The sequence below is a fragment of the Thamnophis elegans genome, chromosome 1 (assembly GCF_009769535.1).
Source record: "Thamnophis elegans isolate rThaEle1 chromosome 1, rThaEle1.pri, whole genome shotgun sequence".
Classification (NCBI taxonomy): Eukaryota; Metazoa; Chordata; class Lepidosauria; order Squamata; family Colubridae; genus Thamnophis; species Thamnophis elegans.
In genome coordinates this window covers 87,202,171-87,274,259 of record NC_045541.1, presented here as the reverse complement: position 1 = coordinate 87,274,259, position 72,089 = coordinate 87,202,171, and the positions used below count along the sequence as shown (strand labels likewise).

The 72,089-nt window shown below is 37.6% G+C and overlaps 2 protein-coding genes and 1 non-coding gene across 3 annotated transcripts; 2 read left to right on the top strand and 1 right to left on the bottom strand.

Annotated features, from left to right (window-relative positions):
- Window positions 1-14,710: 14,710 nt before the first annotated feature.
- Window positions 14,711-31,920, top strand: EIF4G2 (eukaryotic translation initiation factor 4 gamma 2). Its single transcript, XM_032223358.1, is given in 24 exon segments — window positions 14,711-14,948; window positions 16,370-16,454; window positions 16,457-16,475; window positions 16,926-16,991; window positions 19,068-19,150; window positions 19,153-19,192; window positions 21,306-21,408; window positions 22,123-22,254; window positions 22,346-22,412; window positions 22,503-22,654; window positions 23,242-23,352; window positions 23,558-23,641; window positions 23,717-23,815; window positions 23,925-24,066; window positions 24,182-24,342; window positions 27,269-27,379; window positions 27,854-27,979; window positions 28,529-28,633; window positions 28,723-28,938; window positions 29,040-29,298; window positions 29,482-29,686; window positions 29,877-30,088; window positions 30,351-30,472; window positions 30,740-31,920. Coding segments are annotated over 24 exon segments (2,949 nt in total). The 5' UTR covers window positions 14,711-14,765; the 3' UTR covers window positions 30,806-31,920.
- On the top strand, window positions 27,418-27,636 carry LOC116523744. Its single transcript, XR_004257114.1, has one exon. It is a non-coding gene; the product is annotated as a small nucleolar RNA SNORD97 (small nucleolar RNA).
- A 9,928-nt stretch (window positions 31,921-41,848) lies between the features above and the next one.
- CTR9 (CTR9 homolog, Paf1/RNA polymerase II complex component) lies at window positions 41,849-71,411 on the bottom strand. The gene is made up of 25 exons (XM_032223321.1): window positions 71,217-71,411; window positions 69,647-69,745; window positions 68,686-68,925; window positions 67,074-67,191; window positions 66,280-66,369; window positions 64,880-65,028; window positions 61,487-61,594; window positions 60,568-60,675; window positions 60,227-60,463; window positions 59,746-59,835; window positions 59,530-59,658; window positions 59,188-59,371; window positions 57,859-57,947; window positions 57,283-57,468; window positions 56,264-56,351; window positions 56,024-56,172; window positions 55,183-55,299; window positions 54,399-54,544; window positions 52,426-52,497; window positions 51,505-51,640; window positions 50,922-51,068; window positions 47,597-47,751; window positions 46,924-47,020; window positions 45,489-45,601; window positions 41,849-42,982 (listed from the first exon to the last, which is right to left on the bottom strand). Exons 1-25 carry the CDS (start codon window positions 71,259-71,261, stop codon window positions 42,574-42,576), a joined length of 3,501 nt encoding a protein of 1,166 aa, XP_032079212.1. The 5' UTR covers window positions 71,262-71,411; the 3' UTR covers window positions 41,849-42,573.
- Window positions 71,412-72,089: the final 678 nt, after the last annotated feature.

Below are 72,089 nucleotides of genomic sequence, written 5' to 3'. Positions count from 1 at the left end.
TTATAGTTTGTTCCATAGTACCATAGTAGCATTGCAGACTCTCAGCCACTCCCCACTTAAAGAGCTTTGCCTTAATTCTGGCACAGCTTGCCTGATTCTATTCAGATGGTTCTAACAGAATAGGGTCATACCATTCTCACAAATTTTATAAAAATGTGATTAGGACAAATATTTAAAAGTGTTATGTCTCCAGCAGCAGTCTGAATGAGGCTTTTATAGAAGTATTCATCTTCCCTAAGGAGTTTAATAGAGTTCAATTTTAAACAAGTAAGAAAATTTTTTCAGTCAGAAACTCAATAAGAAGATTCAAATTATCAGGGAAAATCCACTCTTGTTATGAACAAAATCACTTGCTTTTGTTCCTCCAGCTGATTTCTTTCAGAAATATTTAATTTCCAGTGCATATTTTAACTCTCAATTGCTGCTAATAGAGAGAGATGTGGAAGTGGAAAGATACAAGAAGCCAGTCTGGGAGTTGATAAGCCTGCAAAAAGAAACTGCAGGGAATTAATTAATGCTTGTAAAGTAAAGCTCAAAGTATGTACAAACAGCCTTGTTAAACCTGTTATTTCAAAGTGAACAGACAGTGGGAAGTAGTAAGACAAGCAAGCTAAATTTTTGAGGAGAAAAGATCACAGTAACTTGCAGGGTAGTTTCAAACATGTCAAAAATGGAATTATATTCAGTCTGGGAAGCCACTGCTACTAAGAAATAAAAATATAATTTTTTGCTTAGAAAATTGGTTGTTTTGTGTAGGATTTAAGCACAGTTCGTCAAAAGAATAATCACTGAATTGTTTAGTTTTCATTTTGTATCTTCTTTGATTTTGGCCCTACTTTTATTGTCATATTGGGAATAGAAATAATCAAAGTCTAGTCCTCAAACCATAATATATATGTATTTTGTATCAAGTAACCATTCAGATCTGCTGTATAGTCTCTACAATGCCATAGTATGTTGATTATTTATAGAGTTATCTTTTTAACTAGCATTCAGTTTAAATATATACATGTAAATGTTTCTGTTTCTCTAACACATACATTTGAATATTTGTCTATGTTATGTAAGATCCAGATTAGTACCAGATCACACCCAGAAAACATACGTTTATATTTTTCCATTTGTGCAGTACTAATAGTGGTTCACATAAAATGAAAGTATAGGTTATCTAGGTAATACATTTTGTGTGAGATGCCTATGATATTCAAAAAATATAGTTTAAACCATCCTAGATTAGGACTGTATCAGAATGTAGCATATATATATATATATATATATATATATATATATATATATATATATATATATATATATATATATATATATATATATCACTGTGTGAATTCAAAGCATTAATTGAACAAATTTTTAAGCCTTTTGATGACTTTGAAATTGTAACTTTTGAAATTGTAAACTTGTGACTAACAGTTACGATTTCTCCAGATTCTGACCTATCCATACAGTGGTGCATATATAGTTTATATTATATTTTATAATACATAGTTTATATATTATAGTTTATATAGTTTTGGGTTTTCCTGCCATTTCAGTTTTAGAACATCTATTGTTGATGGTGACAGTACTAGCCATCAAGTTTTATTTCCATTTCCTATTACTACATCTTCCTTTTGGTATTGTATTCATTCTCAACAATCCACAAACCCAAATAATATTAGTTGCAATGAGACAAGCCTATTGTCACATTGCAGAGATTATATGGCTATGTTAAGAAAAGCAAACAAATCAATATTTATTGCCTTCCCTCTGTCTGTGTGAAAGTTTTACAAAACTTATCACTAATATTTTTAAATGACATATGGTAATTATAAATAATATTCACATTTTTTTCTAATGACAGTAAAGTTTTCCTGCTTTTTCAATGTGGAGTCCATGATCTTCTCTGAGCTTAAGTTGTTTGCTTGCAGACATTTCATTACCCAACTAGGTAACATGTTCAGTACTTAGAAGGGAGCGAGTTTGCTTTCTATTTTATATTATAATAGCTTATTCTGTCAATGTTGGTAGAGTGTTATTTCCTCTTTGGTAATTCCTTGATTAGGCTACTGCTTGACTGTTTGTCTAATACAATAATTCTTCAATTAGACTGCTGTCTATTGTTTAATTGTTTGTCGGTGTTAATCCTGGTGTTAATCCCTGTTTATTTGCGTCTTGATTGCTGACAAGAAGATATTTGCTCTTTTTTATTTCCTTTGTAGCTTTTTTATTGCTCTTTTGAATGATGTAGTAATGTTGTTATTATTATGTCTCTGTTGGTGGCTGATTTGTCCGAGTGTCAAGCTTCAGGATTCTCACGTGATTTAGCTTGGACTAGGTTGCTCAATTTCTAAGTTAAGCCTGTCCATGTATTGTGAAACTAAGGAGTTTTCATTGTATATTCTGACTGCTAGTCGATGTTTCATGTAGGCACTCTTCCCATCTATTCCAAATAATGGCTGTAGTTGAATCCTTTTTTTATCCTTGGGCCACTGGGTCTTTGTTTTCCTTAAGATATTATGAAGGACTTTAATTGGTTATCCTATGATGATGCTGTGTGGTTGTAATAGTCTGCTGGTTGTTTCTGAAATATTTATAATGTATGGCAGTGTTATTTTTTGCATACTTTGTCTTGGTTCTGCTGTTCAATATCCTAGTGTTCTAGCTTGTACAGAGGATTGAGTGGTCAGCACTTTTTGATACATTTGTGTGAGTATCCAATTTGTTGGAAGGTGTTGTATAAGCTGTCTATTTCCATTTTTTTATCTTTTGGGTTGCTTCAGTGTGTTTGGCTAACCTGAAAACATTCTTACACAGTTCCTCTTGTATGAAATGGATGTTAATTTTTACTTTTGGTTAATGTGATGCTTTTTTGATAGACTAATTTGCTGCCACTTCCTCTGCTGATTATGACATCCAGGAAGAGCAGTGTATTGTTGTTTTCTTCCTCCCTTGTGAATTTTATTCCCTTGAAGATTTTGTTCATTGTTTCATGTGTCTTTTCTAGTTGACCTTTTTTATTATGACAAAATGTCATCTACATACATGATCTATACTTTTAATTGTATGCACGGGAATGCATTGGTTTCTAGATTCTGCATTACAATCTCTGCTATACGTCTTAGATATAATGATCCCATGGCTATTCTCTGATTTGTTGGTATACATGTCAATGAAATATGCACCTTCAGACATATATCTTCAAATATACATCGTCAAATATACCTCTTTAATGTCAGGCTCCAAACCAAGAAGACATGCAGTGATTTTCCAAGATGAGTTCCTTCCTTTTTTCATACTTATAGACAAATCTTGCAAGATTGAGCATTCTACTATCGGCATCTATATACACTCTATGAACTATTATGGAGGGGTTATTTTCACTCCCCTTCTCACACAGTTAATATCTGGGCTAAGTATCTGGAATTCACCTCTTTACTACATTCCATCACATCCAATATACCTTCAATTCAATTCAAATATCTTCAATGTACATCATCAAATATGCATAAGATATACATAATCAATTGTACATTTTCATGTCCATCAAATAGACATTCGGGGTGTCAGACATTCAACAGTGAAAATTAAAGAGGAAAGAGAATTATGGATTCTTTTTCACCTTAAGTGTTTCCTTATAAAACACCCAAATATTCCACAACCTCTATATGTGCATATATATCCTCACAAGATTCTATATTCATGTTTTAACAGTATTAAAACTATCTCTACAAGTATAACAGCAAAAATAAAGACAATAACACACATAACATAGGATAAACTGTTAACCTGGCATAATGGCTTAATAAAATTTCTAAAAGAAGTGGCATAAAATATATTACTTTCAGTACTTCCTCCAGAAGTCTTTCTACTACTACAGACTCTGTTCCATCTGCGTTCTTACACTGCAATCTGTGTTTAACAGCTGAACCAATTCATGTTTAACAGCAGAACCAACAAATATCTTTTAATTTGTCACATTAAGGCTTTGTAACTTTTGTGGGTGGGTGAGCTTTTCCACTGGCAGGAACTATGTCTCCCACCATCACCACCACCATCATAGGCTTCGGTTAATATAGCATTTTACTATACTTGTCCTATCCCGGGACAATCACACACAAACACATGAAGAGTATTTTGCTCTCTATTAAATGAAGCTTGCAAACACATAAACACTTGTAACCTAGAGAGAGGTTTTCCACAAAGTTCAGCAAGTTTGGTTTCAAGAGTGCCAAATCAAAGAAGCATGAAGCATGAAGCAGAGTAGTCAAGTCGAGTCTGAGGGTCAGAACTTATAGCAGATTTGTTAGCTAGTTCAGGTTCAAAGTCAGGTTACTACTGCATTTTAATAGAAGGCAACCTGTTGTAGCTCATTTACTGAAATGGGACTCCTTCCATGCAAGCAGTTTCGCAGAGCTCCTTTGCTATACTCTGTTTGCAGTGTACTGAGCTCTTCCATTGGACGAGGCAGTAATTCCACACCCTCATCTTCAGAGAGCAATTGTAGCTGTGCCTGTTGGTTGCTGCTTTGCCCCACTTCCTCTGCCAGTCAGATGACAGTTTGTCTAGTAGTATTGGATCTGGCTGCTCATCATCTGTCAGTCCTTCTGGACTGCCTCTGGAACTGGCTGGAACTGGCTGGAACTGACTGCCTCTGGTCAGTCCCCCCTCTGACTTCAAATCTTAGCCTACAATGACAGTAATTATAAATATTTAAAGAGTCCTTTGAAGGTTTCAGAGATTCACTTCAAAACATCACAAGGGAAGGGGGGATTTTGGTTTTTCAGCTGACAAAAAAATAAAAAGTTTGAATGGATGAAGTGCTCAGAAAACATTGTAATATTTAATTTTTAACATTAAGTCTTTGAAATTAATTTGAAAGAATAAATGTATTTTCATATGAAAGAAAAACTGTTTTTGACAGGGAAACACAATAAGGGAAGCAACTGGTAACGGCATTCAAAGACATTTGGGGGAAATTTCTTTGAAATTTTGAATGAATAAGGTCATTCTTCTTGAGAACAATCTGTTCCCAGAGGACACTACAGAAAAAGATACAGAACAAAATTTGAGTACATCATCAACAAGAATTTGAAAAATTTGTTGTTGGACATTTAAAGAATGTAAATGGATGATACTTTTAAAAATTAAGAAGGAAATTTAAAAAGTAATTGCTAAAGTCATAAAAAGGATGCTTAAAGTTTTGAACAAATTCAAAACAAGGATCAATAATTATTGAATGGATTAAAAAGCCAGATTGTTTACATAGAAGAAATCCAAAGTTGGTTTATTGGATCAGTGTAAAATGGGATGTTGTTATTTTGGGTAGAAATTGTTGGTATTTTGGGTTTGCTGATATCTAGACTTGAAAAATGTTGTGTATTGGATTTGCTTACAAATAATGTAAGCCTTTTTCTAACAGTAACTTTATGTATTCTAATCTGACACCATTTGAAATTGCCTCATATATTAAAGGACATTTAAATTGTCCTTTTACTTAAAGAACGTTTGTGAACTGTTTTTAATGGAGAAATTATCCCTCTTTGTCATTTAAAATGTCAGACTTTTGTACATACTATGATACTGGGATTACTTGATGCCTTCAAAATGTAGCTTTGCTTAGAGCTAAGAGTTGTGATATAGAGTGGTTATTTGAATGGGACATATTGTTATTTGGGATGATTTGCTTTGAACTTGTTGATATCTGGAATGGAAAAATGTTGAATAAAATCTGTTTATTTTTAACATGTGTTTAATCCCTCTCCTTTATAGGTTTTTTAATACACTGGTACTATATCTGATAGTATTAAATTGATTTTGTATCTGATTGTCTTTTCATTTGAAGTAAAGCTTACTTGGGAGCTTCTCTTTAAAGGATAAACTGTTTCTATCATTAAATTTTAGTCTTTTGATTACAATAAGATACATGGACTACTTCATGCCTTCTAAATGTGGATTTGCTTACAGCTAAGAGTTGACATGTGGAATGTTGAATTTTATATTGTTAATTGATTATTATTTTAGGGCTCCTTGGACTTTTTGCTGATAGCTGGATTGGAGAAGGCATTACTCATTGGATTTGCTTATAATTAAGAAAAGAGTTATGTGATGAAGAGTTTTATATTTATTAACTAAGAGGAGGTGAAAACTATTTATACTTGCATTGAGGGTAGAAAGTTTTAAGGGTTCTTTTCTTTCTTTTTCCTCTTTTTTGGCATCTTTTTCTTTTCTTTTTTTAGTTTGCATTATCTTACTATTTAATTAAACCATTTAATAAATTATTTTAAAAGAAAAGATTCACTGATATGAGTTGCTGTGGTGACACTGGATATTATCAAATATTTATCAATATTATTTATATATATATATATATACCCAGCAACTGTGACTACAAATAAAAACCAAGCACAATTAAACAATGCAATAATAAAAACCAGAAACAAAAGATGACAAAAATTAGGCAACAACAAGAAGGAAATCCACACTACTTAGAAGACTTTTAAACATGCTCACCAAAGGCCTGGGTGAAGAACCTGATCTCTAAGGCCTTCTGAAACATCAGAGGATGCGACTTACCTTGATCTCAGAAGGGTCTTATAGGAACCTCATTGCAGAGGGCAACAGGATCCCAATAGATGCTGTTTAATAGAAAGAATGCATACTTTGCCAGCCCAGACCAATTCAATTGGTTGGACAGAAAAATGGAAGAAAATAGTAAAATAGAAATATATATTGTCCCATAATTCTTTAATTCAGTGTCTGAATCACTGGGATGTGCTATATGATAAAACATAATGAAGAGGGTTAAACTTGGTTATCAAGATATTATAATTGCTCTCTGTGTTGATGATGCATTAGTTTATGAAACAATCATAATGATTTCTATATTCTTACACTGAACAGACAAGTTTGGAAAGAGTTAAAAAAATTAAAGGAAACCTATAGCTTTGCTTCTGGGACAATACATTCAGTGCCTTGGGATTGGCTATTTAAATGTAAATGATTTACTCTAGCTTTTAAATTTTTGGAAATGGCAGTTTTTAAAAGGTCATTTAGTAGAGTTAATTTAAACCACAAAAGTGTAGCAGAGAGCACAACAGAAGATTAAGGCAAGTGGCAATAGTATTCCAAAGAAAGTTTTGACTGTTAAGAGCAAAAAGAAATGATTAACACTGCAAATGCCAACCTCTCCAAAGTTATTCTTGCATCTGTCACCATTACAAGATAGGAAGAAATTTAGCAGGAAAATGTCTTTTTGACATACAAATAATGATTATAATATAGCCTTTATTGTCATTGTACAAAATGAATACAACGAAATTGGTTGTTTATTAATTAACTGTAACATAATCTGCTGGATTGCTGGTTGCTACATATACCATAGTTTAGGGGAGGGGGAGCATGGATCCTTCCATGACATCTATAAATCATACTTCTGGCTTAGTTGGAAAGGTAGCTCCAGAAATTTATCCAGATTTGGAGGGGGGGTATAATGATGTTAGATTATTTTGCATAGCATGCACGTGCTACTATAATATAATTGTTCATTCTTTGTGCATTTTGTTTCATTGCTTACTGTCATGTTCCATTTCAGAAACAGTGAAATAATTTGGCTTCATCACAATAACCTTTTCATTACATTGTCAACTGCATGTGATTGATGGGGCAAGGGAGAAAATGATCTATGATCCTGAATGAGAACATAAGAAGCTGTATAAGTAGTTTTACTTATTGTCCATGTCATTCAGAATAGCCTACAGTGATCTTATTCTTACAACGCACTTAGCTATAAAGCAGATTACTACATTTTAACCTTTGATTTTGTTTTTGGTTGTTTTTTTTTTGCTTGAATCAAACCAGTGTAACTGGTTCAGAGTTCACTGAATTGCCAAAACTGTATAAATTTATTAAACTATGATCAGTTGACTATGGATTAATATCTTGATAACTGTCAGTCACTACCAGAACTGCAGATAGAAGGTTTTTCATCCCTTCCTGAGAATCCAAGAGAATCATTGGTATGCACCATGTAGAGAATAGCAGTGTATCTGAAGATTGAAAATACAAGAGGTCCAAAAGTCCAAAAGATTGGATAGGGCTGTGTTTTTAATTTTTAATTTAATTTCCAAGGATCACAGGAGGCATGCTGCTTACTTGTCATGTGTATTTTTATAATAATGTCAGTAATAACAAAGAAAATGGAACATCATTTTTCATTGTTTGAAAAGGGACTGGGAATCACAGATGGCCAGAATAAATTCCACTCAATGTACTCAGTTTTACCTATCTTCCATTACATTTCTCTAAAGATAGGAAAACCACTGGATTTCTTTGCAGGGTTTCTATAAATCATTTTAGTTTCTTTCTCCTTTCCCCTCCCCAACAAAATTTGCATAACAACACTACTGTAGATTACTTTGTGAGAGTTTTCATAAGAGTTTCATAATGAAAACACTATCTGCATGCTTTGAATAGATAGATTTTTAGATATTATATATGTGTGTGGTGTGTGTGTGTGTGTGTGTGGTGTGTATGTATGTGTGTGTGTGTGGTGTGTATATATATATAAAAACCAGACCTAATTTATAGGAGGGGAAATGAAAAAAAGGATTATCTTACTGGTAAATATGTTAATTCTCCCTCTAAGTATTTAATCACTGGCTAAAAATCCTGAAAAGCAGGAATAGGTCTTTTTTAAAATGAACATACAGAATCTTGACTTCTCTTTTGTCTCCTATATAGGTTTCTAGAAAGCCAAGGTAATTTCTGTTTAATAAATAAAAACAACTAAGTGCAATCTGGGAATATGTCAGCTTTGTGAGGTTGTCCTGTCAAGAAGAATACTCAGGAGCACTAGATTTATAAGGTTATACAGGTGGTCCTTGACTTATGACCACAATTGAACCCAATATTTCTATTGTTAAGTGAGACATTTGTTGTGTGAATTTTACCCCACTTTATGATCTTTCTTGCCACTGTTGTTAAGTGAATCACTGCAGTTGTTAAGTGAATCTGACTTCCCCATTGACTTTGTTTGTCAGAAATCACAAAAGTGAATAATGTGACCTTGGGACAAAGCAATGGTGATAAATATGAACCAGTTTCCAAGCATCTGAATTTTGATCATGTGACCAGGGAGATGCTGGAAAAGTAACTCTGAAAAATGATCATAAGTCACATTTTTCAGTTCCATTATAACTTTGAGCAGTCACTAAATGAACTGTTGTAAGTCAAGAATTACCTGTATTAGCAGACTCTTGCAAGTCTGAAAGTAAGTTTCTCCAGTGTCACCTTTACAGTCAAAAAATTAGGAAGGGTCACTTCTGACATATTTGCCATGTCCCCATTCCTTCTGCAGGCTCAGCTACCTCTTATCTGACTGCTGCTCTTCCTTCTGTTTCCCAAGGTCATTCCCACATACCATTATATAACATAGGTTTTCCTCTCGCTAGACCTCTTTGCTTAGCTTTCTTAATTGTCCGGGGGGGAGGAGGTTACAGAAGAGTAGTAATAAATTCTATTAAGATAAGAGGTATTGGTCTGCTTCTAGAATCTTTAAAAAGTGTGTAAACAGTACATTTACAAAGACAAATATATGAATGGTTTTATATAACCTGCTGAGTCATTCCATTAGATTAATGAAGTATTTGGGCCTGACGTGTTGGATCTTGCACATACATTATTACTCATGTTGCTTTCTGTCTTGTATGTAAAATAGATAAAGGTTACACTGGCACTGTCTCGATAGGTATTTCCCATTCTTTCAAGTGGTTTGTTCTTCAGCATACTTGGGCTAAAGTCCAAGCAAACTGGTTACTTTTGCAAATTGATCAATAATATACTAATTAGATTGTAAAAGTGTAGCTTTTAACTAAAGTTTGTTTTTATGAATATATTTGTTTGTTATATTTCCTGTTTCTAAACCATCCAACCAGTGGTGGGTTGCAAATATTTTTATCACCAGTTCGGGCATGCTCTCCGTCTGGACTAAGGGCACTGCAAGACCTCTTTTTTCTTGCCCTCCCACCATGCAGGTAAGATGAACCTCACTGACTGGCTCCTGTCTGGAGCAGTCTAGCAGTGCCTGTCCTTTCAATTTAGGGATCGTACTTCCAACCCCACACCCCACCCCAGCCCACAAACACACACACACACACACACACACACACACACACACACACACACTAATCCCAGTGCCTTACTTTTGCTTTCCCAGATTTGCACAGATGTATCTCTTCACCCCATCCCTTCCCACATTACTTCCTTCAATACCTCTGCAGTTGGATTATATTTCTCCTTATATTCAGCACTGAGGAGCAGAACTGTTCCTTTGTTTTTATTTTGCTCTATTGAACCAGGGAAACTTTGTAACAAAGATAAACTGATCATTTAGCTTCATAGAAACAAAGTTGCAATGTTTCTACTTCCCAATTTAATGAAATAAAGGGAGGGAAACTGAAGTACCATGGGGAAGAGATAGGGGGAAAAACTTGCTCAGTCCAACTGTACATTGGGAGATGTGAGAGTTAAATGAAGCATGAACATCTACATTGAAGATGATTTGTTGACTTAATGGGCCATCATGGAACCACTGCAAGGCTGCCTTTAAAAATCCAGCAATTGCCAACCAGCAGAGAACGTGACATATTCACCTAACAGGCCAGGACTATGTTGCTATCCAGAGCAGCAATTAGCTGCTGGAAAGGAGGGAGCATGCCAGGCACTGCGGTCAATTGGAGCTGAGACTGCTACTGAAATGGAAGATAAGCTGTGGAGAACTTCAATTCTGAAGGGCATATGATGGATTGAATGCGAAAATAGCAATTTTGGGTCAAGGCTGGTGAGCATGAGCGTGCATCATGGGGTGAATCAGAAGTGGCATAGGAGTGGGAGGACAGTGCAATTTAATCCTATAGTCAGGAAGTAATGAGAAGACCTTACTGGCAATGGACAAAGCAGAAAGTGTGGATCTGTCTTTAATGCGAGAGGGAGCAAGGAGAAAGAGGAGGGAGGGAGATCACCTTATTTACTTCGGCTTTCCTTTGCTTTACAAACCTGCTGACATCATAAATGCAAGGATAGTTTACTAAGTTACTCTTTCATCACTGTCATAACTGTGAATAGTCACTAAATGAGGACTACCTTTACCTAATCTTTTGAAGCCAATTTCGCAGTTATTCATAAAATAATATATAGCTGTAGGCCTGCCAAAAACACCATGTTACAGGTCTGCTTCCGTGCTGTGATCCTTTTATTCAGAGTTCCATTAGCAAACTCTTAGCAATACAGCCATAATATTACGGCTGCCACACCAAAAAAAAAACCTCCTTTCTGCTGTATATTGCTTGTGCTGCTGTTTTCTCTCAGCTCATCTTTACCTAATATAGCTATTTCTAGTTCAAAGATCAATAGTGGTTGGTTTATAGGACAGATGAATAGATTTGGCTCATGAGGTTTTATCTTGCATAGTACCATTGAACACTATCATTTTCATAAATAGGTTTTTAAAATCATATCTTTATTATCTTACCCCCATATGTAGTGCTCAGTGAAAGCCTGAGCTTATTATTTATTAAATAAGAAGCCCCCCTGAGTGCAATGGTACCTACTCCCAAATAAGTATGTGGGATTATAGCATTACTTGTACTATGAAGTCATGTTGGGTTTTTATGTGTTTCAAAGATGAGTTCCATACAAAACCATTTGTCCCCTGATATTGATACTGTTTACTAACTGAGGATATGCCAGCCCTATCGTACTTCTGTTCCTTTTCTCTTTTTTTTTTATAATGTTTGGAATATTTTTAATGTCTCACAGAACTATTGTATATTTAGGTTTTGTAACAATTACAGTGAAATTTTACATTTGTATATAGTGTATGCAATGATAAACCATTATTGTTTGCTGTTTTGGAGCTGTAATGTTCTTTCTATAACATGATGACCACCATTAGGAATTTTAAAATGTGTCCCTTAGTTTTTAGAGTTAAAATTATACAGAATTAGTTTCAAGATAATACTTACGTAAAATAACATGGAACTTGTCCTTGAAAATGTAGATTTGCAAATATGTTGAAGCGAACACACATTTTTTTTTGACAAAGATTATGTAAAACAAATAATGCTAGACCTTTTATGTCATTACCTGAACCACCATTTCATTTAAAGATACTATTTTAAACTTGCCTTCTTGTTTTTACTGAATAGGGAAGAGGAACTGTTCCCTTTGATAACAGAGAAGTGAAAAGCAGTTCCCTCAGTGTCTCATAAACAACTTAGTCCAGGTAGCAGCATTTTGGCAAGTATGCCATAATAAACTTATTTTACATTTCATACTGGAAGGCCAGTCAAATACATACAATAGAAAAGGGGGTCCCCAAACTCTTCACCTTGTTCAATCTCTCTTGGAAGTTTAGATTGTCCATTGATTCCCAAATTTATTATATGAAAATAATTTAATAAATTTTACTTTAACAAATAGTACTATGAATAGTATAACAACAACACTGACCTTTTGGATAGTTCCTTTGATCTTTGGGAGTCAGTATTGTCCACTCTGTAGAATCCTGCTAATGAACATTGACAGTTCTGATTGTCTCGTATAGCTTTATCAATCTACTCAGAGCCAGCACTTCAGATCCTCCATTTTTTTTATTAAGCCATAGAATCAGGCCACAAGTCAGTATTTGTGTCAGCCTTGTCTGGAATCAAAATGATGTGGCTAGGTCCTAGTTTTTAATGATTTTAAGATAAGTATTTCACATGCATAGTTTTTAATGTACTGTATATTATATGAATTGAGGTTGAATATGGTAAAGCAAGCAAATAAAGTTAGATTGATAAAAGAAAATGTGTGGGTGTTCACTCACCAGTGCTGAGTCATATGTAAAACTATTTCTAGTGATCCAGGAATTTAACAAAATGGTATCTCGATTTAGTAGGTACCCTGAAATTCAAATAAATAATTAGAGGATGGTTCAGATCATGACATGATAAACTGTACCCTCTCTATATGTGTGTACAGTATCATCTTTAAAAAAATTGGAGGGAGGGAGGTCTTTTCTCTAAAGAAATATGAAGTAGTTAGATAAGAGAATTTAAAATATTGTATTTCAGTATGTCCATTCCGCAAGTGACAGGTGACATTTTAGATGTAGCCTATATTTTATTGTAAGAAAATAGAATTGGAAGGCCATGATAGTTTGTGCAGTATCAACTGAGTGCAGGGAAATAGGGAAATATCCAATGGAGGAGGATTAGATTCTCTAGAAGCAAACTACCAATATGTGTAATGAGAGGCCTTCCATGTTTTTATTGCTAGCTAACTGCAGTCTTTCCAGTTGTATCTCCTTGCTAGTTTCCTTTTTCTTCTTCAGATCCTACACAGTAGATATGATTATTAGCCAAGAGGCACTAACCATGAAAGGTTACATATCTTGCCTGGTCATAAGTAATACAATGTAACAATACATTGTTTTGTTTTTCAAAATTTATATCAGATTGTGACAAGCACATGTTTCATAAGATTTATGTGTTAAATGTCTTCTGGAGTCATGTGAGGGTGGGAAGTCATTAAACTATTGCCCACAAGTTATGCTTTGGATGAATGGTTGTGAAATTGCTGTTAGTGGTAGGAGCTGGATACCATCATTCTTGGAAGTTAAAAAGAATTGTTTAGTAAAATGATTTTTTTTTCAATCAGGAATCAGAGTATTTATATTTGATACAGAAACCAGATACTTTGGTTTAAGCATTCAAAATGTGTTCAAAACCTCAGTGTGAGATGTGTTTTTGGAGCAAATGGTTACATCATGTAAAAGATGGATATGTAGCAAGCAACATTATGCCCTGTAGGATTGTCAGCACTTTGATTGTGAGCCAGATAGATGTGCTGAGTCTTGCTGAAATTATTCTAAAAGATCATGCATTATTCAGTTCACTTGCGGTCAGAGCCAAGAGGTAAAAACCCTTGAGCCGTTTTTCTAGACATTGTTCTTCAGCCTGATAAAAATGGATTTGGAGCAGACGAGGAACAGAGGGGAGGAGAGGAACGTGTTTCAGTAACCGTTTTCATATCGAACGGTTTCATCACGGCACGTCCTTAACAATGCCCAGCCCTGTTCATCCTTCTTGGAATCGGCGTCCTGATTTTTCGGGTACCTCTTCTAAACTAGAGCTTCGTCCTACATGCAAACTGCTACTTCTAACCATATATCATTTTTATCAAGACAAAGCCACCAAATGGTTTCGTCGCCGGGAACTGGGGGGGTGGGGCGGCATCTGTATGCCATTGCAAAAGGGGCCCGCTATTGAAACCGACCCAACGAACAGCCGCATCTGAAATTCAATGAGAGCTTCCTTCCCAGCTTTCTGTCACTGGAGCGATACGGGGGGCGCTGGGGGGGGGGGGGGGGGGGGGGGGGGGGTTGGGGGGGGTGGGGGGGGAAGCGGCGTAAGCCTGTCCCATGTAACCCGGTACGCCATTTGCGCAATCTGCTCCTCGAGTTGGTTTGTACGCAGAAGAAAGAGATGCTAGTCTTTGTGAATCCGATGCTGCACTGCGGCGCTGCTTCCCGGCAACCAACCTCTCTTCCTCCCCCTCCTTTGCCCTGGACCCACCTCCTTTATTCGTTGTGATTGGCTACCCCGACAAAGTCTCAGCCGGCGATTGGAAGCCGGCTTGTTGAGGAGGGTTTTTAGCTGCACGCTGTGTAATAAAGTTAGTGGGCTGTCTCAGTAGCATTAGAAGCGGCGGAGAGTTGTGTGATCTCTATGGAGGTGACGGAAAGAAGTGCTTGGTACTGCTGTGGGATCAGAGATCCGTCCTGCCGTTCGTTCTCTCCCCTTCCCTCTCCCAGCCCCGATCCCCCGGCTCCCCTCTCCCCTCCCTTCTCTCGCCCTCTTCCCAGCCCTCGCCCCGCCGGTCCTGGGGACGCTGACGATGCTGTAGGGAAGGTGAGGGAAATGACTGTCGTTGGCAAAGATGATGATCGGGGTGGGAAATCGACGGGGCTGGTACTGCTTGGACTTGGGAGTATTTGAGGCTGGGGGCGAGCGAAGGCGGCTAGGAAGAATCGGCTGCTGGTATGCAAAATGGCGGCTACCTAAAACCGACGCCATCTTGTTCGTTGCAATCTCGGTCTTGCACGTTTTCCGATAACAAAATGGCGGCCGGCACCGGTCTTCACTTAGCCGTTGTCTGAGGGGAGAAGAGGCGGCTGACTTGAGTGAAGGTCGTGACTGGGCACAATCAAGGTCCAGTGTCGCGATACTCGGCTGGCCTTTTAGCTCTCTACGCGAATAGAGCATATGCTATTTTTCGCCCGTGGTTCCTATATTCCATAGGAAAGATAGAAAGAACAGTGTTTAGTCTCTCAGTGGAATAGTTCAATCAATTTCGGTCCCCTCGCTCCGGAAACTATGCCCCATCTCCGTGCTGGGGCTGAATAGCCGGCAACTGCGGATGGGGACTGTGAACCGAGAACAAAGGCCGGGCCTATTGCCGGGTTGCGCCCTGAGCCTGGAGTCGGGCGGTGCCCAGCGCCGGCTAGGGAGGGATCGAGGACAGGATGCTTGAACCTGGACAGGAGCTTGAAGCTGGCTACGGCTTGTTCCGAGATCGGCGAGATTAAACGGAGGGGTGTTTCTAGGTCTTTAGTTGGGCTTCGCCAAACCAGTTCTCTCCCGCCTTGCAGGCGTATTTTTAAGGCTAGGTCTGTGGCGGGAATAATAACCGTGGAGGTTACAGATCAGGCGGCCCTCGGTGGATTGGACGCCTTTGTGTTTTGGTTTACTTCGAAGTCTAATTAAAGTAAAAAAGGCCAGCAATTTAAGTTGGGACACAAATAGGGGATCTTCCTGGGAAAATGGTTTGTGTGTTGCTTCTGCTTTCTTCTTCGATGTCAGGAATCCTGAAATATAGATACATACAAAGATATAGATATACATTAGGGTATTGAAAGTTACCTGTATTGGGTTGGAATTTGTCAATTATATTGTGTATCAGGTTTTATAAGACATGTCATGTTGGGTAGTAAACAGATTATGTGGTGGGTGTTGTTAAGACTGCTTAGATTTTGCTTATACACCTCGTTGTGACAATATTTAAAATTATATAATAGTTTAAGACTTTCATGGATATATATGTATGAGGAATCAGCAGGAGAAAAGGTTGACTTGAGATGAGGGAAAAACTTGGGCTCTGATGCCAAGTAAAATTCTCAGAAATTCCTGACTGGCAACTATAAGATGCTAGGAAATGATATTATTTAGACTGAATACCAACATCTTTGGGAAACTATTTTTGTTTCAATCTAGGGGGAGTGCTATTATTGAAACTTAATCAAAAACTTACATTGGTAACTCTTGCCTTCTAGGTTTTGTTTTTCCCTATCCTGTCAATTTATTATTCTTTGGAGATTCTTCATTGCCAAGCCGCCAAAGTGGAGAGTGCGATTGCAGAAGGGGTGCTTCTCGTTTCAGGTAAGTAAAGCTTTATGACAATGAAACAGATGGGAACACACAGCATTTTTGTCTGAAGAAACATTTCTTAGCCTTTTAAGGTTTCTTAGTCACAACTAATGAAATTAAAATGCATGAGTTACCAACTATATTCCACTAACACGGTTTCTAAGTTTTGCAGACCATATATTAAAAGGCAACAATAAGTATCTTCTGTGTATTTGTTGGTTTTATAGAGACTTTAAGAATAGGATAATACTTCATCTGATTTTAGCTTCATATAAAAGATATTAGTTGATTCAGATCAGGTCACCAGCAAAATACTATCTGTGCAGAAGGAAAAAAAGTAATTATCCAAGGAAGTTTGTGTTCACAAATCAAGTTATTTATAAAATTGTTCTGGTTAAACTTCAAAATTTTGGTTTCCTGCACGCAAAACAAAAATTCTTTAGCAATTATTCTTATTCATAGTGCTTCTTCAGGCGGAGGAGGAGGTAGGGGTGCGCTTCAGCACTATCCCAAGACTGCCGGCAACAGGTAAATTGCATACTAACTGCAATGCTATATTGGCTATTATATGGATTTGTGATGCATTGTTTAATTTGCAAAGTTAAATTCATTGTAAGTAAATGTAAATTGAAAGTCTGTATGAAACCCATCAGTGTTTTGTTCTGTTAACTACTTCCATGTCTTAATACTTTTAATGTTTTGTCTGGTACCTTCTTTACCTCTAATGGGGGGATAGCATGAAATCCAAAGCATTTTGAATATTCACAATAAGGGAACATTTGGAATTCAAAACAGTTTCCTTATTTCTGTTTTAGGACTGCAAGCCTAAATGGCTAATAATCCATTCTGAATCCTATTTACCATCTTAAACTCCAAGAATGCAGCAGTCATTGTCTAATGTAATTTCTGATGCAGACATACATAGTCTGAGAATCAGAGCATCCTCTCCAGCCAATCAGATAACACTGAATGTTGGGACAACTGCTGGTTGACAATAGAGTTAGGAAAGAATTTAGGCAGATCAAAAAAAATTAAGGAAGATTCCTTGAGGAAGATCAGTTGTTCTAGCAAATCAACATTTGACATAGATTATAGGATGTTACCTATGCTAAAGAGCTTCACATGAAATTTTGACTGGAGGACATATGACATGTTGTCTAGTCCTGCACTCTGGTCATCCAAACATCTGCCACTAAAGCAGTATTGACTGTTGCATTTTGTACTTGAAGTAAGTCAGCAAGTGTCTTCCTTATGCTTTACAGGCCTGTAATTTCCTCTCCCCCTCACAGTGTGCCAAGAAAAACCTAGTGCTAGAATTAAGCTCTTAGCTGGTACTGCTAGAAATATGTGCATGCTAAATATTCCAGTACGCTACTTGACTGTGCCTAGAGCAGTGTTGGTTAACCTTTTCGGCACCAAGTGATAAAACAGGAGCACACGCTCAGGGGAGCACCAGAAACCAAAAGAGCAGCTCCCTGGTGCGCATGCATGCGCCGGGAAGCTGAGCTTCCAGTTTCCAAGATGCATGCTCGTCTTCTGGTTTCTAGTGCTTGTGCGCGCTCAAAGACCAGCATGCGTGCTGGAAACTGGAACCTCAGCTTCCCGGCATGCATATGCACGCTGTGGAGCTGCTCTTCCCATGGTCCCATGCGCACCAACACCAACTGGTGTACCTGGAGAGATGGCTCTGCATGCCACTTCCAGCACATGTGCCATAGGTTCACCATCATGGGCCTAGAGTCTTCCTTCTGAGCCCCCACAATAATGAGAAAATATCTTTACCTTTGGAGGACTGACAGTTACCCTCCTTGTCTAGCATATATCAATAGCATTAGTAGAATGACTGCAGATAGAGATGATGCCTGCTTTCAGTTTGCTCTGCCTTCTTTTGAGTCAAATTTATCCTGGCATTTATCTTTAGGCATAAGAAAGCAAATGGAACACTGCTTAGTGAAAGAGGTGGAATATTGCTTATACAGGCAAGAGTATCTGAAATTCAGTTCTTAATGTAGATTAATCAATTCTGAAGTCTACCTCTGTTTTCTACAAAGTAGAAATCCACAGATCTTTGAACACGTAATTAACTATCATCCCCAGCCTGTTTGACTTGATCCAACCAATGAAAGCAGAAATGGAATCACTAGACCCAAATTCCTCATAATTTGGAGGATTAGAAATGCAAATTGTGGAATATTTGAATACTTAAGGACAATTTTAACTATTCCATTTTGTTTCAAATTAGAACAAAATGGCAGAACACCATAACACATGAAGTGGTCATTCCATAAATGGAATGCTCCAAGTTTCAATGTTTTAGTTGCTTTAATTCCTTCTTAATTATTTTTGATTTCATTACGCTTGACATGGTATGGCTCTTTTACATCTGTTGAGAATTTTTAGCTATAACTGCTCCTGTAAGAAATTCTTCAAATGAGTTCAAAGCTCCAAAATGAGTTCAAAATAGTATTAAAAATTCAGGTTATAGTGCTAAAATTTCAGGCTTTCTTAAGTGTCCCGAAAACAAATTTAAAATTGAGCCTATTGTTTCCAGATTATATGGGAATATACTGTAGGTTTTAATGACTTAATATTCTATTTCTAAAGCGAGTTCCTGGGGAAAACCCCAGGGCAAAACGCTCAGAAATGGATTCCTTCACGAAGCACTAGACGAGATGACGACTCCGCAAATGACAAGAACGACATGATGCAATCTTCAGGAAAGTAAGAGGGTAAGTTTTGAGGTAACAATTTAATTGTCAGTTGAATTTTATAATCCAGCATGTGATTCACATCTAAGACACAGAATGCATACTTGTTTTCCCAGCCATTTATTTCCAATTGAGATTTTCCTACTTGCAAAGCCATAGTTTTCTAAAGGTGTTCTTGAATTCTCTTTGACCATAGAATCTAAGGAGCCCACATGGTATAGAGACAAGGTGGGTTGGATATGGAGGACACATTTTCAAATCATCTCTTAGCCATGGAAACATAGTGGCGACTTTGGGCAAATCGCCCTATCTATCTAAAAACATGGAGATTAAAATGAAAAGATTAATAAATATTTGAAGGGGGTATCCGTAGATCCAGTCCATTAGACTATAACTAGTTCAGCCCATATTGAGTTGCTTATTTGGTCTTAAGAGTGCTTGATGGCAGTTCTTTAACTGATGATTCCAGGCAGAAGCAAAAAAAACAAACCCAAATTAAGCTTCTGCTGTGTTCTATTCATTTGGTATATTGTTTTTATGTTGAGTTAACACAGTCTAGGGCAGGAGGAACAATTTACTGCAGTGGTGGGTTATATGACCAGTACAGGCGTACCTGTGCTTGCCGGGAGCACTAGGTACCATTCTAGTACGGTGCTCTGGAGGGCCCGCTGGCCTGCGCTCCTTATCAGTATTTGAAGTTTTCGGGGCTTACTTGCACAGAGTCGGCGCAATGCTTTGCTGAGCAGCTGGAGCATTAGTGGGGTGTTGCGGGCAGTAATTACGCATGTGCGTGCACGTTGCGCGCGTTCATGTGGTGGACGGCCGGCTCTGTTGCGCCATACCGGTTGCAACGGGATCCGGAACCCACCACTGATTTACTGCTTCACTAATCCACAATATTTTTATCCAAAATGCCTTAACCTTTTAACAGGTCCACCATATATGAAAATATGTAGCATCGAGAGAACCACACCTCCAACATGCTTATATAATTTCCTGTTGAGGTTAAAATATTAACCCCAAGATATTTAACTTTTTGACTACCTCACATCCTAGTTCTTCCTTTTGTTTAGTATTCATATTTATAGCTAATATTTTTGTTTTTCCTAAATTTATTTTAAAACCAGACACTTGACCATATTGATTAATCGTATTCATTAAAACCATACTGGATTCCTGCGGTTGTTCCAATATTATGACCAAATCATCCACAAAAGCGCGGACTCTGTATTCCTGCTGCCTAATCTTGATCCCTTTTAGACAATCCAAGCCCCGTATTTTATTCAACAATACTTCCAAAGTTATAATAAACAATAGTGGGGACAAAGGACAGCCCTGTCTTGTACCTTTTCCAATTTGAAAAGGGTCTGTCAAGCTGATTTACTGCTTCACTAAATGTTGAATTATAGTTCTCAGAATTCATTACTGTTCTGATAGATCCATTGGACTCTTGACACCAATGCCCATATTTAATAACATTTCCTTGTATGTTTCCTGAGTGCTTGAATCTAGGGTCAAAGCTTTGCATTTTTACTCTGTTCTTCATTCTCTTGCTTTTCACTTTGTATTTCACACCCATTGTTTATTCAGAGTCCTGATTTTTATTTTTATCTCACATTGTTTAGTCACCCTATTTCTATTATTCTCCACCCATTTTTCCCATTTTTGTAGTATCTGTAATTCAGCTTTTAATGTCTTGGTTTTATTAGAAGGCTGCTCATACTAAGCATTTCCTATCTTAATATCTTGCTTTATTTATTTATTGTCTCCTTCCGCCATGAGTTCTCCATTTCTCATCTCAGCATCTTTTTTTTTCTTTAGTTTAAGATTTTTATTTCAGTATCCTTGTTTCTTAGCTTTTCTGGTTTTGGGGGACTCAAATAAGCCTGTACCTATTGTGTTGCTTGCTTTATTGCCAAACCAGCACTTACAATCTGGGCTTTCAAAGCATCTGGAGATTTTGAGTAACCAGTTTCACAATTACCCATTTAGTATAACACTTAATTTTAACAGATTACAATTGAAAACTGCTTGCAGTTTGTTTAATTCTAGCAAAAAGGTTTTATAAATTAAACTGCAGTAAACAAGTCACATCTTGACTAAGAAAAGCCTTGATTTGTTTTCTTTCCTTTAGCATACTAAATAAGCTTACTCCTGAAAAGTTTGACAAGCTATGCCTTGAGCTCCTCAATGTGGGTGTAGAGTCTAAACTCATCCTAAAGGGGATCATACTGCTGGTAAGATAACATAAATTTATTAGAAAAATACTGTTTAATAAAATTTATATTATGTACAGCAGGTATAATTTTTCAAGATTCTCAAAATGTACAGCTTGCAGGTTGTTCAGTGTACTGTGAACATGGATATTATAGAAGTTACGTTATAAAACAGCAACTTAGAGAATGAATTATTCTCAAATGATCACTATGTAGTGGTACTGTTTCCTATATATGCTTATAAGATTACATACATCAGTTGAGCTTTTTCCTATCTTAGTAGTAAAGGTAGAAATTTCTAAGTGCAAGGGAATACTGACTCAGCAAATAATATGGCTCTAATGTAGCCTGTGGGAAAACACTGAGCTGGTGTGTTTCAGTGTCATGATTGTCCAAATAACCATACACCAGGTTCCAAGAGTAGAAATCAAGCATGGAAATGCAGCTTACCTTACACTATTGTCTCTGTTAAAATACATTAGATTTTGTTTATTGGACATTGATACCTGGTAGATTAATGAATTATTGAATACTAATTGTCCCATTACTTAATTGTTTAGAGGAAGAGCAAGGTAGGGAATGTTAATTACACTATAGTTTTTTGTACTGCATAATTGTCATTGTGAATTTCTGAAACATCAATAAAACTGGATAGGATTAGCTAGGGTCATTTTAAAATGCAGGTTTTAAATAATAAACAAAGTTCCATATAATTTATGAAGTCTCTGCTCTCAGATCGTAGACAAAGCCCTTGAAGAGCCAAAGTATAGCTCGCTATATGCTCAACTATGTCTGCGACTGGCAGAAGATGCACCCAACTTTGATGGCCCATCCACAGAGAGTCATTCAGGACAGAAGCAAAGCACAGTGAGTATAATTCTCTTTTGGACTAAAGCTATTATGAGAATTGGTATTTTAAGAAGACAAGACATTAAAATGTTTGCATTCTAAATCCTAGACATTCAGACGCCTCTTAATTTCTAAACTTCAAGATGAATTTGAAAACCGAACCAGAAATGTTGATAGTAAGTTTTCAGAATACTGTATTTCTTGATTTGCTTGGTTTTTTTTGTCATAAAAATAGAACAATGTCTAAAACCTATCTCTATTTTTAGTCTATGATAAGCAAGATGGCCCCCTCCTCCCAGAGGAGGAGGAACAAAGAGCTATTGCTAAGATCAAGATGCTGGGAAACATCAAATTCATTGGAGAACTTGGCAAGCTTGATCTTATTCATGAATCTATCCTTCATAAGTGCATCAAAACAGTAAGTTTTTTTTTAATTTTTAGTATGTAAACCTCATTGGTGAGATAGCTAGTAATGTACTTAAAGATTAAATGGTATCCGCTAATGACTACATGATGGGCAAACACTCCTAGCAATAAATTTACTAAAATAAAAATTGTTCTTCCTTTTTTACTCCTTAAGGATAACCTGTTAGATCTGCTTGAGTAATCTGGATAAGTTATAGAAAATTCTAGGTCATGTTATCACGAATGTAAAGCACTAACCAGAACTAACGGTCGTTTTACCTTATTTGTATTTTCAGGTGGTTAGATTTCTTGTGAAAATGTTGATAATCAAAAGTACCAATTGTGTTGATGTTCTTTTTGAGGAATCCTTAACAATTTCCAGTAGTTTATAGATGGAATCAAATGTTGAATTTGCATAAAACACTAGGCTGAAAAGGAATTGTGTAGCTTGTTTGGACATAGCATCTTAAGTGAAAACAGCATTTGTTTTGTTACTTGGATGTATGGCTTAATGTTATTGAATACCGATTTTATTGATAAACAGCTTGTAAAAATAAGTTGTAAAATGATAGTAAAAATTTTTTTATTCAAATTACCCAGCTTTTGGAAAAGAAGAAGAGAGTCCAACTCAAGGATATGGGGGAGGATTTGGAGTGCCTCTGTCAGATAATGAGGACAGTAGGACCTAGACTAGACCATGCAAAAGCCAAGGTAAGCATTAGTAGAATTGCATACATATATACATTTCTGCATTTATGCTATTAGTATTCATCTTCCTGGGATAGGCTGTTGTAGATTAAAATATTGTAGTTAACATGTTTAATTAGCAAATAAAAATAACTTGTACATATTAATAAGTTTGTTCTGTTTGATAACTTGTCAACTTGCCAAATGTAATGAATTTCTTTCTCAACAGTCCTTAATGGATCAGTACTTTGCCCGTATGCGCTCCTTGATGATGTGTAAGGAATTGCCGGCAAGGATTCGTTTCCTGCTGCAGGTAAGAGTATAAAATTGCTTACTGTGACAAATCTAGCATATGCCTTGAAGCTAACATTCTGTTAAATCCTTGAAGGATACTGTGGAGTTGAGAGAACACAATTGGATTCCTCGCAAAGCTTTTCTTGACAATGGACCAAAGACTATCAATCAAATCCGTCAAGATGCTGTGAAAGTAAGTATTTCACAAGATACGGATTAAGCTGTGCAGCTCATTAATAGGCATTAAGGTGTATTAAGAAATACTGCTTTTAATTTGATTTCCAACTGACTTTCTTTTTAAGGATCTGGGAGTTTTTATTCCTCCTCCTTTGTCTCAAGGAATGAGAAGTGACTTCTTTCTGGAGGGAGCGTTTATGCCACCCAGGATGAAACTTGACAGGGATCCACTTGGAGGGCTTGCTGATATGTTTGGACAAATGCCTGGTAATTACTATTACTTCAGTGAAGAAATGATATGTGTGTTTTTTATTTTAATTACTTTGACAATAAAATATCCTGAGTTATAATCCTCTTGTTTTTGTGTGTTTTATGAATTCAGGTAGTGGAATTGGTACTGGTCCGGGAGTTATTCAAGACAGATTTTCACCTACCATGGGGCGACACCGGTCAAATCAACTTTTCAATGGCCATGGGGGACACCTCATGGCTCCTGTTCAATCCCACTTTGGAGAGCTAGGCAAATCCTTCTTGAAAAATCCAGTAAGTGACATATAGAAAGAAGAAAAATGCTGTTTTCTAAATGTAGGAAATGTGCATGGCCTCCCATCATACATTGCATAATTCTGAATGGCTTGTATCAACAACAATATCAGTTTAAAACCACTGTTCCTTGTCCTGTGTTTTGGAACACCACTAAAAAGGTCTCTTGTATTCTATTCACATAGACCAGCTTTCAAAAACCTGAAGACATGTCTCTTCATAATCTTTTCCAGGTTAAAAGTACTTAGCACGACAACTATTCCAAATAAGCCTTTTCTTCCAGCTCTTACATCTCTCAGTTGTTCCTGTTTTGTTTTATTCAAGTTTGTATTTTTGGAAGGGTATTGACAGTGTCAAAAAAGATGCTGGAATTTAGTTGTGATCTAATTAATATTGAATAGATCTTTAAACTGTACTATCATTAATGCAAATAAAAAAATTGTTTTTCTTGGAGCTGCATTATGCTCTTAGCTCAATCTTTTTGCAATTCACCAGATAATTCACATATATGATGCAGACACAGCTCATTCTTCTTAAAATTCTTCTTGTCAGTTTCTGTCCATTGTTCTAGCTTGTCATGTCCTCTTGAATCCTGATATTGTCCCCGTTATTAGCCAAAAACTTAATCTTTCGTTGTTTTTAACCCATTTTATAAGTCAGTGTTGAACAACACACAGCCTTATGTTCTTGTATTTGTTCAATTAATCTTATGTCCTTATAACAGTAATGCAAACAGCTTACATTTTGTCATCTTTTTTACAAGGATATTATAAAAAACTTGATTAATTGGGAATTGAGTTTATCTCTGTAGTCAAGCAAACAATAGAGAAGATCCAATTGCTTCGCCATGCTTTGTTCTTTCATAAAGACATGCTATTCCTGCCAAGCAATATATTTTTTTCTTAATGATTAACACTAATTTCTGTTCTGGAGTTTGCCCAATATCAGCAACAAGCTTATAGGTCTGTAGTCACCTGGATCATCTTCACACTTGCCTTACTACTCATTTGGCACTACAACCATTCTTGATAGCCATGCTCTTTTAAGGTTCTTGGATATAATTAGTCTGTTCCCGGACACTCTAGTTGTCCATTATGGCTTTCTTGCTCTGACAAAACTGGGAAAAAAACCCAAACTTTTATGTTACTTTTAGCTTCCCTTGTGAACTTAAGTTTATTTTGCTTCAGGATTCACAGCCTTCAACAGAGAAGAGGGGTTTTTTTTGTTTTTAAACTTACCAACAGCCCAGCGCTTTATAGTCTTGCAATGCTTTCAACACTGTCTGCTATTTATTCCCATCAGAATCACTAAAAAAGACTTCAGTGAGGTTTTCTAATACATCCCAAATGTGAGCCTGTGAAAGGCAGCACCTTTCTCTTGATAAGACTGCTAGCTCATTGCTGATTGATGTTTTGGTCCCTCAGTAGGAAGTCTCAAATAAGCATCTCCTTTTGCTGTTGCCTCAAGGCACAGACTGGAATTGTCCTCTTTGCAGAACTTGCATAGCCATCTTTGCCCCCTGTGGCAGCTGCAGTTCATCCAGAAGTCTAGAAACAACATCAGCAGGGAATCTATTCCAAAGCTCCAAGGAAACAAAGCTCATTTTTACAAGTTTGGTTCTTTCGTGTCATTCTGTCATCTCTCCAGTCTCCTGCCTGGCTTGCTTTTTTCTTCTTGGAGCTTACCACTATTGTTCTTTCTCAAGCATTTTCTGTTGTCCAATACATTTTTCACAACAGCTGATGGATGAACTAGTTTATTTCTAGTACCCCTAGCTCCTTCTCCAAAAAGGCATGTCTGCATCTGCTGCTTATATAATACTTGCCATCTTCTGGAAGTTCAATAGAAAACATGAAGCTCCCCTTGTAAGTAACAAAAGTACTTCTCTTTCTCTCCATATTCTTCTGGTGTGTTTTTTAAATGTCCCCCCAGCGTCAGGAGCACCCAGGAATAAAAGAGTGGAATTGATCGGGGTCTTTTTCTGCCTCTTTCCTCAGGCAACTTCACTTGCTGCAGTTCTGTTTAGCATATTTTCTCCAGTTTCTAAAATTTAGAATAAAGAGAATATATTTTTCCATTATTTATGTGAAATCCAAAGCGTAATTAATAGCTCCCAGATATTATACTTGATGTATCTCCTTTATGAACCCTTCCTTCATATAATTTATTGGTTCCCAAACTTTCCTTCATGACCTAAAAATCACTTATCAGAAAGTCTTAATCTAACTTAAGCTCCTAAATCCCTTCCTTCAGTACTGTCATAACAGTAAGAATAAAAGTCATAACTTAAGGATTACCTGTATTACAAAAGCAATATTAAATTATCTTTGTCATTTCAACAAATTACTATTGGTGATTTCATCATTTTTTTTGTCTTAATAGGATAAATTGGGAGAATTTTAAATACATTCTAGTACATGTGGCAATCTCTAAGTCAATTTAAATGTCCCTGTTATGATGGATAATGGGTTCATGAGAAAAGAAAAATCATTTTTACCCAATTTGGAATAATTGATTCGAGTTTGGGTAGCACTAATGTAATTGTTGAGATTGAGTCATAGACTGAGAATTAATACTTTGCCTTTTGATTAGATCAACCCGAACAGCTTGCTTATCTGTAACAGTTGAGATGTTTAAAATGCTAGCTTACAATTAGCAAGACCTAGGTTCACTCTTTGCCAAGAAAGATCAGGGAAAACTTGGGGGCAGGTTTTTGAAATCCAACCTACCTCACAGGATTGTTGTAAGGAAAAATTGGAAATTAGAACTGATGGAAAAGTAAGATAGTAATATTTTCACCATGGTAGAGGAAATTCTAACAAGATGTAAAATGCAATACACATAGAATATATGAAAATATTTTTATGATAAGGAAAAGTTTACACTGTTACAGTCTTTATTTTTCTTTTCATTGTCTTGAAAACAGGGGCAAAGCCAACTATACCATAATCAAAATCAGGGACTTCTGTCTCAACAAGGACAGTCTAAGGATATGCCTCCACGGTTTTCTAAGAAGGGACAGCTTAATGCAGATGAGGTATGCCCTTGAAAAAGAATAGGCACAGTCTTTAAAAGATGCCCAATGATTATAACAAGACGCGTTATTACGAGGATCAAAACTGGAACTCCCCTTCTACATTCCTGCTATTCACTTCCCCCCTCCAAGTTATCTATCTTTTTACCTCTTGCTTCCCCCTCTCCCCCTTTTCTTGGAGTTTCATTCCTCTACCTCTCTTTCCTTCCTCCTTGGAGTTTCCAGTGTCCTATGAGCAAGATTATGAGATATGAGGGCAATATCTTAATCATAAACAAGAGCTGTTGAAGTAACTACAGTTGCTGGACAGAGATATAAAAAGCCATTATAAACTTGTAACGAATTGTTTTCTCAAAAATATTGTTGCTATAACTTAGCAGTGCTTCTAAATAACATGCAACTCTGCTGTGGGTAGTTTTCACTGCTACCATAATAGAACCATACTCCAGATTTCTAATATCCAGCTTCTTTTCACAGATTAGTCTGAGACCTGCTCAGTGTTTTGTAGTAAACAAAAACCAAGTGCCAAAGCTTCAGCCCCAGATAACTATGATTCCTCCCAGTGCACAGCCACAACGTACTCAGACACCACCTCTGGGACAGGTAAATGTTTCTGTAATGTTTTAATCAAAGATTTATTAATTATATCCATTGTAAAGGTTGCTTTCTAGAAAGCATATGCATTTTAAGGTATTAAAATAATGGGGAGGGAACAATTAAGACTGTAGCCTAATTTCTATTGTGATTGCATTTGATTGGAATATTGTGTCCTATAGAGGCACTTTGGAGCATTGCAGCACATGTCTCCAGTAAGTCATTTTCTATTTAAGAGTTCAGAAGAACAAATGCTTAGCAATATCCTGGAATTCCACAATATTTGCTTGTTTGGGAGTAAATCCAGGTAAACAGTAAGATTTGGTTGGGACAACTAAGTAATAGCATCTTAGAATATATATGCTTACAGGTGATCATGAAAGTGAAAGCCTTTGCAGGGCTATTCCAGGATACGGTTATTGTGAATTTGCCACAGTGCCATGGATAAGGCTTGGTTAAAAGATTCTTAAAATTGCAGTTTGAAACTAGCAAATATTTAAGATTTATGCATTACTGTTAATAAATACACCATTAAACTTCTGGTGTTTTGTTTTTAAGCCACCTCAACTTGGTCTCAAAACAAATCCGCCACTTATTCAGGAGAAGCCTGCAAAGACAACTAAAAAGCCACCACCTTCTAAGGAAGAGCTACTCAAGTTAACAGTAAGTTCATTTAGTCTGCCCTCAAACTACAGTATGTGATAACTAAAGAATTAAAGAAAACCCAAAAAAACCTTTTCCTCCTTTTTTAGGAAACTGTTGTGACTGAATATTTGAACAATGGAAACGCCAATGATGCTGTTAACAGTGTGAGAGAAATGAGGGCACCAAAACATTTTATTTCTGAGATGCTGAGCAAAATAATACTTCAGTCACTAGATCGATCAGATGAAGATAAAGAAAAAGCAAGTGCATTAATCAGTTTACTTAAACAGGAAGGGATAGCTACTAGTGACAACTTCATGCAGGTAATACATATATTCATAAGTACACTTTGATGTCTTTGCATTGTTTGTTGTCAGAACCAGACATGAGAGAATGTAATTAATGCTAGTAAACTTTTTTTCAGGCATTCCTAAATGTATTGGACCAGTGCCCTAAACTAGAGGTGGACATCCCTCTGGTAAAATCCTATCTAGCACAGTTTGCAGCTCGTGCCATAATTTCAGAACTCGTGAGCATCTCTGAACTAGCACAACCATTGGAAAGTGGCACCCATTTTCCCCTCTTCCTACTTTGCCTTCAGCAGATAGCCAAGCTGCAGGATCGAGAATGGCTAACTGATCTTTTCCAACAGAGCAAAGTGAACATGCAAAAGATGCTGCCAGGTAAGGAATGAATACACTGGTACAGAGGGAATTAGGAAGTAGATGGGTAACTATATAATAAACATCTAGTTAGAAAATATGACTAAATGTTACGGAGTTTTAAAAATGTGAGCTCAATATGTAGCATATTAAGTTGACATGCTCAAAGAATATTTGGGACAGTTTTGTATCTATATATTACAGAGATTGACCAGAATAAGGATCGTATGCTGGAGATATTGGAAGGGAAAGGACTTAGCTTCTTGTTTCCACTTCTGAAACTGGAAAAGGAGCTACTGAAGCAAATTAAGTTGGACCCATCCCCTCAAGTAATCTATAAATGGATTAAAGACAACATTTCACCAAAACTACATGTAGATAAGGGATTTGTTAATATTTTGATGACCAGGTGAGAAATGCAACTGAAACCAGTTTGTTGTATGTCATGCATGAGCTAAAATACTATGTTTATATAGCAATGGTGGGGTTATTTCCTTATTCTATTATCTATTTATATATGCGTAGCAAAGAAAAAACTTTGCTTTTCTGTTGCTTTACATGGATGAGTATGTTAAACAATTTCCTTCCAATTCTTTTAGTTTCTTGCAGTATATTTCTAGTGAAGTAAATCCACCTAATGATGAACCAGATTCTTCATCTGCTCCTTCTAAAGAACAGTTGGAGCAAGAAAAACAGCTGCTTCTTTCCTTTAAGCCAGTTATGCAGAAATTCCTTCATGACCATGTTGATCTACAAGTGAGTGCCCTGTATGCACTCCAAGTGCACTGCTACAACAACAATTTTCCAAAAGGTAAGAATAAAACCTTTTGCCTCTCCCTATTTCATGTGCATTTGATATGACATCAGGATAAGAGGAATTTCAAGCAGATGTTCCTATATTCATATAGTTAGGTGTTTGTATAAGTTAGTGTCAGGTTTGCTTAACCATTTTTTATGGAACTAAGCGAAATGACTGAAGAGTAAATTTTAGTGCCAGTGATGCTAAAGACATGGCTACCTTAAAATTGTGGTTTAAAAGATCTGAATAAAAAAAAGGAAAATCTTTCTTACAGGCATGTTGCTGCGCTTCTTTGTGCATTTCTATGATATGGAAATCATTGAAGAAGAAGCTTTTCTGGCATGGAAAGAAGATATTACTCAAGAGTTTCCAGGGAAAGGCAAAGCTTTGTTCCAGGTGAATTATCTCACTATAGGTTTAAGCAAAACAGTTACCTCATTGTACTTGTAGATTCATTAGGGAAAACATAGAATATACTGTACAAATCTGATTTCTATAAAGTTTAAAATTGGAGTAATTAAAAAATATGCCTCATGTTTTTAATAATGTTCATACTCTTAATAAATTATTATGTAGGGATTTCATATGTAGTTAATCCCCAGATACATTTGAATTTCCTTTCTTCCTTTTTCTCATTCTAATATTATTTGGGTTTAATTGCAGGTAAACCAGTGGTTGACCTGGCTGGAAACAGCAGAGGAAGAAGAATCTGAAGAAGATGCTGATTAAACCAGCCAAAGCCTTAAATTGTGCAAACATACTGTTGCTATGATGTAACTGCATTTGACCTAACCACTGCGAAAACTCATTCCGCTGTAATGTTTTCACAATATTTAAAGCAGTAGCGGGTCAGTAGGACTTGTTTCTGCATAAGGGTTTTTGTAGTATGTCTTAATCATAGTCTACCATAAAAATATTTTAGAATATCTTTAATGTTTAGATAACAGTGTATTAGCAGCATGCAATAATTACATCATAAGTTCAGAAGCAGTCTGTGTAAGGATCTTCTTTGATGCCAGTTACCATAGGCTGTTCGTTAGAAATCTGAATAGCAACACTGAATACTGTAGAAATGCACTTTGCTCAGTGTAATACTTGAGTTGTTGCAATATTTGATTATCCATTTGGTTGTTACAGAGAATCCTTAACTGTAATTGATGGTGGTTGCCGTAATAGTATATTGCCTGTATTTCTACCTCTAGTAATGGGCTTTATGTGCTAGATTTTAATATCCTTGAGCCTGGGCAAGTGCACAAGTCTTTTAAAAAGAAACATGGTTTACTTGCACAAAAATGATCAGTTTGAAGAGGTGGATAGATGCCCATGGAAGTGGTCTTTGTGGGTATGAAATAAAATGGTGAGAAACTGAATTGGTCCCTATGATAGTATTGGAATTAAGTCTACTTAATTTATCAAGACATGTTCATGCCCTGATTTTATATACTTGTATCTATCAATAAACATTGTGATACTTGAATGTTTGTTGAAATGGCTGCTCTTTATATTTACTTTGAAAATAGATTCTGAAGCAGGAATGATGTGACTTTCCCTCAATCCCATTTAATTAGATATACCTTGTATCGTAAAGTTTCTGGAGTGGGCAGGGCAGCCCTATTTCATTATTTCCCAGTTGTGAATCATGAAAACACCTGTAATTGATTCATGTGTCAGAATCATGTTTGAGATCCCTGTAATACTAACGCCTGTGGAAGTGCTTGATATCTTGACATCTTCTAAACCCCAGGGTAAGACAACTTAAGAGCCAAGTGTTGAAAAGGGTAAATTGGTAAGGATTAGTTGTTTCCTATTACCTTAAATATTCCCAGAAATTCCTGGAGTTCAAGTTCAATACATCTGGAAAAAAAGGCTGCACAATTAGGCATTGCAATTCTGCAATCATGATTTTATGAATTGTAAGCCTCAGACAGCAATATTAACATTGCATTCTTTCCAAAATTTATCAGCACAGCATCTGAAGAACTAGCTTGGAATCCTAAATAGCTTTTCTATTTTCAGATCCAAATAGTTAAAATTCAATGCCATATTGGTTTGTTTACATTTATATTACCTTAAAAGAAATGTATTGTGTTCCTTCTACATGTGTTTCAACATTTGAAAGATTAATAGAGAGTGTTGTTTACTTTGCTGAGAAAAATTACAAAAAAAAGGGAAGCTAAAATGATGTATGTATTGAAAATCCTTTGGGAATAGGGAGTTGGGGGGGGGTGATACAAAGTAAAGTTACATTAAAGTTATATACCTAAAATTTAGGAAACGTGTCTCATAGCTCCAGTATTTAACATCACTGGAATCAACAGATTAGTGCCAAAATGGAGCAAGAAGGACTACATAGATTATTATGTACTTAACATTGTCTTAAGTATTAGCCTTGATTGATCTAAATGTGTTCTTAGCTCCTGTCTCCATTTGACTTTCTATGAACAAATATTGTATAATCCCAGTATATTTTTCTGAATACAATTGCTTCCTTACACTGCCTATCATAAACTACTTTGCCAACTATTGAATGCTTCATTAGATCTATCCCCTCTCGAAAAAAGAAACGGGACAGCATTTTCCAGAGTCCAAAACATCCACAATATTCCAAATGGCTTTATTACTAAAGCATTATTTTTCAATTACCCATTTATTTCCAACAGATAGTCTTGCACTTGCAGTATGTAAATTCCAGGCTCATAGGTATCAAGGTGGAAGGAGAGTTTATGGCATTTTTAGCCTTTACTGACCTTGGATTCAGTGTTGCTATCATCAAAATACTCTGGAGAAAATAATTACATCTAAAACCTAAAGTTGGGTGGCAGTTAAAACTCATCTTTAAATTTTGTTACGAAGAATTGGTGTAGTGTATGCTGCTTTCCTCTTATTTTTGCAGGCACTATTAAGTTACTATCTTAAATGTTCTGTAATTGATTGTTATGGCTTAGTTTATACACTTAGCCATAGCTCATGCAGCAACCCTAAAAATGGTTTGGATTTACCTGATATGGAAAATCCAAACTAAATAATGGATTAACACAATCTACTGTACTTTCGTCTGTAGTTGGAAGTTCTTCCAAGACTACCAGCTCCATTGTACAGAATATGGTCTAATATATGTAGAAATCTTACAAAAGCAGAATAACCTGTATATTACTTGGATAATATAAGGCATTAGTTATACTAATTTTTTTACATGAAAGATAGTGTGTTTTTGTCATGTTTTTGCCATTTTTGTGGTTCATGTTCTTGTAATTATTGGCTATGAAATAAACAGTTGCATCAGTGATACAAGTAATTCAGTCAGATCTCAGAGACCTGACAGGTTTTTTTGAATTGTAGGTTTGAGAATAAGAATTGTACACTCATGTGGATATTGAATAAATTAGAGTAGGGTGTGTACAAACTTGAAAATGGTTTTGAGTCCATGCATAAAACATGCATGCTAGAGTTTTGGGCAGGATTATTTAGTGAAGATTATGATCCAACAATTTGGTTCTGGCTTTCACCTGAAGAAAAAAAAAAGGAATCTTCAGTGGAAATAGGGCAAGGCTGATGCGCTTCACCTTCCATCTGGCCTGTGTCAGCCAAGACTACCTCATCTCCCTGATGCCACTCCTGAATTAAAGCAGCATATATGATTGGGCCATCCGTCCATCACTGATTCCATCACCTTTATAACAACAGTGATTGCTGTCACTATCCAATCAACCTACATGCTTCCCTGCCATCTGACCAGCATGTTGCATTTACCTACCACCACCACCCAACACTCATTTTTGTTTTCCTTGCTGTCCCCGCCCTGAGTACCTTTAGCCAGAACACATTCCAGGTGCATTTCCAGTCACAGCAAGTTCTGATCCAGGGAGAAGACACCTGATACTTCCCCTAAAGTGCACCATTTGATGTGCAGAATGTAAATTTGTACACAAGTTTAGTATGGCCAGTTTGCAACCTGAATGGTAATTTAGAAGTGGGAATAATACTTTTGAAAGTAAATCCTTTCTAAACCTGATTATGTCAGTGACTTCCTTAATTATAATTTAGATGTTTCAACTGAAAATGGTAACCACTATTTGGCTCAGGTCAGATCTGTCATTACTAATTGCTAATCCAGCCTTGATTATAGATTGGACTTGGCCACTTTTTTAGGCCATTGAAATTAGCTAAATACAGTATATTTCAAAGCACATCTGAGATTCACAAAATGTGATTGGTTGAGCAAAACCATGGGATGCTATTACCAAGTATCGCAAGAAGGAATATAAATGGAAAGAAAAAAATCTTTAAAAAAAGATAAGCACAGTAACTTCCAATTGGTAAAAGATAAGATAATAGGATCGTATAGATATATTTAGAAGAAATATACTATGCAATGGAGTTTCTAGTAACAGGACTGAGAACAGGCCTACAAATATTAATAAAATCAAAATCAAATCAAATCAATATTCTTGTTACAGACACTAATTTCCCTCCTTTTGAATCACAATTCCTATCCATCTCACTTTAAAATGGTGGGTTTAAAGCATACTGTCTTGCTATATCTGTCTTAGGCAATTCCCAGCACTAATGTGCAACATAAAATTATATTGTGAAAACACGCAACTCAGTAAAGAGGCACAGGATTGTGAGATTTTTACTATATTATATGATTTACAGTGTCAAATATTATTAAATTAGCAAACCATCAAAAGTTTTGTAGGCTCTAAGGGGAACCTGAGATGAAGTTGGATGAAGCGTTCTTGATCCTGTTTCAGCAACCTACCCCACCTGTCAGTTGGACTATTTCTGAACACAATCACTACACACTTCTAAAATTGCATTGAACACAAGTTCAAAAATAGCCTTCCTGGCTGACAAAATGCCCAAAGAGACTGCGTGGGGTGAAATGGGTTGATCAATAGCAAGCTAACTCCATTGTTTCAAGGGGATAGAGATGCTGGCAGAGAACAACTAAAATCTGTTCTAACCTTGTAGCCTGCAAAAGCCAGAAATAGCCAGGACATAGCCCTGGAGAACATGGCTTTAGAGCAGACTTTTGGAATTACACCATTCTCATTGACGTCTAATGCTGTCAAAGCAGGCAGAAAAGGGGGATGCAAAGTGGCTTATGCATACCTAGAGTGATATAAGTAATCATGTATTGCACAAAGTAGCACAAGAAGTGTAGTTGCATAATTCACGTTCTAGAAGGGCTGACCAGTCAAGGTGATAACAATGTTATGCACAAGTTCATGGAAGTAATAAAAGTAGGAGAATGGCTACATTACACCAGCGCCTGCATTTTCTGTGTCGCATGAGAAAAGTACATCCATCTTCCTTTGTCCTTACCACTTGTCATAGAGGGACGATCAAGAGCATCCTGTTATATTGCATTACTGTCTGGTTGGAAGCATTACTGCTTTGGGACAGGAAGACAGTGCAGAGAGTGGTGAGGATGGCAGAAAAGATTATTGATAGTTCACTTCCTTCTATCCAGGACATACTGTAGCATATAAACTATGCTAGAGCAGAGTCCACAGGATTGTCTGGGATACTACGCATCCTCTTCATGACCTGTTTTGTTACCTTCTGAGAGGAGGCTTTATGGTATTCGAAGCAGAACATGTAGATCAGGGGTATCAAACTCGATTTCATTGAGGACTGCATCAGGATTGTGTTTGACTTTGGAGGTCTGGGATGGGCATGGCCAGCTCAACATCACTTGTGTTAGGGGCGCCTGTGGTGGCCCGAGTGCTCTGCCAATGAAAATGGGCTCCCAAGCTCCATTTTAAGCTGCAACAGCCTTCTGCGAAAGAAAACAGAGCTCAGGGGGCCACACACAGCCCTCACGAGCTCTGCTTCTGGTGTGACAGGCTCCTGCAATCCACCACCAGTGAAAACGGAGCTTGGGGGCAGGGGCACATGAAGCCTCCCGAGCTCCATTTTCGCTGACAGAAGCACCGCGGGCTGGTCCTTGGCTGTTTCCAGGGCAGCCCCACGGGCCAGATCTAAGCACCCTGCAGGCTGGATCCAGTCCCTGGGTCTTGAGTTTGACACCTGATCTAGATTCAGTCTGTTTTATTCCATATGAACTCACAAATTTCCTCTTTCCGCTATGTATTCCAAATGGACAGTGATTATGTGTGTCGTATGGGTAGATACATACTTTCTTTTGCGAGCAGGCAACAGAATTTCATTTTTAATTTGTGCCAGTGTGCTCACAGTCAAAAATGACAATAAAAGTGAACTTAATCTTAATCTTAATTATGAGTTCCATTGTCTAGGTAGCTACATTTTGTGGGCCGTAACAGTGGGCCTTTTCTGCTGTGGCACCCACATTGTGGGTTCTGACCTCAGAAATGAGGTCCGTCTCATTACTCCCAATCTCTCAAAAGTGCCTTAAAACCTGCTTATGCCAGCAGGCTTGAGAATCCAGGAGGACAGATACACTCATGCAGTGACTCCACTATTATTAATATACCACTATCTATTATTTTCTTTTCCTGTTTTACTTTTATAGTTTTAAAATTTTTCCAGTGATTATTATATGTTTTAGATATAATGTTTCATTGGCTTGCTATATGCCACCCAGAGTCACCTTCCATGAGATGGAACCTAAATGTGATTAATAAATAAATACGGTACATACATATGTCAAAAGAAATACTTTGTCGTACATACATATGTCAGAAGAAATACTTTGTCAGAAGAAACAGTAGATAAACTTCTAATGAACATATTGGTGAAAGAACTAACTGCACACTACTCAACAGCTTTGTCCCAGCTTAAACCAATCTTCTATTCAGCACAGGATTCATGCTCTTTCAAAGGATGCTTAAAATGCTCACAGAAGCACTGAGAAGCACTGTGGAATGCACCAGTCAAGCATTACACTGGCTTATGCCTCTGCAGAAGCCCAGGGGGTTTCTTCTACATGACTATAAAGTATCTCCTAAATTGCTGTGGAGGACAGTGCCCAGCAAACGAGGAATGACTTGCCTCCAGAAGTGGAACAACTTGCCTTCAACACTGGAAATTTTAAAGAAGAGATTGGACAACCATTTGTCTGAAATGGTATAGGTTCTCCTGCTAGAGCAGGGGGTTGGACTAGAAATCCTCCAACTCTATTATTCTGATGTGCCCTTTCCTGGCTTCACATGATAGCCATGAAATCCTAGGGAAATAAACATTTGAGCCAAGGAAGTAGCAACAAGGCTATGAAGAACTCTCTCCTGAATAGAAGCCCATCCTGTAATGTAAGACTCCCTTCTATGAAAGGGGTCCAGAGGCTATCCTTCTCAAGAATGACCGTGATATCTTGGAACAGCCTCTCTTCTGTGGTTAAGTTGGCCTCTTCACGATGGGCTCTTTAGAAGGTGTTGAGGCGAGCACTCTGACCTTTCTGTTTTCAGGAGAAATTATATTTTCCATGAGAATTGTGATGGTTAGGATCCAAAAAAGGGAATTTATGAAGGGTTCATTTATGTTTTTGACTTGTAAACCAATTGGAGTCAACTGGATGTCTATCAAATTGGATGATACTGTATTTGTGCATTTATTTCATAATCATTATCACAGTATTAAAATGGCATATTTTCTTTTTTATTCATCCCAAATGCAGTCATAAATATTTAATAAGAATATAAAAACAAGTTAAAAAATAAAAAAATTGTTTAATTCAGGGGGCCGATTCAGTCCCTCACATTGTTGGGGGGCCAGATCGGCTGGGTGGTCATGTGACTGGGTGGGCGTGGCTAGGTGGTCATGTGACTGGTTGGGTGTGGCTAGGTGGTCCTTGCTGTACTTGCTCAACCCAAGAAATCTATTTACTTCACCACCACCACCATCACCCAGGGAAAAAAGTATACTCTTTCTTGCCATTTGCCTAACTTCATTACAACAACAGCTTCAAGCTCTTTAAAATAGGCCATTAAAAAAAGAATAAAACAAACAGGATTTTCTTCAAAATAACTCCTCATCATATGTTTCAGATGACCACACAATAAACCAGACTGAGAACTGCACCAATTAAGACTACAACTAGAGAGAGAGAGAGAGAGGGAGGGAGGGAGGGAGGGAGAGAGAGAGGGAGAGGGAGGGAGAGGGAGGGAGAGGGAGAGAGGGAGAGAGGGAGAGAGAGAGAGAGAGAGAGAGAGAGAGAGAGAGAGAGAGAGAGAGAGAGAGAGAGAGAGAGAGACCCTCCAATGGTGAATTAAGGAGGGATAATGGTCCCTCAGACTGTTTGGGGCCGGACTACAGTTTGAAGAAAACATGAACAAATTTCTATGAACACTGCACATATCTTCATTTGTAGTGCAAAAAAACATGAAATAATACAACATTTAAAATGAACAATTTAAACCAACATAAATATACTAATTCAATGGGAAGTGTGGGCCTGCTTATTTGAGATTGCAGGGCTAAAGATCTTTTAAGCCTGGAGGAGAATTCACAAACTGATACATACACATGGGCATCTACCAAAATTGTTCAGCAACCAATTTGGTGGATGTACTTTATATATGGGAAGAATCAAAGCAGTGGATGAATTCTCCTTCAGGCATTATATTGCGGTTGCATTTGAATTAGTGTTAGTCAACTTCAGATGACTTTGAAAAAGCTAGGGGACATGGAGACATGTCCCCCACCCACCCACTTTTAAAGCACTACTTTAAAAGCTCACCCACCAGCCCTGGATCACATGGCTGCGAAAAACATCTGAAAGGCTGTTTTTTAAGTGTTTTTAAAGCACTACTTTACAAGTTGGCAGCTGCTTTTCATCCCAACACTCCACGGGCCAGATACTTTGCATTAGCAGGCCGTAGTTTGAGGATGCCTGGTTTAATCTAAAATATTTTATGATAAACTTAATAATTGCATGAAGGAATAGCAGTGTGGCCTTTCTCTCACATGGGCTGTTCGCCTCATTTCACAGCATGAAACTGGGCTAATGCAGCAGCATCAAAAGGATGTGTGTAAATAATAGCATAGAACAGTGATGGCAAACCTTTTCAGCACTGAGTGCCAAAAAGGGAGCACGCACGCACACACACACAGCACCTCTGAAACATGTATTCCATACGTCCCTTGAGCAACCCATCTTAATCTGCCAATTTTAATGGAAATGATTCCAGAATAAATGCATTTTATTTGAAAATGCATTGCATTAGACAGAAAATGTATATGGACAGCACTGTTAATTTACATAGCATCAAATTCATTTTGATAGCTAAATTATATCATGTTTCCTTGTCTACTTTGCAGCCTAAAAAAATGCTGCTTCATGGAAGTTCCTGCTCCATTCAAGAATTAATCCCCAACAATTGTAATGTTAACTTCAATTTCCTTAATTCTCTGCTAACAGTCAATGGTTGTGTTGACTGTGTTAGCAGAGAAACACAGGAAGCTGAAGCTGGCAAGAGGTGAAGGTGGGAGAAAGTTGATCAATGTAACCCTTGGCAGCTTTTCCTAAGCAAAAATAACTCACTCCCAAAGAATGAAGACTTTAAACTAGAACAAGAAAAAGTTACACGAAAGAGCCCAAAGATGCTTTTCCAAAAGGCAACTGGACTTTCTTGGGGTTTTTTCCCTTAAAATTTTTTTGCTTTTTATCTCCAAGAACCTTCTTCACTTCATCCAAGCTTCTCAACCAAGCTTTTTAGATGAGAAGAAGCGAAACGTTTTGAAGGAAAAAATGAAGTGGCAAGAATTTCAACAAGTTTTGCATTCCTTATAATGCTCAACTTGTCACAGCCTCTCCCTTTCTGTTGGTGGACTTTGGTCTAACTTGCTTTGTGGGTTAACTTTACGGAATGAGAATGAAAAACTTCCAACTCAACAGATTTTGCTGAACCACAATTCCTAACAGCCATATTTGGCATGGCCAATCATGATTTTTAAATCTTACAACATCCTTATAAATATCAGGTGCCAAACTCTCTGCAGAGAATAGCCAAAATATATCGTATCAGTCATCATATTATCAAAAATTGTGAACCAAGTAACACTATTATGTCAATTTTTACATTGCGTTTTTACCCATTTCTTTATCGCTTAGTTCATTTGAGCAAATCATTCCCATATTTCTGGTTTACCATTGCTAACAACAAATGAAAATTACTTCTTTTAGGGCTCCTTAAAATTATTGAAGAGTGAAAGTACAGGAATGCTACATGACAGGTTTTTCTTTCTTCATGTAAGATAAGCAATATCAAAAACTGGTCTGTTATCATTTCTACCGTGTTTCCAAATTACAAACCAAATCATACAGGCTACTAAAATAATCAAGACAACAGATGTTACATGGCTTTGCTGTTTCTATTAAATATTGTTCTTGGCACCTGGAGTTTGAACAGAAATAATTGCAACCTTCTACATGATACAGGTAATCCTTGACTTACAACCAGTTGCTTAGTAACAGTTGTAGAGGGTTACTTATGGCTTGGATTTGAAGTTCTAACAGTTGCCTCCTCCTCACAGCTACGAGCAAAACCAGCCCATAGCAAACCTTTTAGCAGTTTGCTAAATGACCACTGCAAAAAGGGTTGTAAAATCAGGTCAGTCACATGGGCGATCCAATTTATGACTGTCAAGACAACTGTAGTGGGTCATAACTATGGTCATAATAGTTGATCATAATTATGACCAATAATTATGGTCATAACTTGAGGACTACTTGTACTGAACTACAGCTTTTAGCAGTCTTAGCAGAATAGGAGACCTGTATATTGCACAGGTCAGAAGGGCTGAGAAGGTATCTGCAGACCCTTCACATCCTGGACATAAACAATTTCAACGCCTACTCTCAAGATAGCAATATAGGCCATTGCATGCCAAAACAATTAAACACAGGGACAGGTTCCCCCCCCCCAAAAAAAATTCTATCACTCTGCTGAACATCTAATTCTTACAGTGCTGTCTAATCTCTATCCTAAAGGTGCTTTTTCAAAAGGCAAATTGACCTGGATGACTGAGAATCTCCCCAGATGTCTAATCCCTATGTAACTATACTACCCATGTAGTATAGTTGTGGCATTATTATTTATCCATATTATCTTCTTCACTCTATTATTATGATTACTATTATATTGCTTTGCATGTACACTGAGTCCTTTTGGGTTCCACCACAAAATTGCGGTAGACTAAAGCGCATGTGACTAAAGCACGGTGACAAAACCGCACCGTCAAAACCGCGCGACAACAGCGCGTCGACAACAGTGCGCTGACAGAAGCGCGCTGTAACATAACCCTAAAAATAACCCTAAACCTAACGCTAAACCTACCCTAAACCTAACCCTAAACCTTACCTTAAGTTAAATCGCGCTTCTGTCGGCGTGCTGTTGTGGGCGCGCTTTTGACATCACGGTTTTAGCGCAGCGGTGTTGTCGGCGCACTTTAGTCTACCGCGGTTATGTCGTGCCACGATCCTTTTGTACCACAAATCCCTTGTGTGTCGAATCACATTTGACCAAATAAAGTTAAATACAAGTCAATCATTCCTAATAGGAAATGATGGGAGTTGTAGTTGAATGTTATCTGCCCATATGAACTCTTTGTACTTCTGACATAGAGGTATGGACTGGAAATGGGCAGTCGAGGAATATTGAAAAAGTAATTTATAATTTGAAATTAAATCCCGCAGATGCCCAAATCCAACTTTACAGGATGACCATAACATAATCCTCTATGCTAAAAATGCTAATACTGAACTCAAAAGGATTTATTTCAGAAAACAGAATTGTCAAAAACCGTAATAAAGTGGACCACTCTGAACAGATGATAATGACTATTACATGCCACAAGCAGATCATTTTATTCCAGGTGGGCTCTTGTACAATATTGCAATTTGGCCACATTACAAAGCTATAATTTATTTATGTACCTGTAGCAATTTTCAAATTTAAAAAAAAATCAAAATTTAGAATTTTACTACAAGAGGTATGTACATAACAAAAAGAGCTTGCTAGCCAGAATGACAGCTTGTAGACCCATTCTTTACACCACTTCAGAAAGTACCGGAACATCAAGCAAGACCAGGGAAGGCAGGACGAGCTACAGTCTTCCACCCAAACCAGAGGGCTTCAAGGCATTTATTTCAGGTGGTTCAAGTGAGCATAACTGGATGCCACATTACCATTTTGACCATTTCAGATCATATGTACATTTCAACAAAATAAACTTTTCAACATCCTATTTTATTTATTAAATTCATATGCCGCCCATCTTCCCGATAGGGCAACTCTAGGAGGCCTACAGAACATAAGTATGCAGCTTACTTATTGCCAAATGTGGTACTTGAGCAGCTCACATATGCTAAAGGAACTCTAGGCTCTAGTGAATGGGTAGTTCAGTAGAAAAATGTTGTAGGAAAAGTTTCAAGACTTTGTTCCTAAAGCATAGCTATGCATGCTTTAAAATCAATTTTGAGATATTAAATGATGGTTGTCTATCCTTCCCATTAGGCTCAGAGCGATATGTATTTACAAAGGAGTTTATAAGAACCAGGGTGCAGCTGACATTTAATCACTATCATCAGATCCATGATATGAACCTCGTTCGGAAGCCTCGTTGTTGGAAGCCTCTGGCTCAGACTCATTAGCCGAGGCCTCATTGTCAGAGACTCTCTCTGAATCTCTCTCTGAATCAGCACTGCGGGAAGCTGGGCGAGATTCGTTCTCAGAACCAGCAGATTGACTTCTTCTTGACTGCACAGACTCATTATCTGACTGCTCCGAATCAGACTGTCTTCTCTTTCTCACTGAACCATCGCTGTCTGAGTCTTCATCTGAAGGGCGGGCACTGGATCTCCTGGGACTGCCTCCCTCGCTGCCAGACTTGTTACTGTTGTCCAAATCGCTGTCAGACACAACATTTTTGTTAGGACGCTGCTCGCCATCATCTGAGTCACTGTTGCTGTTCCTGACATTTCTGTTCAAGCAAAGAGAAAAATAAAATGCAAACATCTGAAGCAGAACCTTAAGCTGTATAAGAAATACTTCAAGTTCTTGGGAGTTGTGTTAATTTTGTCCAGCATAATTGATCTTACGCCAAGAAAGTTAAATGAAATATCATTTGTGATTTTAGTATTTAGTATTTGTGTTTATTTGTATGCCGCCCTTTTCCCTGGGGGGACTCAGGGCGGCTCACAATCCAAAGGAAGGGGGGAAAACAGACTTTTACATATAAGACAGTACATGATTAAAACGCAACATTCATACCATTCGGGCGGGTTACAATCTTTAGCCCCAGGCCTGACGGGATAGCCAGATTCTAAGGGCTGTGCGGAAGGTCTGGAGGGTGGTGAGGGTACAAAGCTCCACGGGGAGATCGTTCCATTGGGTAGGGGCTACCACCGAGAAGGCTCTCCTCCGCGTGGTGGCCAGTCGGCATTGGCCAGCGGATGGAACTCGGAGGAGGCCTAAACGATGAGATCTAATGGGTCGTGTGGAGGTGATTGGCAGTAGGCGGTCTCTCAAGTACCCAGATCCACTACCATGAAGGGCTTTATAGGTGGCAAGTAGCACCTTGAAGCGTATCCGGAGATCGACAGGTAGCCAGCGCAGCTCGCGGAGGATAGGTGTTACGTGGGTGAAGCGAGGTGCACCCACAATCGCTCGCGCGGCTGCATTCCGGACTACCTGAAGTCGCCGAATACTCCTCAAGGGCAGCCCCATGTAGAGCACATTGCAGTACTCCAGCCTAGAGGTCACAAGGGCACGAGTGATCATTTGTTCTTGGTGTACTGAGACTGTCCTTAAGCTGTTACCTCTATAGCCGTGAAGGCGAACATATGGCTTGCAGAGCCCTCTCTGTGGGCATGTGCGCCATCGCCAGTTGCTCTTCTGGTTTTCAGCGCACTCATACGTGCCGGTCAGCTGATCTTCACACGTGCCAGAGTCCTAGAAACCCAAAGACCAGCTGGCCGGTGCACATGCATGCTGGCCAGCTGGTATTCTGGTTTCCGAGGCTCCGGTAGGTGCACATGCATGTTGCTGTTTGGGCAACCGGTGCCGAAAACGTTCGCTATCACTGCTCTACAGTTTTTGAGATGTCACCTTACACCTTTTCATCTAATTTTGTAGCCAGGAAAGAAAGTACTCATTAATCACCTTTTCAGGAAGTTTAATGATGCATAATTGCACTTTAGATATTACTGAAATATTTTGAATAAAGCCACCTCAAATATGAAAGATCACTTCTGATCTTGAGACAGAGTCTTAGCTCAAAACACTTCCCAAATGTTCTAAATGGTTATCTTTGGAGTGCAAATCAGCTGCTTCCCATTTGAAACAAACTATTTCTTACTTCAGATGACTTGAATCAAAATGTTTTGCACGTCATTAGTGCTTTTGATGCGTTTTCCACATAGATCCAGAATTATCCCCAGGCACCAAATCAGGATTAATTACACTGAGCATGAAGGCCAAACAGAAGCTGTATCTCCTTAAATTTCCTTCCTTAACCTAATACTCCTTTGGGTCTAAATTGGGGATTCCAAACAAAGAAGTATTCAATGTTACCAACCTATTACAGGTAATCCTCTCTCAATGACCACAATTGGGATTGCCAACACCATTAAGTGACATGAACGTTAAGCGAAACATCATGTGATTGTGCCCAACTTATGACATCAGCTCTGCTGCAGTCATTAAGCAAATTTCCTGCAGTCTTTTAAGTGCAACATCACATTATTATGACTTTCTGCCAGCTTCCCTATTGACTTTGCTTGTTGGAAGCCAGCTGTGAAGGTTGCAGTTTGGTCTAGTGGTAAAAGCACCAGGCTAGAAAGTAGGAGATTGTGAGTTCAATTCCCGCCTTAACCATAAAAGCCAGCTGGGTGACTTTGGGCCAATCACACTCACTCGGTCCAACCACCTCATAGGGTGTTGTTGTAAGGAAAATAGGAGGAGGAAGGTGTATTGGATATGTTTGCTATCTTGAGTTGTTAAAAAAAAAAGGATATGAATAAATAAAATGGCTATCACATGACTGTGGGACACTACAACCATCGTAAATGACTGCCAGTTGATGAATACCTGTGGAGGATGCCGAGGACTGATTGTAAACCTAATTCTCAGCATACGTTTGAATGGTCACTAAACAGAACAGTTGTTACTCAAGGACTACCTGTTCCTGTTCCCATGAAGACATAGGAAATACTAATAGATATTGTGTTTTTCATGAAAAATATAAAACACTATATCAAGAGGAAACATAATGAAGAGTCACTTGGTTTACCTGGATTTTGAAAAGGTTTCTTAATCGTTCATAATTTAGTTCTATTATCCTTCTATTAGAAGTTACTTAGAATAGACTAGGGTGTATGCATTTTTCACAATTTTGAAATGGAGAAGAAAATACATGTTAACTGTGACTCCATTTTTATCAGAATAAATCAATCACTATTACTTCCAGTGGGGATAAATATACATACCCATCATCAGCAATTTTGAGTTTATCTTCATCAGATGAGTCATCGCTTGATGAAATGATGGCTTTAGATTTGATTTTTCCCTTCATTGAAAGAGGCAAGCGTTCTGGTTTGGACTGCAGATATGGGGGGAAAGGGATAGAACGTATAAAGAAAATTGACTTTCAGCTCCTTAATAAAATAAACTATTACATATTCCTATTACAGAAGCTTGTGATAGAAAAATAAAACGATTTAGTTATCAGCGGCTACGCATTTCTCTTTCCATCCATGTCTTATTAAATTACATCCAATCCCATAGGTCTAGGATATAAAAGTAATTTTCAATTGCTAAAGATTGAACTAAAAAACTATGGAGAAAAACCATTCAAACTTTCAAGAAACTGCTACACTCTGTTGTAACAAAGGAGGTTATTATATATGCTGTGAGCCTGGAGGTGCCAGGATACACATGAATATCTCCTATACCTACCTCGCTACTACCTCCATTCGATTTTTTGTATTAAAAATGTTTCAAATTAAAAAACAGAACAAGAACCAAAAGCTGTTATCCTGGAAGAAATAAGCTCCAATTTTCCATATCTTCATTTCTAAATTAATTAATTTAAATTAAATTAACTACATTAATTTAATTTAAATTAACAAAAAGATGGAAGGAGGAGGCCATCAAACAAGAAACATAACATTAAAGAAAGATATGGCTAAAGAATCTGACCTCCCTTATGCTATGTGAAGGACCCTGAATAGGTTGAAGGTTGGAGTGCCTTAATGTAAAACCAATAATCTCAAGTGGAGGCTCTTAGTGGATAACAACATGCTTATGTGAACATGGAGAGACACAGAGCCTGGCCCATCTGCTAGTATGTTAGCAACTACCAGAAGCATGTACTATTAATGATTTAATCTTGGCTAATGACAAAGCCAAGAAGATGGTTTCATTCTGTCTGTTTAAATTTGATCTAGACATGGAAGAAGAATTTCTAAAGAGTCCTGAAGCTTGATTAGAAAGTACAAATGATTGAGGATGCAAGTGCTCTGAAAGAAATCATGTCAACCTATCAGATAAAGATAAGCAAAGAGGCTCAAGGGTGTTGCAGACCCCATTTTAGTAAATCAGTGTTTTAGAACTGCATTACATCTCCCACTGGAGCCATTTCATGAATGGGCAAGCCTCTTCCTCCCATCAGCTCTTTTGAAACATGTCCTTACAACGCTACAATTATGTTTATTAGCCGGGAAAAGGTGGGGATCTCTAGCTAATGTCTATGCTAAGATGCTTTAGAATCTTCAATTTAGTTCAAATAGAAATAAGTAAAGCAATGCTACGTGCAAGCGAGGATGGGTACTTCCAATGCTTTCTAGGACATTCCGCCATGCAACCTTAAACTAAAGATTTTTAGTCTCAAATACCACTTAATGAAATAGTTATAAATCTCACCATTCTTCTCTTCTCAGTTTTGGCTGGGCGGCGCTTCTTCTGTCTGGGTGCTGTCTCGTTTTCATCATCATCAGTATCACCATCTCCTTTTTGAGATCTTGAGAAAAATACACACCCAAATAATCAACAAAGTTCTATAAACACTGTGTCCTGATCAGATCTCTACAAAGAAAAAAAACTCCTAGCGATTCTTTGCTTTTTCTTACGTAAACATTTTCCATTAATAGTTCCAGGACTTTACATTAAAATTACTTAACAATATAGACAAACATAATAAGTATCACTTGATTGGTCTCATGTTTTTTTTTTAAAAAAAGCTCACTGCAGATCTAATTCTTGTAATGATTTCAAATATTTTTTAAAACATAAAACAGCAATTAAAAACTGGTATTTACACATGTACAATAGCAAAAAAAAAAAAAAAAAAAAGACACTTGTAAGTTCATAATAATGCCAGAAAATTCTAGTTCAGATACCATGGCTACACATCAAGTACACATCAAAGCTTCTTTATTTCCCCACTATCAAAAACTGCTCTTCTTTGAGTTTTATGCAGTGCAGAATCAGGCAGCAAGGCAGGTTTGAGCAGTAATGGAAAAAAAGGAATCAAACTTCCCAGTGTGAATGATCACATTCACTGTGTACACCCTCATTTCCCTCCAAAGAATTTCACCTTCGTCGCTTCTTCTTTTTCTTCTCTCCGTCCTCTTCTTCGCCATCTTGTTCACTGCCACTGCCCTTCCTCCTCTTTTTCTTTCTGGATACTGGAAGATCTTCGTCACTGTCATCATTGACAAATTCATCAAATTCTCCAGTTTTTCTGGAACGCTGTCACAAAAATCATAAGCCACAATGCATTGTTATTTTTAGATGAAAATCCTCTGCTTAAACATTTTGGAAGTGAGCTATCCTCTAGTTTAAAAGAATACAGAGTTAGAAAATTTCACACATAATTTACGGGGTTTTTTAATCCTTCCTTTCAAACTGTTATTCTTAGGATTCACATTATGCAAACACAGATTAACACAAATCACAAACTGAAAAAAAAAAGAATGGTAGAGTAGAATTGTCTTTAATCTTCTAATGCTACTTTTGCTAACGCTAACCCCTGTCAGTCATTTGTAACAGCACCTCAAAATTAAAAGTGACGGAAAAACAAAATGAAAAACAAAAAATACTAGAATGCTAAAATTAAATGTAGAGAACTATGGAATCTAGACTTAAAAAAAGGTAGAGGAAAGTGTTGCTGCTGTTCTTAGAAATGTTGTAAAGACTTATTTTAAGAGATTCTCCAAAAAAGATCAACAGGTATAGAATACAACCAATTAGGTAAATGTGATAATCAAATAGAATAAAGCACAGAAAAATTAGATGAAGACACCAATAATTTGATATAGAAAGCTATCGGAAAATATAATGTGAGCATCTGAACATGTAGAGACTTGAATACAGGAAATCAAATGATAAGATCACAACACACTGGATTATACTAATGCAAAATTAAAATGAAGTATGTTTTGAGCAATTATTATAAAATGTAAATTAATGCTGCAAAACTTCGTTTTACTTTCTCCTATTCTCTCAGAAATCTTATCTTAATGTTCATTTTGATTACCATTTTAATAGCAATTAAAGCAAATAAATTGATACAAATGGAAAAGAACTGGCAAATATTCACACAGACGGAGTTAAGGAATTAGGGCTTTCTTAACATGTTTATCAAGGAGGCAAAGAATATGATGTATCATTTTGAGAGAGCAGAAAAGACACATTGTATTATTTGGATGCAGTAGATGCTTGGAGAGGTAGTTTACCAAACTAATAAATCAATGAGAAACGCCTTAAGAAGAGTCTTGATTTGATAATAATATGTCTGATTATTGTCAGAAAGACCCATGAGAGAGATAATCAGCATGAGACAGAGGCTAAAGATTTAGTATCAGCCAAGATCCCAGAGATGTTGGATGAATCAGAAGATGCTGGCAGTTTGAAAATTCTGAGTATAAAAGGATTTGAAAAATCAGAAGATTTCAACCATCAATCAGCTATATCACAAGTCCATCTTCTCATAGCTCTCTGTAAATCTTTATGTTTGTTGGGTGTTCTAGTTGGATCAGTCATCTTGATTAGAGCCTCACCCTTTGGTAAAGATCTTCTAATATAATTATGGAAAGACAAAGTTAAGAGAGGATTCGATCATAGACTATATTAGAAAATTTTATTTCATGGGAGACAGCTTTTTTGCTTGAAACCAAGATAAAATATAAAGGGTTTAACTAATCTCATCACATAAACCGTAAAGCTGAATTCGGCCAGGATTTTCTAATGTTGAAAGGCCTAAGGGTGAAAATGAGGGGAGTGGGTTTGCAACTGAGAACAGATTTCTCACAAAATCTATTAGATTTTCATTAAAATGAGTAAGAAGGACTAAAGGAGGACTCAGCTGGATCCTAGAAATAACTGTACGAAAAAATTCTAAAGCAGAGAAAAGGCCAATTTTGTAAAACAAAAGAAAAAGTTGAACTATGTATATGGGCAAACAATATATTTCAGAAAAAGAGAAAATCTAGTTCTTAAGTTAAGTAGAACCAGAACTTGCTAATACCATGATGAGGAACCAAGAAAACCATGCATGTTAATAGAGAACAATGAAAACAGACGATGAAAAGTTTGTTGAATGACAGAAAGAATACTTGAAGATGATCTTTCAAATGATTCAATGGAAATAAAAATGAAATAATCAATGACAAACAACTTTGTAGGTCATTAAACAGAGGTATAGAAAAACCAAAGAGCCAAAATAGACAAAATTGTTACTTTCTTTTTTTTTTTTTAAATGCCTCTTTTGCATTTAAAAATTAAGGCTTAAAAAGAAATATCTATGTATCAAAATCAATACAAAACTGGTCTAAATGTCTCTTATGTGAATACTTTTTTGATCTGATTAAATTCAGCATTTGCTGTTTATAGCTTTATACTACTAAACTCATGACCCATTGGATCATTCTTCTTTCCATATATAATATACGCTGGCACTGTTTCCTCTTCCCTCACAAGCCTCAGCAGAGCTCTGGTGAAGCCCCCTTCTCCTTGGCTGATCTATGGAACTGCCTGCCACTCTGCTGGGAGCAAAAGAAACAAAAGGAACTATGGACAAGGAAAACTATACCTGTCCTCCATTTCCTGATGTGTCCCCAAAGACTCCCTCCCTCCAGGGAGAAAAAGAGCTTACCCATCGACCATTAGCACCCTCACTTGGCAGCAGGCATTCAAATTACTCTTGGAGCATGGCAGCTCACATGATTAGGATGTTGGGTTTGGAAGTTAGCAAGCCCACGTTCGAGATCTGAGTGCTGCTGTGTGGCGGGGGTGAGTTTCTATCACTTGCTACAGCTCCTTCATGGATACATCACCCTAGGCAATGGTGATGTCACTGGCTAATACTTTCAAACCAGAAATGACTTAAACTGTGCCTCCAACATGAACAGGACAGGATGGGATCTGAATTACTCCCTTGTCCTTCCCTCACCATCCACCACTCTTAAAAGAGATTTCAGTTTTTGCCTTTGGTTCCGAACCAGCCAATTTCCAGTCAGCAGTCAGGCCTTGCCACCAGCCAATTGGGTATAGAGACCAGAGGGAGACAGGAAAGACATGGGAATATGCCCCTCCCATCTTCCTTTGCATACACAACCTACAGGCTTCAGGGAAGATTAGTTGAAAATCACAATCATGTCACTGTGGTTAATTGTGTATTTCAGCAGCCACAACTTTGTGAATACAACTGATGTGCAGACCTTTGAAGTTTCCAGATCATAGGAGCGTTGGGTCCCAGATTTTAATGCATTCTTTAAGTTTGCCCTGATGAGGTACTTAATTGAAAAACAGTTGCCCTGTGATGAACCACTTCACTCAATTGAAAGTTCTAAACTGACAAGAGAGTTTTAATAATACATGGCCATATGACAATCATTTTTAAAAACTCTATTTTTATTTACCCGGCCAGCTCCACTACCACGCTTTTTCTCTTTTGAGCCTTCAACTTCTCCTGTGAACATGAGAATATTCTTGGTCTTCTCCACATATTGTGCTCTCTGTTCCAAAAGTTTCTTCTGTTCTTCCATTTCCCTGAGACGTTTTTCTTCCTGGAAAAGTATCAGCAAGGAAACCCGTTATATTATAGTTCTATGCAAAGCACAATTCTAATATTGTGGTTATTTTTTAAAAAAAAAAAAAGTATAGAAGACTTATTTGTGACCACAATGACATGGGATCTGCCTTAAAACAGTATACTCTGAAACAAAAATATGAAGATAATTCACTACTGTAAATAGACAAGTAAAAATAAGCAAGATGTTTCTAGGTTACAGACTGGATGAAGCATCTAAGCTTTCATTCCCCACATTTGCAGCCTTAAAGTAAACCAGCTTCTAAATTTATTTTACCCATTTACATCTTCAGAGTTGACATCCCTATTTATTCATCATATATCTACATTGCATTTTGTTGTAGCATCCCAGCTCCTAGCTCAGCAAAGAAAGTGACTGAGGCTCTATTTTAGCAATATAAGGAATAAAGGACCTGTTCTTTGAGTAACTTCTGACGCAGCAGTTCTTTTTCTTGCTCTTGTTTTGCTCGCAGCTCCCGCTCTTCTTCATCCTGCTTGCGAGCCCGAGCTACGTGATACTGAGCTTGGCTCAGCAGATCTGAACACTGCCTACAAGTTGGGGTTAAATTTGCAGACAAAAGCAGAAATAACGATGAAAAACACATTTCATGCCACTGGCCAAATCGAAACTTTTAAGAACAACGGACTTGTGAATGCTAGTAGTTAGAGACTAAACTGTAGTAAATATGTCTATTTTAAAGAAAAACAGATCAATGCAGCTGGGAATTCACTGCTAAATTTCCTAGAAGATTTTTATTTCCTACAATCAAATCATTTTTTAAAGCAGTAGCCTGGCACCTCAAATTGTTCTACCTAGAAAAGATCAATTATTTATCCAACAAATTGGGTTACATTGTCTTGAGCTCCAGTACATAATAAATATCTGATTTTCAGTGCTTTTGTGTATTTAGCTTCATCATATGAACCCTTTAGATTTAGAATTTCTGAAGTGCTTTTATGCCAATAAAACTAAGCATTAGTTTTAGCTTTCGTGGACAAGCTGTTGCCAACACTTGTTTCAAACTAGTTTGAAACACCTACTGACACCTACTTAATTAGGCAATAAAAAAGATAAATCTTTTAAGAATCCAATCCAAAAGACAAAGGCAGTTTTTCTTCATTAGAATCTTTAGAGAATTATAGCTTACACACATGGCTAATCAACATTATCTCCTAATTATAAGTTGACTCTCCTTACCTTGTAGTTTTAAGATACAGATGTACATAGCTAACCTTAAATGTCTGTTCTAAAGTAAACTGAAACCTGCAATTCAAATACCTGGCTTATTTCATAAGGAACTGATTCTTGAAAGCACTGGTTGCATTTTTTTTACCTGGCTTCGGTTGCAGCAAGTGCCAAATCAAATCTCATCTTATCTCCCACTTTACTCAAGTAACTGAAGTATCTGAATGAGAAACAGAAAATTAGGGATATCTTGAAATTCTTCCAAAATAATCTTTTTTCCCATGTGCGTTTTGTTAAAAGTGGTACATATTAATCATAAACTAGATGATGTCAAAATTAAGAAATTGCTTTTTAATTTCACATCCCATTCTCCATCTTTAACTCCCCATCAAATCACTCTTTCTGTTCCTAGAGAATAAAGTACTCTGGAAGTATTTTAATTGCCAATAACCTCTGATAATAATCAACACAACTTCTACTTTTTCAACGAGATTGAAGTGCATCTTTTAAAAGTGAAACAATCATCTTGCAGATGGGTCAAAACAGGTTTTGGAGAATCTGTCTCAGAACCTGATGAACTGATTATTCTAGGGATATCTCATACAAAAGAAATAAAGCAATGTATTATATAAAACTGTGAATAGCCTGCCTCAATACATTAAGTTAAAAAAGATTTAATTTTAAGAACAAGCGTGCGATTCAAAAGCACCCTTTGGAATGGGACGCATTTTGTTTCTGCTTGAATGGACGTCCCTCCCCTCCCGGCCCTATTTTGTATATTAAAACAGGCAGGCTAGAGCACTAGATTTCTGAAGCTCTCATCTTCTGACTCCCTGGATTTTTAGATTCTGCTGAAAATGTTCACATGCACAGGTAATCCTCGATTTACACTAGTTCATTTAGTGACCATTCAAAGTTACGATGGCACTGAAAAAAAAGTAATCTAGGCCCATGTTTCACAGTTACAGCCTTTATAGCATCCCCATGATCACAAGATCAAAATTCAGATGCCTGGCAACTGGTTCATATTTATGACCGTTGCTGTGTGCCAAGGTCATGTGATCCCCTTCTACAACCTTCTGACAAGCAAAGTCAATGGGGAAGCCAAATTCACTTAACAACCGGGTTACTAAATTATCAACTGCAGTGATTCACTCAACAACTGAGGCAAGAAAGATCGTAAAATGGGGCAAAATTCATTTAACAAATGTCTCACTTAACAACAGATTTTTTGGGCTCAATTGTGGTTGTAAGTCAAGGACTACCTATACTCATATGTCCTGAACCTGCATTTCTATCCACCCACTAATTTTCGAGTGACCCCTCCAGTCATATGATCACAATTTGGATGCTTGGCAACAGGTTTGCATTTACCTCAGCAGCAGCAGCAGCATCTTATAACCAAATGCAATTTGCAAACTAATTTCACTTTTGAAAAGCAAAGTTAATTCGGGAATCTGGATTCACTTAATAACCACACAAACCACTTAATAACAATGGTGACTGCCTTAAGGACCATGGTAAAAAAGGTCCTAAAATTGGGACCATTCATGTGATGATTCCATTTATAACCACACTGACTTATAACAGAAATTCCAGCTCCAGTTATGTTCATCAGTCAAGGATTACTTGTAGAAAAAAAAATCTACCTGCCTTCCCTTTCCATCCCTGCGGGTTTTATTTAGCTCATTAACTTTTAGGTGGAGGGTAATGCTAAGGACATCACACATCTATGTCCAGAAAGAAATTCTAAAAGCTATGAGACAGAGCTTATGAAATATTTTATTATCCTGTAATAAATTTAACAGCTTTAATCTTGTCTCTTAAATCAGAGGTCCCCAACCTCTGGTCCGTGGACTGGCACAAAGCCCCACCCATGGGATGCAGGCAGCATGCAAAACTACGCCCTCTCCAGTCCACGGAAAAACCTCTCTCCATGGAACTGGTAAGGTTGGGGGCCACTACTCTAGATGCATTACAAAGTTATACAAAATAACTATAGTTTGTTAAGCTAGGCTAGAATTTGATTTTATCTTCATCACCACCACCCCTCATACTCTTAATACAATGCATATTATACGGGGGTGGGGGGGTTCTTAAATAAAGATTTTATCTCCTTACCTGTGTGCTAGCTCCAGTTCTTTCACAGCATTTAGTACTTCCTTCAAGTTACTTTTTTCATCTTTCAGGACAGAGGTAGCTAGTCTTTGCAGCACAAGAGCCACATTGAACATCAGGACTGTATCACTGGGTGCTACGTGTCTTGCCTGAGAATTCAAATTTAATTTAAAATTAAACCAGTGTGAACCGGCCAAAAAGCAGAAACTGTTGTTACAATATACCTATGAAGCCATTCTCAGTAATGGCTCTCCCACAAGATGGAGAAGAGGAAACTTCCCTGGACAGCCTATGACATATGATTATTTACTTTCTTTTTAATGTTGTACAATAGCCATAATTTGTGATTTTGGTTTGTAATGACTCTCTATGTAGCAGGGGTTCCTAAACCTTTTGCCATCACACCTCCCTTTAGCCCAATATTAATGTACATGCCTTCCTTAAAAATATCCAAATACAAAACAAACATAAATGAACTGTTGAAAATAATACAATGAAACTATGAGAAAGGTAGATTTACTTTAAAAATGCAACTGAAAGGTTCTTCATAGGTCCCTGGTCTCTGCACCTCCCTAAGGGAGGCACTCCTCAGAGTTTGGGAACCCCTGTTCTATATTGTATCCTGTTCTTCCTGTATAGAAGTTTTATTCTACCTAGGCTACTTTTTTCTCAACATGGCTGTTTTATCGTAATAACTGCGACTGTATATGATTCTAGAGTATATAATCTAACCTTTAATAACAACTATTATTGATAATCATTTTGGTAAATATTAGAAACTTCCTACCTTTAGCAATGTTTGTTTGCATTCTTGTAATTTACCACATTTGAAAAGAGCTCGAGCCAAATATAGCAATACTTCTGTGTTCTGATGTTTATAGAATTTTCTGAGGCAATTCTCATACTATGGTGGGGAAAAGAATAAATGTTTGAAGAATTAGTTTAAATTGCCAACTTTTATAGTGTTTCAGACAAAACTGCACTGAAGCCACAATGCTGAACACAGCCTTATAAATGAGTTTGCAAAGATCTCTTCTAAGCAGTAGCTTAGACGCCAAACACATGTATATAAATTTCTATGATACATAGTACAAACTATATCACACATGGCATGTCAAAAGTTTGCCAATATGTTATCTGTAATTTCATGATTTATTTTTCATCAGTTTTCAGATCCATGGGAAAGATTTTTCCTTTTCAATTCTCTTTCAATACTGCAGTCTTAAAAATAAATTTATCTGGCTATTTAATACAGCCATGCCAATTATGTATTTCAGTTATAGCAATTCATCTCCAATTATTTATTATAAGGACATTTAGTATATGCAATAACCATTGGTGAAAAGAGCCCATCTTAGGACTGCCTATAAAGAGAAAATCAGTGCCACTGATTCGTTCTGTAAATATAGCCATTAATCAGCACCATTTAAATGTAATTTTTTTAAAAAAAGAAAAGAAAGGCAAAAAGTACTGAAAACATTTGTGGAATGATCCAATTTAGCCCAACATGATGTGATCATGCCAACAAAGCTGTAAAAATCCTCCTTACAGAAAAGACTCAGCTTGAAATTCTTACTTCCGTCTTTACAAGACACATGTCCTAAGTTAAGATATTTGTTAAGGATTACCATCTGCACAGCACTGATGTATTGCTTTTGCTCTACATAAATGTGTGCAAGATTAAGCCACACATCGCTGATATCTGCGGTTGCCTCTCTCACTTGGGCAAAAACGTCACGAGCTTCACGGAAATATCCTTTGTGTGCCAGCACAGCTCCTAAAAAGAAAAATCCAATTTCCAGGTCCATGCAAAGTCATTGCAAAATTGTAATTTAAAAAGTAAACTTGAGACAAGAAATCTTTAGTACCTATGCCATTAGCAGCATACAAATTCTTGGGATCATTCCGGAGGACTTGTTTGTAGATGGCTAGGGCACGATCTTGATGACGTTTTTCCTGCAAGAGAGATGGGAACTCTCAAGAAAATAAATACAGGTAATCCTCGACTTACAACCATTCATTTAGTGATCTTTCAAAGTTACGATAGCATTGAAAAGAATGATTTACAACTGGTCCTTGCGCTTATGGCTATCACGGCATTCTCAATCTTGTGATCAAAATTTGGACGCTTGGCAATTGCCATGTATTTACAACACTGGCATCCCTGGGTTAGGTGATCACTATTTGTGATCTTCCTAGCAGGTTTCCGATAAGCAAAGTCAATGGGGGAAGCAGGATTTGCTCAATGACCTCACAATTCACTTAACAACTCCACTGGTTTGCTTAACAGCTATGGCAAAAAAAGATTGTAAATCGTGCACATCGCATGTAACTGCTTTGCTTAGCAATGGGAATTCTGGCTCCCATTGTGATCCCAAGTTGTGGAGTAGTTGTGTTTACAATATTTATTGAAATGTTTTAGTAACTTTCCTGGATACTCAAGAAATATTAAATATATTAAAACATATTAATAAAATATATTAAACATATTAAGACAAATGTTAAAATATATCAAATGCATCCCACAATCAATATAAAAACAAATGTAAAATCCTTGGCAAAGAGAGAAAACTGTCCTCTCATTTCTTTTAAGATTTCCATTTTAGGCCAATTTCGTAAAAGTCTTACTCTTTGTTGTTGTTCAAGTGTATCATAAATTCATAGTACATAAAGAGTAAGTGCTGATTAATGAGATTAGAATTTTATATTATATAAGACAATTTCCATTTCTGCACAAAACCTCCTCTCTCCTATTTAGGAAGACTGGGGGATGGAAAATCCATTCTTCTAGCAGTCTTTGGATTTGAAAATCAAGATTAGACAAAAAGCAGTGCTCATCCATTGCAGCAGCTGCAAAAAAGACAGTGTAAAGATGCAGAGTATTTACCTTCTCTCTGTCTCTGGTGGGTTGGTGCAGAGTCTGCAACCACACATTGCCCAAAGCCAACATAGAGTAAGTGTCATTCTGTGTTGATGGCTGTTTCAATATTCGCTCAAATTTCTTCTGTCCTGGACCCCATTCTTGCTTGGCCAGGTGAAGATTGCCAATCAGGGACCAAGCATCAGGATGGTCCTGAAATAATATTCCAATACACTAAAACTCAGCTTAACTATAATAAGAAGTATCTAAGGCTCAAAAAGAGCCACCTCTCCCCAGCTCCAAGAGGCATCCCATAAAAGCTTTAAAAACTTTAGCGAAATTTGCTAAAATTCAAATTTTGGAAAAGTTTAAGGGGAAAAAATTCCACAATAGATGCTGTCCGTGAGACATTCCAACTACTCATACAAAAATACACTATGAAAATGTCAAAGCCAGCAGTGGAATAATGTATATTTATTAGGTTATATTATCTTTTTTTTTTTTAAAGTTAACCATGGTTTGTTAACTGACCACAGAAAATCTTTAGAATTTATGGCCTCAGCTGTGAAATTGCTTTCTAAATGATGGCAAATGTTTACTGACCTGATTGATTTGAAGTGCTTCTTTAAACCAGTCAGAAGCTTCATAAAAGTTTCCTTTATCTCTAGCCATAGCTCCTAAACGCAGATAGCCTAAAGAAAACGGAATAGATTTTAATGATCAAAGACTCATTTCCAGAACACTGTATCATCATTAATAAGCACTTTGAATGATGCCTATTTGTGCTTTGAGACTTTTGCAATTTTACTACTGCACCAGTTTGGAACAAAAGCAGAACAATTTAATTGTAGTGCCAACCATCAGCTGTACTAGAGTTTCGAAAGGATCGCACAATGATGCCAATCATTTAATGTCAAGTTAAAAGGAACAATAGAATGCCTATTTACAGCAGCAAATCTTTCTAACTCTACTTGAGTCAAACACAAAATGCTTCAGAAGTTCACAAAAATGTATTCTAATATGAGTCTATTAAGATGTCAAGCAGCAATGCTATCTTTACATTTTCCTGTTAGGTTTATCTTTTAAAACACCTGAATATACTTTGCATATTTGGATTTAAAGAGGAAAAATTGTGGGACTTTGGCTTATAATAGCAATGTTTTACTGGTTATGGAAGCACATATGATCATTTTCCTGATTTTCTAAATTTTATTAATCTTATTTTTAAGTCTTGCTAGGATTAAGGTCTAAGCCTGTTCCTCTCCATCCACATCCATAAGCTTCCAAGCCCCACAAAACTTTTCAGCATCACATGGTCAGCTACAAGCTGAAGTGTACAATAAATAAGAATAGTGAGACCATAAAGAGCCTGCAAGCAGGGATATTGCGCTTGATACTTTACCCCTTATCAACACCAACTGGAACTGACCATGGAGAAGAATCACCACAACCCTCATTCCCTAGCTCCTGGATCTATTACAGAAGGGTACCATGTTTGATGGTATTGAAACACACACATCATGCAAGGCCATCATAGCTGCACCATCTCCATGCCAGCTTGACCAGAGGTCATTCATAAGTGGACTCATTGCCATCTCACCACTATGCCCAGAACCCAAGTCAGACTGAAAATGCTTATTCCAGGAACCTCTGGCACTATACCCCAACCACATTCTCCACAATTGTTCTTAAAAGAGACAATGGACAGGAATTATCCAACATGGTCCAGCAGTGGCTTTGTACCATCATTTCCTTCAAGGCAGTGAGATCCTACCCCTACCCAATAATATATGAATCAAAGAGAAATTATTGCATAAATTATTTCTAATAACAACCTAATGCACAGATCTGTGAGAGATCCTAATTTACAACAATTTGAAAAATACAACTTGCAGCTATTTTCAGTTTAAGGATTGAAACAAGGTTTCTTACAATCAACATAATTTGGATGTTCCCTTAGGATGTTTTTGTACAGTTTCTCGGCTTCGTGAAATTCACACATTGCTTCATATAATCTGGCTAAGTTGTATGATGTTGTCACGGAAATTGCATTGTAGTAATGTTCATCATGTTCCGCTTCTGCTTTAGCTCTATCCAGGGATGCCAAAAAATATTTCTAAATGCAAGTATAAGGAGGAAAAAAGTGTGTATTTATACATGTGTGCACATACATTATACATACACATATGCACATACATCTTCACCCGCACATCTAAGTTATAAATATATGGCATATACAAACAGTAACTGTGGTTGGGGAGTTGAGATTCATACCTTTGCTTCTCCTAAGTTTCCAAGTCTGAAGTGGAGAGCACCCACATTATTTAAAATTTCTGGGGGAACATCAGCTTGTACTTTTTCTTGAAGTATTCGTGTTGCTGTGCCATAGGCTGAAAGAGCACCCTATACATTTAAAGACAGTGGAAGGATTTAGTGTAATGTGTAATGGTTCAGCATGAAACAAGTCTACTTTACCCACCTTTTATATACCTGTATATCTGTCTGCTCAAGGATTTGTGCTAGCTCAATCCAAGCTTCTACATCATCTGGATACTGTTCTGTCACCTTCTTTAAATGACCCTATTAAAAAAAGCAACTTATTACTTTGTATAATTGATTTAGAATTTCCCTGAAAAGTGCCACAGAGTAAATAGTTTTCTGAGGCTGTTGTAGCTTTAAACAGTTGTTGAATGAATAGACCTAACTTAAGGACTGTATGCAGTCTCTAAAATTCAGCATTCTATAAATAATCACTTTTACAAGTAGTGTAAAAACAAGTTCCAAATATCTCTAAATTTAAGCATGACAGGAAAATCCCTCCTAATATATACCAGATCTATAGGCAATACTAATTAAATATCAATTGTACATGCATTTCTCAAAAATAACTGTCACTGAGTTTGAGATTTCACCTTAAATTAAAAGAGTGATGAATTATAATTTTGCTCTTATCTCTTGAGGCCTACTGTACCTTTGCAATATCTCGTTTGTCTTGATCTTCTGAAGCAGCGTAGAGAGATCCAAGAATTTTCATGGTCTCATAATTGTTAGGGTAGGCTTTCAAAACTTTTTCAAAGCACTGTGAGGCATTTTCTTTGTCTCCTCGGTAAATGTACATTTGACCCAGTCCAAAAAATGGCAGTACAAAAGATGAAGAGGCAAACTGTGTGGCTTGGTAATAATATTGGAAAGCTTGATCATAATCTTCCTAATGAAAGGAACAACATAAGGAACAAAGGCATTAAAGCTTGGAAAACTCTTAGGAAAATAAGATTGCAAAACAGAGAGAGAGAAATGTAAGGCATAATATACCTGAACATGAAAAGACCTGGCCAGCTGGTAGCAACTCTCTGCCTGCATTGCTTCCACTTCTGTATTGTGAAAAGCATGAAGTGCCAAATGTTGGACCTTACCATAATCCTGTATAAAGACAATAAGATTATCATATTATTTTTATAGTATTGTTCAGTATAATATAGTATATTCCAAGGCAGGTGTGTCCAACCCACAGTATAGTAATGCCACTCCACAAGTTATAATAAAATATAAAAAGAAAGGAAATTTGTTATTCATATACATTAATTACATATTTTATATGAGATCTAAGGCAATTCCTCTTCACTCAATGTGGCACACAGGCAAGCCAAAAGATTGGAAACCCATGGTCTGAGGTATAGACTAAAATTCAAGTTCTTAGAAATCTTAGATTGACCATTTGTTACAAATGCAATAATTCATAATTTCCTGAAGATATTGCTGCCTATACAATCCTTAACCCTTAAAGTGTGACCATCATAAAAATTGTTTACAAATGTCCCAACTTGAAGTTTGGGTTGGTGTAATGTACAAATTCAGCCAATGTTTGAAAGTCGATTCATGTGTGTGTATCTATCCTTTCCTCCTTCCTCTCACGCACACACAAACATTAATGAACCTCCTGCAGCCAGTCTGCAAATTTCACATCATTGTGAAATATATACTTATAGCTTATATTTTCCAGATGAATACCACAGACAGAGACTAAAGAAACTTGTTTTTATGACCTTCATCATTTGCATTAACATGTCCTCACTTCCACAAGATATAAAAAGCAAAATGCAACTCCATTTCACAATTGGAATGATGAAAAATAAGAATGATTTCAGGCAATTCTGAATTAATCTAACATTATGAAACAGCTTAAAAAATTTCAGCTAGCAGCACATCTCAAAACACACTCTTCTTGTCTTACCTTTTTAAAGAAGAAGTGATTTGCCAAGTGATTTAATACCATAGGGTTACTAGGATCAATTGTGTAAGCTCTAGAGAGTAACTGGACACCATTTTTGATAGAATCCGCCTGAAAGGAATATTGATAGTTTTTATTCATATGAAAATGCATTTTAACTTCTTAATTATTGTCTTTAAAAATTCAAGGGCTGTTTTAAAAATTGATTTCAGAATTCTGGTCACAACCTTAACTGGCCACGTGGATGGGTGCCAGTCCCAGCAGAAAAAATAGTTTGTTTCACAAATGTGCCCTGAAGATGAATGAGGTTAGACTGATAATGGTATATCAATTGGAAGAATAACAGCTTTTTCTAAAAAATAAGAAAATTCTACCATGTGAAAAATTCGCCTTCAGAGCCATGAGCAGCAGTACATGATTCAAATGGGAAATGTTTTATCTTTTCACGGCTGTGATAGTGGGCAGAGGAGTGCATACGTCCAAGATTAAGTGCAGTGCAAATCATCTTCATCACGTTAAACCATGTTAGTAGGTAATGGCTTTTGCTGGGATTGTTTTAAAAATAAACCAATTAACATGAACATGGATGCCATTTCTTTCTGTAGCTGTGCTTCTTAGAGTAATACATGTTAGCAAGCCTGATCTGATTATTTTATAACCATCAAAATGTATAGGTTAATGGACTCAGCTTTGCACAGATTTTATTTGGTGCTTTATTTCAGGACTATGTAACAAAATCTGTGCAACTACCGTGTTTCCCAGAAAATACCACGTCCTGTTAATAAGGACAGGCCTGGTTTTTGAGGTGGGTGTAAATATACGCCCACCCCCGAAAATAAGCCCTAGTGAAAGGGTACCGTGGCAAGTTCAGGAGGAAGCCCTTCCTTTCCCCGGTCACTTCAGCACTTCTCGGCTCCTTAATTGGATCAGTTGAGCCGATCCGGCTGCCATTCAAAAAACAGCTGATTTGCGGGTGCTGTTCAGGCCGTGGCCTCCGGCAAAGGCAGCTGCTTTTGCCATCAATTGCGGCCACAAAAGCAGCAGGAGGCCAAGTGACGCACCCCACGTGCCTTGCACCGGCCTTCCGAAGGGTACTGTAGCAGCAGCTATCCACAATTTTTTTATCATTATTTCGTCCTGACCCACGTGGCCCAGTGAGCCACATGGATCGGGACAAAATAAGGGTAAAAAATTGTGGATAGCTGCTGCTACAGTACCCTTCGGAAGGCCGGCTCGAGTCTCCTGCTGCAAAAGTGGCTGCCCCTGAGACTGCTTTGGGAGAGGAGGCAAAGAGGAAGCAATCAGCTTCATCTCGCCCTTACCCTCAGCCCCCCCTTCGGCTGAGCTCAAGCAGAGAAGTGGCCCGCAGGATTTCAGGAGCAAAGTTGGGGCTGACAGGAGTCAGGGCAGGGGGGAAAGTCCAGTACGTCCCAGTGCCCTTTTTTCTTTGGAAATGGAAACTTGGGAGTGGGAAACGGCATTCCCAGGAAGGGTGGGTATGTCAGTATGTGTATAAAAAATACAAAGCGAGGGAGCCAGCAGCTGTGGATTAAGGAGCTTTGTAAAACAGTACGCCTACACGCAAAGTTTGGCGAGGGAGGGAGAAGAGATACTTCCCTCTCTTGGAAGTGTTTGGCTTGAAAATATTTGAGAATCAGACCAGAAAGAAGGAAGAATGAGCCCTGCAAGGAGATGCTGCCAATGCTGCTGCCTGCGGACACAGACAGAGCAAAGTTCACTGAAGACCTCTCCGGTCAGCCTACAAGACTATCTGAAGGTGGAGGGGGGGGGAGATTTCATGCACATCAGCAGCGGCGTCTTCTCACAAGGCTTCTTCCAACATCCCCAGTTGTATGGATTTCCATGCCTTCCTTTACAGGATGTTGCTTTGCACCTGGGACATCGGGAGAAGCCCTGTGAGGAGACGCCGCTGACAAACTGCAGGAAATCCCTCCCCCACCTGCAAAACTTTCAAAACGTAGTTTCGCCAGGATGAAGAGGTGGCTGGAGGCAGCGTTTGAGTTGGGCTTTCTTTGCAAGGCGGACAATCTGGGGAGCAAGAGATTTAGGAAGCCTGGGCTGGCGTGGGGGCGTTTCTCCAGTGAATCATCTGATTCATCCCCAGAGGTGAACGTTTTGCCCTTCGCCATCTCTCTGTCCTGGCTTGGAAGCTGCAGAGGAAGCCTGCCATGCCCGGCGAGGGGGAGAGGGGAGAGAAGTGACAGCAAGAGGAGCCATGTCTCGCTCCACACCTCCCACTTCTCCCCCACCCCACTTGCCACCCATCTCGCTAAAGAGACGGTGCGGAAGGGAAGCAGCCTGGATTCTGTTAGCATTGGGGTGGGGTGGGAGGAGTTGGGCTGCGAGACATGCGTCCTACCCGAGACTTGTAGCTCCGTCGTGTTTCTCGCTGTTTTGTCCACGGAAGTTGAACTCGTGAGATTTTTTTTTACAGGGTGCTTCCCTGGACGAAACAGCGAGAAACATGACGGAGCTGCAAGTCTTGGGTAGGATGCATATCTCGCAGCCCAACTCCTCCCACCCCGCCCCAATGCTAACAGAATCCAGGCTGCTTCCCTTCCCAACCATCTCTTTAGTGAGAGGGGTGGCAGGTGTTGAGAAGTGAGAGGTGTGGAGTGAGGCATGGCTTCTCTTGCCGTCTCTTCTCCCCCACTCGCTGGGCATGGCAGGCTTCCTTTGCAGCTTCCAAGCCGGGGCAGAGGAGGCAAAACGCTCACCCCTGGGGATGAATCAGATGCTTCACTGGAGAAACTGCCCCACACCAGCCCAGGCTTCCTAAATCTCTTGCTCCCCAGATTGTCCCCCTCGCAAAGAAAGGACAACCCGAGGCAGGGTGGTGACGGGACACGTCAGAGCAGTGCCTTCCAGTTGCTCGGCCGGCACAAAGAACAGAGAGGGGAGGCAATGGGGGCGACAGGACATGCAGTCCCATGCTTTCCGCTTCCTGTATCCCCAAAAATAAGCCTCCCCTCCATAATAAGGCCAAGGCCATATTTCGTGGGTCAAAAGAAAATAAGATCCTGTCTTATTTTTGGGGAAACACGGTACATTCCTTCCTCTGTGTTCCTGTGATGCAGATAGAAGAGAAAAGCCAATCTAAGATAATCTGGCGCAATATCACAAGTCTGAAGCATATACTAAGCAACCTTATAAAACCAAAAGACCTTTTGCTGGTTCCATTACTTCTTTTTTAAATTACTTAGTCAGCAACTGCTCCTTCAAAATCAAAGGAACTATACATTTATTAAAAAAAAGAAATAATCAGGTTTTTATTTCAAATTGTGAAATATCCATGGTTGCCCTCCTGTCACTCAAAAAACTGATTACAGCATCACAGGGTCTTGGGATACTACCATTTTAGTTAAACTCACTCACCTCTTTGTTATTTAGTTCCAGAACAGCCAATCCAACTAAAGCCCCCACACATTTGGAGTTGAGCTCCAGTGCTCTGCTGAATGCCAGGCGAGCTTTCTCTAGCTTGTTCAGCTTTACAAAGCAATGGCCCATGCCTAGCCGAACCTCAGCTAGGAGACAAAAACAGTAAACACTTCCAATGTTTATTTAGTTGAATTATATTTCTTTCAGGAACCATGGTGTCCTACACAGCACGTCCATTTTTTCTCTATAATATTTATGTGAGAACAAAAGGCCCAAAGTCACTCAATGGGCTTTCATGGGTTGAGGGGAAGGTTTGAAACTAGGTTTTCCCAAAGTCAGCCCAACAACTTGGTTGGGCTGACTACAGTGATTCAACTATCACTACATTAGGGTGGCATTGTCATTTATGTTTCCTTCTTAACCTGAAGATTCTCTTATTACTTGTATATTAATGACTCTGAAGCACTTTGCACATAATAGTAGGCATATTTCCTTAAGAGTTCCTATGTTCATCTGCATAAACAGCATTTTTGCATGTGAGGTTCTGTCAGGTGAACTCCAGAGAATACAAAATTGTTAATTAGATGAGCTAATCCAAAATCCTCATCTAAGCTATAAAGATGAGGTGGTGCAGCACTTCTGGTTTAGTTTCCAACATATGGTTCAAAAACATGATAGGCACAAACACATGTCTATAACACCCACAATTTTTTCCTCTGGATAGTGCATGAATTTAGGAAAGGGCACAGCTGACCTAAGGTGTTCCAGACATTTATAACCCCATACATTCAAAGGCATCTTTGGTAAATCAGATTTAAAACACTACATAGCCCTAACAAAAACCCACAAAGTTATTTTAACTCCACCTCTGTAATTTTCATGAGTGTTGGCTAAAATTTGAATCACAGAGCAGCTCCTAATTCTGGTAACAATCTCTGTTATTCACCTAAAGCTGTTATTTAGGAAGGCTGCAGATTCAGAAATATTTTCTAAAAAAGATAAAAATTCCAAAGGTGGCCAATATATAGTGGTTGCTGGGTGGGGAGCAAAGAAACACAGATTCTATTCCTTTCTTAGTCAAGGACATCAGCTGAATGACCTTGGGCTGGTCACTGCCTCAACCCCAAACCACTGTTACATAAAATACTGACTTTTCATTAAGAGTAGCAGCTGGAAACATGCAAATGCAAGCAGATAGATAGGCATCACTTTAGTGAGAAGGTAACAACATTTTGTGCACCTTGGTATAGAGTCATGAGAGCCATATGACCATCTTTAGACAATACTGGATCCCTTGGCTAGGAAATGGAGATCAGCACCATCCCCTAGAGTCAGGCACAACTGAGCAGGGGAAACCTTAACCTTTACCTTTTTACTGTGCATGCTTTGCTTCTTACCTGGGCAGCCAGGATTAGTTCGCAGGGCCTTTTTATAATAGGCAAGGGCACCTCGGTAATCTTTCTTGTTGAACGAAATGCATGCTTTGCCTATTACAAAGGAGCAGTAAAAGATTATAAATACCTCTAAAGTTTATGATAGACATCAGGAGTTCACAATTTACTAGCAGAAAATATATTAATAATACAGTTATTCCCTGAAAAGATGGTATAAAAAACCATAAGTCATGAGTATGTCCCCATTTCCCTCTAATCCAATTGTCAACATCCTGCTTGTATTGGTTGTGTAGCAAGTGCATTTCAAAATGCTCCATTTTTATTAACCATAACTGGTTGTTGAACTCTCCTCTACCTTTGTCATCTTAAACAAGACTCTGAATCTCTGATTCTTTCAACTGGTTTCTCAGCAGGTCATGACCACTTTCTACATGTGATGCTGCCAGGTACTAAGTACTAAAGAGGGAGGCAGTTGCTTCTTCTTTTTTTATTATAGGAAAAACCATCCATTTCAACTAACAAGCTAAGCTAAGTAAGTCATTACAAGTCATGACACCGGGCTCCATTTTATTTCCTACTTTAAATTCAAAGTCCAAAATGAGCAAGAAATTATCACTTCTAGCAAAAAAAAAAAAAAAAGGAAGAGGACTTGTTTTGGATTTCAGCAACCTGCAGCATGAGAAGCTATGTACCAAATTTCTCTTGTATATCCCAAAGAATACAATCACTTAAGACTGCTGGGCTCAACACAGTTAAACTGCACTTGTTTCCATGAAGACAAAATATGATTGACTCACCAAGAAGGGCTGGAATATTATTGGGAGACTGATTGAGTACAAAATGAAACTGTGCATCTGCTTGATCCATCTTATCCCCCTCCAGAAGGCAGAAACAGGCTCTTCCCAATAAGTGATTCTAGAAAAGCAGGAAATTATCTTTAATTTTTATTTCTAGGAGAAATTACTACAAACCATTCTAAGTGATAAGAGTTTTCAAAATCACACTTTGCTACTACATTCATTATTTTGAAGTGTTGCCTAATTGCTTCAAAGGTTTCATTGTCCTACTCCTTTTATATCCACTTATTTTCTCTAGCAAATGATAGACAACCAGTGACCAACAGGTAGAAATCCTTTATATAGTTCCTGGAGCCTCTTCTCCTTTTTCAGCAGCATGTCAAATTGCACCAGGAAAATGTAATTTTTCAGCTAGCAGATTTCTTAAAAGCTTGTTTGTATCTGCAACAAATTCTTGATCTACAATTTCTATCTGATCTTTGCATTTCTACGTTACTCATAACCATTTTTGTTGCTGAAAAAATGTTTGAAGAGCTCAGAGAATAAATGTTATCCATCTGCTCTATTATTATTTCTCCAATATAGTGTATGGATATATATTTCTGAGTTATCTTTGTTCATTTCTTTGATTTATACCCTAGATTTCCTCCACATGCTAATATTTTGGCTCTCTCCTTCAATATTTTGTTTACACAACCGTATAACATTAATAGATCGGAAGTAATTGGTTCAAAATCACTCAGACTTCCACAGCTAATGGTACAATTGAAGTCGGGACTCACTAATTCTATCTATTGACCCTGTCTAATGCACTATGGTCCAATGAAGGGACATTGAACTTTTTAAATAACAGTGGCAGAAAAGATTGCCAAAACTAGGTGCCTTAACTTCAGCAAGAAGGGCTTGTCATTAAATAGAAGGTTGTTATTTCTAGTCTCCTTATTTCATTCGCAGCATGGAAATGGCCTTCTATCTCTATCTAAATCTTCATTCATTCTATTTACTAGCAATTGATACTTGGACACTAGCTAGATATGCCGAAGATTCTAATATCTCTGCATGCTAAATAAATGCTCTAACACTGAGTTGCAACCCTTTACTTTCATCACTTTATTTCACCTAGATATTTTATAATGGATCTTCCTTTTTGTGAATTACACTGCAAACCTCTGGGCAAGAGACTTTAACTTATAGATTTTGTTTCGCATCTAAAGGCTCTCTCTCTCTCCCACCCCCCTCTCCCTCCCTCTATCTATCTATATTGGAGAAGCAGTGTCACTTAACCATAAGCTAGCCACTAGTCAAAATTTGACTAGTGATGTAAATTAGATACACTGATGTAAATTGGGTAAACTAACTATAAAAATATGGTTATAGATTATGGCTAAGGTACTGCTTTTGAATCATAGTCTGATCCATGAAAGCTCCACTACTGGACACAATAAACTAAACAATGTGATTTATCGTAGCTTGTTATTGGAATGCAATCAAATCCTGCATTATCTTTTTTAAAAAAAAATTGAAACATAGTAGAAAACCTCTCATTTTTAAGAGAGATTATTTCAGTGTGCCAAACAAACATACCAGTATCTTCATAATTAATTCACATTACCTGATCATACATGATAATTTTATCAGCCATAGTGTACAACAGTGTAGCTTGGGTAATAAGCTCTTTCTTGTTATCTTTGTTCTTTTCTTTCCGAGCCTGCTGTACATAGTAGGCTGCCAAGGTATCTAAGCAAGTCATCTGATCTTTTTCATGGTCTCTATAATCCAGGTTTCCATCTATGCGAGCGGCCTCTAATAGTTTCACAAAGTCTTCCGTTTTGCCTTGTTTGTAATATTCCAGCTAAAAAGTAAATGAAAATACATTTAGCAATCTATTAAAACCTCATTCATAAGATATGCATAGCACATAAAGTTAAGCAACTACATATTAATTAAATTATGTCAAGAAATCAGAGTTCTGGGCCCTATCTGTAATATGTCATCCTTTTCATTGTTGATGGAAAATAGTGTGTGTGTAATGGTTTTATTATGTGAATAATCTCTCACTCTTACAAGAGTGGGCAATCCATGGGCTGCACACAAACCCAGTTCCATTTCTGAATGCAAGAGCCTCCTCAAATAATGCCACCAATTTCTGCAGGAAAAGTATCAATTTTAGTGGCATAATTGTTGATATTTGAGATGGAGGTAAAATAAAAGATAGTGTAAGTATACTGAGTTTATTGCTTAATATATCTAGCTTATTTCTTGAACTTCCCTTTCCACTGCAAACCAAAACAAAATCTTTGACTTCACCACTATGGTGACATGTCACCAAACTCATTTAAAAAAAACAAAAACAGAAGTGCAGGCCTTACTGCAAAAATGTTGCTACTAAAATAAATATATTCCATTCAAATCTTCCACAAAAGATTATCTTGATGAGGGAACAGTAATATATACTTATACATTTCTACATTATCTTAAGTGAAAGAAAGTTATCAATGAAAAATAATCACTACTTTGGAATATGTATGAGCTTACAGTATAAATAAAATAGAGCAAATGGATATGCAACTGACCGCTAGGGCAATCCATATGTGCAGCTGAGTATGTTCCTGTTTCAAAATACTTATAACTTCATCCCCCTCCGGTAATTGATCGAAGTCAAGTTCAATGACCTAAAAATCAAATGACAACATTCATAATTTAATATTTTATTAGTTATTAGGGCACATACAATAAGATCACAAAGCAACAACTTTTTAAAAAAAGTAATTCCCACTACATATATTTCCTAACAATATGTTAAGCCTCCTTCTGGACTAAAATTATTTAAAAGGGGATTTCTGGAGTTCTACAGATTGGCAGCATCTCATTCAAGATAACTTTTCTACTCAGGAGCACACAGAAAATAAGATTTCCATGCATTCATCCTACATTAACGACTCATTCACAGAATCTGATTACTTTCCAGTGCAGAAGAAATTCTTCCTCCTCTGGAAACCAAGTAGACATACACATTTAGGTAAATCTGCACAGTAACAGTAAATCTAAGCTAAAAAAGTATGACCAAATTCAGTGGAACTTCTACAATATGGAATTGGTTTAAACAATTCTGTTAACAAGGCTATAATACATATCCTGCAAAACTACAGGTGATCAGTAAGACAATGGCAATGAAGAGACATTGAAAACCTACTTTTTGTTCCATGTAATGGTCATATAGATTTTTACACCTAGTTCTGGGAACCTTGTTCTTTTTGCTTTTATATCTCAGTCTTGTCTACAAGTCTCCTGTTCAAGAAGTGAACAGATGTACATTTGCTGAGCTCTCAACAATATTGGTTAGGAAGATGAAAGATATATTTTTTTTAAAAAAAATATAGAGTTTGGGACAGTTCCTAAATAATCTTGCATTCACTCTCCAAATACGCACATGTAGCTAGACAAAATGACAGTAACAGCAGTGACCTCTGTGTATTTACCCAAACAATGAAAAGTTAACACTAATAAAAGCAGACTCAAGATCCATATGGCTTAGTGCCTTATAAAAATATTTTTATACCTCCAATCCCCCCCCCCCAAACTTATCAACTGTTAAAGGAAGCAACAAGTTAAGGGATATCAAAACTGCCAAGTACTGCTGGCAATAGGTACACATGAGCCTGTACTTTTGTATGTTTGTTTTGCCTTTAAGTCAGTTTCTGGTAACTATTTGGGCCAATCTATGCAATTTTCTAGACAATATTGTCTAGAATAGTGGCTGAGCATTGCTTTTATCTCTGGGTTGAGAGAGAGGGACTGGCTCCAAGTGACGCCTAAAACAAGAAGAACTCAAGTCTCCCAATTGTCCAGTTCAGGACTTTTAACCACGAGACCAGACAGGCTCTGTGCATCTATAGATAGTAAGATTAGATAGGATAGGATAGGAAGGTAGGTAAAATAGATAGATAAGCAAGCAACGCATACAAAATATTAGTGGTAGCAGATTTACTTAGCACCAACTCCCCAGCAGGTCCACGAGGACAGCTCCAAGTTCTTCCAAGGGAAGCGGGTGGGATGTGCAATTACCCTGCCTTTCCCCAAAGCGACTTCAGACAAACACGGACCCACCGAAAGCGAGCCAAGGGGCGCCCCGTACCAACTCACCTCGTCTGTATCCCGGAGGGGGATCTCAATCGAGCCCCGAGACATGATGGCGAGTGACAGCGCCGCCGCCGCCGCTTCAGCTACGGGGGAAAGCGCTACAGCCCTCTAAAACACCTCACACGGCAGCCACAGCCTCCCGCCCGAGCGGCCGTCGGACCAACAGCCCCCACCACCGTCGCCGTCCGCGCAGGCGCTGTCGAGCTTTAGCGTCGGAAGCATGCGCGGAAGGCGACGCGAAAGAGGGCGACGCGCGGGGGGAGGGACGGAGGAAGAGGGAGAAGAAGCGACGCTCAGGTCCTTTTCCTTCTTCGATCTTCTGCTACGCTGGGCAGCGGTCGAGTAGCGGGGAAGGGAATAGCGCTTCTCCCTCTCAGCAGTAGCCACCTGAGAAGAAAACGATTCGCATGTTATGCAATATGAAGAGCTCATTTCAAATAGATGGGGCTGATCTGTAAATATTTACACACACACGCACGCTCCTTGTCAAAGAGAAGGGAGAGAAATGGAGTGTTTCGCCTGAACATATCTATATTAGCTGTTTAAAAAGGAACAGTGAATATAGCCCAGAGTCTACAACGCTACTTTAATACGTTCAGGCATTTTTGTGAATCACTAAATGTGTGTGTGTGTGTGTGTATTTTATATATATATATGTGTGTGTGTGTGTGTGTGTTGTATTTGTGCTGATAAATAAAGGGAGACTATATATATATATACATACATACATACATACATACATACATACATACATATATATATATATATATAGTCTCCCTTTATTTATATATATATTATACATACATACATACATACATACATATATATATATATATATATTACATATATATGTATGTATGTATGTATGTATGTGTA

Excerpts from the sequence above, each read along its gene's own strand:
- CTR9 (XM_032223321.1), bottom strand. The coding sequence starts at position 71,261 with ATGTCTCGGGGCTCGATTGAGATCCCCCTCCGGGATACAGACGAG. Across the intron at positions 65,029-66,279 it reads AACTAATCCTGGCTGCCCAG|CTGAGGTTCGGCTAGGCATG; the intron begins GTAAGAAGCAAA and ends TTTGTCTCCTAG. Across the intron at positions 56,352-57,282 it reads CCACCAGAGACAGAGAGAAG|GAAAAACGTCATCAAGATCG; the intron begins GTAAATACTCTG and ends TCTCTCTTGCAG.